General features: G+C 39.4%; 1 pseudogene; it reads right to left on the reverse strand.

Moving 5' to 3' along the window:
• Nucleotides 1-37,740: 37,740 nt before the first annotated feature.
• Nucleotides 37,741-40,097, reverse strand: LOC107812479 (premnaspirodiene oxygenase-like; annotated as a pseudogene).
• Between the last annotated feature and the right edge of the window lie 31,992 nt (nt 40,098-72,089).

The raw sequence follows: 72,089 nt of genomic DNA on the forward strand, positions 1-72,089 counted from the left end.
TGAGAATCAAACCGGCATAGTTCGGCCACGACAATAAACTAATCCTAACAACAAGACTTATTTAAACAAATTATACTAAAAAAACATTTTTTTTCATTTTCACAAAATTTTGGCAGAGTTTGCCGGTAACTCAGAATTATCTCTCTACACCGCTATTTTCCCTTTTTTCAATATTTCAGTATTTTCAAAAACTGGTCAGCATGCAAGTCTGTGGCAAATAAATGCATAAAACAAACAGGATGCAGCAGGATAGTCTTTTCATTTCAGGTTGCTTGTCCTAGACGGACCCAACCCCTGTGTTGAGTCCCCTAAGTTAAGTGCACATGATGCAAATAAGCGTTCCTACTAGGGATCCGGTATGAGGTTTTGTTATACTAGGTTTATCCTGGGTGTTTGTTCTAGATCTGGCTTACCCGAGCGGACCACTCGAGCCGAGGATGGGAACTGCGTACCGGTAACCAAAAGATCATCCGGTTTTGCAACTCCTCTGAATCCTCGTTCTATTTTGGGATATGACACTAACAGAAAGAAGTCACGACCAGTGTGCACTCCTCAAGAGAGAGAAGAGAGGGATTTCGTAGCAGTTTATATATACAGTTCAGATAATATTAAAGCGGTAAAAGCAACATTTTAGCACATTAGGACAAAACATGTAATAAAATCAGATAATAAATAAAGCCAAATATAACAATTCTTCTAAGCTCAAATTCTGAACCGTAAACCAGAGATTCTGGGTTCGTTCCCCAGCGGAGTCGCCAGAGTTGTCACACCTTCTTTTTCCGCTACACCCCCGCTAAGGGATGTAAAGGGAGTTTTTCCAATTAAAGGACAATCGAAACGGGATTTATTTATTTATTCAGAGTCGCCACTTGGGGGATTTATGGTGTCCCAAGTCACCGGTTTTAATCCCGAATCGCGGAAAAGAATGACTCTGTTTAACAGTCTGCACACCAGAAATCCGGATAAGGAATTATGTTAACCCGGGAGAAGGTGCTAGGCATTTCCGAGTTTCGTGGTTCTAGCACGGTCGCTCAACTGTCATATTCGGCTTATATATCTGATTTTTGATACATATTGAATCTATGTGCAAATTTTAACTGTGTACCACTTTTATTATTATTATTTTTACCGAAAATTTGCAACATCGTGAAAATACATCTCAAACCACGTCACATTAATGCAATCGTGGTTATTGACGCATTTCAACTCTGTTGAGATTTGCATTTGGGTCACATAAATGTGCACCCGAGTTTAAGAAGATAACATTATTAACTACGCGCCTAAAGCGACTAGCGTGTCATTATTTTGGGTAGGGCCGTAAAATTTTGATAAACGGACCATCCTGAAGTCTAAGTATTTTAAGACAATATTCATTGAGGGCCCCGCAATTTATGTGTTTTGTTTTGCGAGGCTCGTCTTATTTTATTAATTACAGGACAAACCTAAAGCAACTACGATTTTCTATATTTTTGTTCTTAAGAATAAAGAAAAAGAGGCCCTAAATAATTGGAGTTACTTAAACAAAACATATTAATAAGGACCCTTTAGCAATTCTGGGCTCAAATAATTGGCCCAATCCCTACTGAATTGAAACCAACCAGCGAGTTGGGCCTTGAGAACATGCTGCTCAGTCTGAGTTCCCATTGTAGAGCGTGAGCCACACCTTGTGCTCAGCTTGGCCAATTAGCAAAAATCAGGCGAGATCAGCAGCAGCATTAACGCATTCGTGTTATAATTCAGGGTCTAATTTTGTGTTAATACACACGTGATGCACTTAACCTGCTGAGTTTGAAATTCTACACTAATTCTATGCTAATAACGTTCAGCCCAATTTTACTTCAGCTCCTAGTTAATAATACTTCCTAACTCTTGTTGCAATTAACCTTAACTAATTATCCACAATTATTCAAATATCCAATTATCAACTAAAAATGCAAGTCCATAATCAATTTTCAAACTTATGTCTTTTAACAGAGTTAATCAACAAACTATTCTAGGCTAATTAGTGATAAGAAAATCCAACAGTCACATTACACGTCCAGCTCTAAACTAACTCACAATTACCATTACTAAATATAAAACAATGTGACTCCAGGATTACACTGCCATTTATTAGGACGAGTGAGGACTGTGAATCACAAGATCGCTTTATGTGTTGTATAACTTCTGATTTTCAAAACTTAACTACACTAAATGAAATTAAACTACCACATGTCTAACAAACGATCAAACGTCCCGAGCAGTCCATGAGTTTAACAGTCCAAACCAATCTAAATCATTGTAAAACAATTTTAATTACATTCCAAACTACTACAATCAACTATGACAAAACACGGCAAGAACTAAAGCTTCCAATGATGTTATACTTCCATTTTCATTTTATTCCAACTGGACAGCTACATGATTTGAGATTCAGGACATGTACCTGGTATAGACAATACAAGAAGAGGAAGAAGAGGGTCAGCAGCAGCAGTAGCAACCAACAGAAGTTTCAACAGCAGTGCAGCAACGAAATCAACAGCTATCAACCTCCCCAATTATAGAGCTGAAGTATAAAGAAGAAATGTTCTAGATTTTTCAGATCTTAAGTGAGGCGATGAAAAACAGTAGCTATTCTTTTCAACTCCCAAACTCTCAAAAAGTAATTCCCCTTTTTACAGACCTCCTTCTGCCCTCTTATACAGACTTGCCCTCCTTTCAAACTTACTGCCCGACCCCCTTCTCCCACTAAAAATCTGAATTTTTCACTTAAAATTCCACTAAGGAAAACTTTTTCCTTATTTTCAGCCCCCATTCCCTTTTGTTCCCCATTACCATATTAATCTAAAGACATTAATATCCCACTAACAAAACACTAACATTAAAATATTATCCTAACTGTTTCATTCCCAATTCACCCCTGAAACCCCTTAATATTACTGCCCCTAATACAATTATTCAACTGTATTAAAACTTTTAATTCTGAAATCTGTTCAAGCTAACAAAGATTTAAAAACTAATTCTGATTAACAGCTATAGCCAATTCTCTTAACAACTGAATGACTAAGGTTGAGTTCCCCTTGAATCCCATGGACTGAATTTAAATCACAACACAGAACTCAGCAGAATCATTTAAAATTAAATTGAAAATTGAATCAGAATGCACATGAATGCAGGTTCATTGTCAGCCTACTGACAATTCCCTGAAGCTAAGTGTTCACAGATCAAGCATACACAACAAACATTTGACGAGCTTATTAGTTTACAAACAAGAACGAATTAATCGACGAGAACTAATTAACCGACTATCTACAACAATTGATAACAATCAATCTGAAAATAGATAATCAGGCAATTTCAATCAGCATTGCCAAGAACAGAGGTATATAATAAAACAACTAATCGACGAAACTTATTTGAATTGATTATGCAGCCTATAATTATACACAACAAAGAACAGAAACAAATTCGACCAAATAAAAATGTCTGATAGAGAAGGAAAGAATAATAGACAAAACTGAAAAATTAATATAACAATACTAAACACATAAACGGACACTTAAAACACCAGAAAATAGAATAAAAGAAAAAAGGAAAAATACCTTAGATAGAACAAAGAACAGACGGACTTGGATCGACTCGAATTTGAACTTCTTTTGAGGTAAAACGAACCTTAATCAAGTGTTCTCAACTGAGAACACTTTGACTAAGGTCAGTTAAACACCCAAAACCTCTTAAAATTCGGACAGAAACCAGTTTTGGTTTTTCTAAAGTTCTGTTTGTTTCGATTTGGGGTTCGAGTGTTTCTAGCCAGATTCGAACCAAACCAATGGTGGTTTGGTCATGAGGGAGGTCAAGGAGTGCCAGGGTGTGAGCTCAAGGTAGATTGGGGTAGATCCAGGTTTTGCTCGAATCTTCGATTGAAGATTCGAGAAGCTGGAGTCTGATTCGATCAAAACAGTTAACAGATCCATAAGAGGGTGGTCAGGGGGTGCCTTGGTGTGAGTTTGGGACTGGTTGGGGTGGGTTTCAAGTTTGCTCGAATCTTCAATTGAAGATTCGAGAAGTTGGAGTCTGATTCGAGAAAAACGGTTAAGTGATTTGTGGAGAGGGTGGTTAGGAGGTTCAGGGGTGTTAGTTTGGTGGTCACCGGCGTTGTTGCCGCCAGCTTTCAAGCGAAGGAGTTTCAGGGCGGCTAGGGTTTGGGAGGGTTGCTTGGGTCCGTCTCTGAAAGAGACCATGAACAGGGTATGGCTTAGGGGGGTGTGAGGAGAGAGGTTAGGTTTATTTACGGAAGGGATGGTCTAATCCTGGTCGTTGGATCAGGCACGATCAATGGCCTGGAGTAGTTCATTTAAGGGAGACGGTGTCATTTTGGGGTAGTGCTGGGGCGGGTGTGGTTCAGGGTAAGCGGGTCGGGGTCGGGTTTGGTCAAAGCTCTGGGACCGTTTGATCGGCTGAGATCAACGGTCCAGATTGAAACGTGTCCAAACGACGTCGTTTGGTTCTGGTGGGGATGGACCAGGTATGGTAGACGGGTCTGGGCTGGTTTGGTGTGGGTTTGGACGGATTTTGTTTGGGCTTGAGTATCTTCTGGACCAAATTTTGATTTCCTCTTTTTTTATTAACTCTTTTTCTTTTCTTTTCTTCTTTTTTATTGAAAATTAAAGTTAAAGATCCTAAATTAAATTATAGAAGACCTAAGTTAACTTAAAAATATTAATTAACTTTAAATAACACCCATCACAAACAATTAAACACTTAAATTAAAAGAAAATCACACAATTTGACCAAAATACAAATAATATGTTATTTTTGTGAATTTTCATTTTTGTAAAACAAGTTTGCTTAATTAAATCCTAAATTGTAAAATTAAATCCTAATTTGCAAAATTAAATACTAAATGCACGTGCAACACATTTTTTTTTGCATTTTTTCTCATTTAAAATAGAAAATAGACAAAATACACCTAAATTACAAACAATGCAAAGACCATTTTATTTTGATTTTTTTGGGAGTAGTTCTCATAGAGCAAAAATCACGTGCTCAAAGTACTTTTAATTTTGCTTTTCTTATTTTATTTCGAGTTGTAATAACTATTGGGGATGGCTAGTGAAAAGGGAGGGAATCATGCATGCAAAGGGGTAGGTATCATGTTAATATGGAATCATTGTATTTCTGCACTTCTGCATTTCATGTCGATATCATATTCCTAGGGAATCATTATACTTCTACACTTCTGTATTTCATATAGATATCATGCTCATAGGGAATTATTATAATTCTGCACTTCTGCATTTCATATAGATATCATACTCATAGGGAATTATTATATTTTTGTACTTCTGCATTTCATATAGATACTATGTCTATAGGTTTCTACACTTCTGCATTATATAGAGACCATGTCTATAGGTTTCTGCACTTCTGTATTATATAGCGACCATGTCCATAAGTCATTTCTGAAATTCTGCATATCATATAAATAATATGCCTATAGGACTTCCTGCAATTTGCATGTGCATCTGTCATTAGGCAAACCTGTTTATAGGAATTAAATAACTAACTGTATATAGATGACTTGCCTATAGTATTTTTGCATGTCAATAACAATATTTTTAAAGTCAACAACGCCTAGAAAGCATGCCTATAGGAATTAACAACCTAGTATGAAACATTTTCGTTCACCTATAAGTCTAAAATCGGCAATATCATTGTCCAACATCTGCAGAATCTTTTGTCAAAACTCGTCTTCCCTGAATAAATGATGGCCTCTTCTAAAATCAATACACTTTATCTTTTCTGAAACCAGTAGATATCATGCTTATAGGTTTCGTCTAACGCTTAGGCAATATTTAGGATAAAAGTTATGACTGCACTAGTTTGTTTTTATTGATTACAACCAACAGGTAGGTCTAATTCGGACTTCTTATCTGAAAATATGTGATAAATCAGCCTGCTTTCCCCTTTTATGTTTTAATCAGACCCTAATCAGTACATGCAAGACATGCTAAACTAGATGCTTTTCTTTGATTTAAGGAGGTCTGTTTGAGCTGCATCTGCTTATGTGTTTTCCCCATACTTGTTATACGTGCTTTTGTTTGTCGCCTTAGTATTTTTACCTTTTGAAACCACAAATAAGCCGACGTTTTCACCATTATAGGATTAGTAGTCCCAAGCACCTACAGGGTTGATAGCATTGGGGCGGGTAATAGTATGCAATAAGTAAACGAGACTATTCCGCGCTTTAACACCTTAACGGGGTGGGAAAGAGTAGATATAGATGTGAAGACAATGCGATAATGTCACGTGTAACCCCTCGTCGAGGAGCAATTACCGAACATTTTGTGGAGTGATCCATATTATTTATAAACCTAGGACTCCCCCTTCCCTTTACTTGTTTGTTTCATTGTTTACCTTTCAAAATTTTAAACCGTTTTTCTCAAATTTCAGCTTGCCTTTCACTTATTTTAATTTTATCTATTTGCAACCATTATGTGAAAACCCCCCTCATATTTGAAACTCTTATTTTCTTACTTAAAGCCACAATTATAGTATGGTCGGGAACCACACTAGTGGATCCTGAGGGGTGCCTAACACCTTCCCTTTGGGATAATTTCAAGCCCTTACTCGATCTCTGGTTTTCCTAAATCAAACTCCTCTTAGTGTCCTAATGCACTTTAATGATTAGGTGGTGACTCTTCTCTTTTAATACCTATTAAAAGAGTTGTCAATGTCATAAACCCTATTTCGTGAGAAAAAAAGGAGCGCGACATTAACACCCGTTTAAAAGAGTTGTCACACGTTGAAACCTACTTTCGCGAGAAAATGGGGCGCGACAAATCTTTGTACATCTTTTTTGCTTGTATGTACATCAGGTATTTCCTCAATTTCTTATATATGAGTGAGATTCACTTCAGTGCCCCTTTTTGAAACAAGAAATATCAAAAATTTACCTGAAGCGACAACAAAGCACATTTTTTCGGGTGTAGCTTCATGTTATACTTGCAAATTGACCAACATATCGTCAATGTAAACCTCCATGGTTTTTCCATGTGTTCTTGAAATATTTTAGTCATCAATCTTTGGTACGTTGCTCCAGCATTTTTCAAATCGAACGACATAACTTTGTAACAGTAAGTCCCCATGTTTGTAACAAACGAAGTCTTTTCCTCATCTAGAGGATCGATCTTTATTTGATTATAACCAGAATATGTATCTTAAAAAATTAAAATTCATGACTTGCGGTAGAATCAATTAACTGATCTATATGCTGTAAAGGAAACGATCTTTAGGGCAAGCTTTGTTTGAATCAGTATAATCCACACAAACGCGACACTTTCCATTCTTTTTTGGGACTACGGCAGCATTAACTAACTAGCCAAGGTAATTTACCTCTCAAATTGAACTAATTTTTAGAAGTTTTTGTACCTCTTCTTGGATTACTTGATTTTTAAATATTCCTTGTTTCCTTTTCTTTTGTTTGACACGTGGGTGCAATGGGCCCTCATTCAACTTATGAGTCATTACCTCCGGTGGTATACATGTCATGTTTAAATGCGACCACGCAAAGCAATTAGCATTAGCACGTAAAAATTCAATTAACTTACCTTTTATTTCCATGCTCAAGTTTGTTCCGATGTAAACTTTTCTGTCATTCTAATTGATGAATAATATAACAGCTTCGAGCACCTCCATGGTTGTTTTGATATTCTCATTTTCCTCTAGCTCTTGAATCATATTAGGCCTTGAATTTATATCAGCTTGATTTCTTGGACTTCTAGTTGAGGTGGGCATTGAATTATCCTCAATTGAGTTCCGTAATTGTGATTTTGTACCTTTATCGTTAAATGTTGCTCTCACGATTGCAACTGAGTTGATATCTCATGATGCTTGTTGATCTCCACTGATTTGACGGATTCCCCACTGTGATAAGAACTTAATCACTTGAGGAAACGTTAGTGGGGCCACATCCATATCATGAATCCACGACCTTTCTAAATTATGTCATAGTCCATGTCTGCATCTACCACCTGGAATTTAGTCTCTTTGATGACACCTTCTGCAAATGTTGCCAATATGATTTCTTCTTTCGTGAAGACATTTGTATTATCGAACCTAGATAACGACCGTGCCCATGGAATATTTCGATCACTCACTTTCATCTTATTCACTACTCTCGGTAGAATGATATTTACTGAGCCACCTAGGTCAATAAAAACTTGTTTGACATTAGTATTATGGATAAGTAAAGATATTATCAGTGCATTGTTACGTGGAATGATCAAGTCGTCCGCATATTCGTCGTCAAACACTATATTACCCCGTTAAAATATTTGGTGTCGTCGTTACTCTCTTGCGTTATTGTAATTTATCGTAGATATTGTTCCTGGGCGGGATATTATTTTTCCCAATAGCATGGTGTTAGAGCCGTGGAGAATGTCCGATGTCTTTTTAGTAACCCCCGTCTCACAAAAGATAATTATGAGAAATGGTGTCTACGCATGAAAGACATTCATGGCTCCCACGATATGTGGGATATCGTAGATAGAGGGTATGCAAAACCCGATAATGAGGAAGCTCTCCTCAAAATAAAAAAGATGTCTTGGCAAAGACAAGAAAGAAGGATCAACAAGCCCTCACGCTCATCCACCAATGTTTAAATGATGTCATGTTTGAGAAGGTGGTTGGGGACGAGGTCGTGGCGGTCATGGACGAGGAAGAAATAACGCTAACATCTTCGACAATGAAGTTAAAATCCACAAAACATTCAAAGGTCGTGGTCGTGGACAAAGAAGAGGAAGATGACGTGGCTACTACCAAGAAAATAATGGACAAAAATATGACAAATCAAAAATTGAGGGTTATAATTATCACAAATTTGGAAAGATACAAATCTGATTTTGTAAAAGCCAAATCTGATTGGCTGCTTGGATGGTGAGGCTTGCTATAAATAGAAGCCATTTTTCTTCATTTCAAGTACACCAAATCAAAAGAAGCAATAGATATTGTGTAGTCTATGAGATAAATAGTAAGTGGGAGTAATATCGTAGTGACGTATTTAAAATAAAGAGTGTTATTTCTTTTGAAGTTTTAGTAGTCTCTTGACACTACCAAGTTGTAATATATTAGTGGTATTATATTGCTTTTCTTGGGTATTATATTTTACCCCGTTAAAAGATTTGGTGTCATTGTTACTCTCTAGTATTATTGTAATTTATCGTGAATATTATTCCTTGGCGAGATATTATTTTTTCCAACAAGATGGATTGATAATAATAAGGAGATAGCTCAAGCGGCTATCGGACACTTCAGCAGCCTATTTACCCAACCAAATAGCTCATATGACATGAAAATATTTAAACATCTGGAAGAAAAGGTCACGCGCCAGGATAATGATATGCTTCAGGAAATTGAAACAACAGATGAAATTAAAGATGCAATTTTCTCCATGGATCCTAATGATTCAGTAGGCCCAGATGTGTTAAATAGATTTTTTTATAGAGCTCTTGGGAGATCATCAAAATAGACATCATTGAGTATGTCGATTTCACGCATTCATGCCTTTTCCTCATACCCAAAGTGAAGGCTCTAGACAACTTCAGCCAACTCAGACCAATAAGTTTATGTACCTTAACAAACAAGATCCTGTCTATGATTATTGCCAAAATACTACACCTTTACTTCCTAATATGGTCTCAGAGAATCTTGTCTCTATTTTCATAGAAAATAGAGAGATTAATTGCTATATTTATTTAATCCGCCGGGACTGACAAGACTCGAACCCGCAACTTCCGCCTTGACATGATTGTGCTCTGACCGATTGAACTATAATCCCCGAAAAATTAGGTGTACAGCCTAAAATCATGGCTTTGTTCAGGGGAGATTGATCACATAGAATATCTTGTTGGCTCAAGAAATAGTGCATGGTATAAAGGGAGACAAAAATGGAGGAAATGAAGTTATGAAGCTGGACTTGTCCAAGGCCAATGACAAAATGTCATGGGAATTACGCACTTTTGTACTGTGGAAGTTGGGATTCATATAGTCCTTCATCAAAATCATTTACGGAGTGATTTTCTTCATTTGTTTTTTTTTAAGATTAAGACGTCTGAATCTGAATACAAATCTGAATATAAAAATGTGTATTAAGATTAAGACATTTGAATCTAAATACACATCTAACTATATTAAGACGTATATTAAGATCTGAATAGAAATATTTAAGATTGTTTGATTTTTAACATCTCAATGTATAAAATTTATCTTTATTTGAAAATTAATAAACATAAAATTTAAATGAAATAACTAATCTAATATTCTATTAATAAAATATATAGTTTTTTAAAATATAATAGTTGGTGGTGGTGGTGGCTAACAGGTGAAGGCCGACTAGAGGTGGTGGTAGGTGGTAGTTTTGGTTGATGATGATGGTTTATGCTAGTAGCTAATAGTGATTGATAGTGGTGACGATTATGATTGAGAATGGTGGTGGTTGGTGGTGATAGTAGTTGTGACTGAGGAAGGTGTTGGATTGGTGGTGGTAGGTTATAATGAAAGGCAATGTCGGTTGTGGTTGTTGATGGTGATGGGATGGTCAATTGTGGTAGTTGAGGTGGATGAGTGTTGATTGTGGGGGGAGAATGATGGTGGTTGGAGTGGTGGGACAGTGGGTGGTGATGGTCGATAATGGTGGTGGTTATGATTAAGGATGATGGTGGCATGGTGGTGGTGGTGGTGGTGTAGTATGGTGGTGGCGGCGGCATGGTGGTAGTTGATAATGATAGGCGGTGATTGCAGTTAATAATGAATATATAATAGCATCTTAATGAAATTAAGTCTCTGTTATAGATCTTAATCATATAGACCTATTCATACCCATTAAGTGATTGTAAAGTAAAAAAAACAAACACATTTAATGATTAAAATCTGAATAATTAAGATTTAGACTTTAAAAATAAACGAACTTAATGTTTGAGATCTAAATGATTAATATTCAGAATGCAAACAAATGAGGCCTGAATAATTGATACTCGGTCATAGTAAATGGTACTAGACATAGTTTTTCAATTCCTCCAGAGGTCTCAAATAGGCGGATCCTCTCTCTCTCTCTTGCTCTATTCATAATAGCGGCAGAATCTCAACCATTTAAATGATAGAAATGATTTATAGGGAATTGCTAATGGCCTTTAAATCAACCATTTATGCTATGCAGATGACATAGTCATGTTCTTTTCGATAAATCAACACTTTATCAAGATCATCATGCGGCAGCTGAAGAATTACGAAGAAGCATTTGGGAAAGAAATTAATAAGGAGAAGAGTTGTTTCATCACTGTCATGCCCCGAACCTGGAGAGGCGTGGCTGGCACCAATGCCGTAGTAACCCAAGTGAACCACTCTATAACTCATTCATTCCTTCTATAACTACCATAGGCCAACATGGCCACAACTCATAAAATAAAATTGTAGGTGAAAAGTACGGTATCACTGAACCATTTTTCTTAAAATATAAATATATATGGGCCGCTAAGGCCTCTGACATATTGTACAAACTGAACCTCTGTCTTCAAAGCCTCTAGGATTATTCGATATGAAATGGGACAGGGTACCGACCTATCCATAAGTCTGTAGAAAGAAAACTCTGACACGATGACTCATATACTCGACTGCACTCTGAATGAGGTAGAGTCTTACCGATCTTTCGCTGAATGCAAACCCCGTCTACTGTGAGGGCTCGTCAAACTGATTGTCTATACCTGTAAGTCTGGATGACTCTGTAAATCATGAAATACTTATAGAGTCATGTATATGCGTATGAATGTCATGTAATGCATAGGTCTGTATGTACATAGCATCATAAAACCTCTGAGGGCATCCCATCATATCATATATATATATATATATATATATATATATATATATATATATATATATATATATATATATATATATATATATATATATATATATATATATATATATATATATATATATATATATATATATATATATATATATATATATATATATATATATATATATATATATATATATATATATATATATATATATATATATATATATATATATATATATATATATATATATATATATATATATATATATATATATATATATACATACATACTTATATATACACCACAATATTATCATGCCTCTGAGGTCGTCCCATCATATCATCTCGGTCACTGTGGGCAAATCATCAACGTATACCAGCTGATCAGGTGGTGGTGCGTATATAACGCCATAACGTTTTTCCATATATATTACATATATATATATATACACATATAATGACGTCTGAGTCATGGGTAAATGCACATGTGAATGAATACAATGCATGACATTGTATGAGAAGTACGTTTATAGAAAATACTTAATGGGAAAAATAGAAACAGTAGAAATTCAATAATCCATCTAGAGCCATTGTAATCTCAATGTGGCACAACTTTTAAAATGTTAAAGATTGTAAGCTATGAAACATTGTGTCTTTGGCCCGAATTAGTTGATCTAGCTCTCCATGATAGTATTAATGGAATGATTCCATTCCCATGAAACAATGTTGTCATATTACTTTTTGCAACAAGAATCTACTAAATATATCCATGACATTGAAGTAACATCACGTTCAGACTCCCAAGAGTAAATCATATATATAAGAGCCTCGGAGCCACTCATCAGTCATCAATCATGGGAAGGATGGATGTTTTGTTGGTTTTGGAGCACTACTAAACTACTTTATGCCAGTTATTGTTGATCTTAAATGGCAGACAATATCTCACATGCACATTCTACACATAGTCCCGATAAGGAGAATATTATTACTTATAACACTAAGAAAATATACGTAAATTTCGGAATATGAATTTTTCTCTGTGTCTCATTATCAAACTAGTATAATTACGGGATTATGCAAAATGAAGGAAGAGCTTAGCCTTAACATACCTTAATTGCTCATAAGAACTCGAGAAGGTCGTACATAAATGTTCGAACTTGGATCATATTCAAGAGAATTATCCTTAAGGCATGAATTCCCAATCAAAGTAAAGTAGCTTATATATTAAATGCTGAATTTCAATGACTGCTCCTCAATACATACACAACTAGATATCAATCATCCGTTTATTGTAGAACTCATAAGAAAAAAAAATTAAAAAAATAATATTCCAAAAATAATACATCATAGTCTGATTCCATTTTCACAAATCTAATCTGATTCAACGAATATCAGAGGACACATCTCAAGATTCTATAAAAATAACTATTTTGTGATGACAACTTCATATCCAGGAAAAATAAAAGCTCCTTGTTTGATTTTTGAGTGAGAGAAGCAAGGGATCAGGAAATGGAAAAACTAAAACGACTTGCAAATTGGAAAAAAGAAAGAAGAAGAGAAAAAAAAAAAGGGAGTAACGAAAAAGTAGTAGCACTAAAACACTCCATTAAAAGCATTTTTCTTTCAATGACAGAACAAGGAACAAATTACTAATTGAGTTTTACCAATTCAAAATACTGGTAAAACACCATGTCAAATAAAATGAATCCTTAAAGTTGTGAAAATAATCCAAGGATAAGAAAGAGGGAGACTTTACATACTTTACTGCCACCTAATACTAAATTACCTTAGTCATTTGTTTGGATAGCCCCTTCCTGCCACGTGGGGTGGGGTGGGAAATGTAAATCATTCTCTGTTTATTAGGTAATTAGGTAATGTCCCGTTACTCGGTAATTAACCAATTACTCATGCAATTAAGAATTGTCTTAAATTATTTAAAATTCTACTTATTTTTAATATACTTTATATATCATACTATGACGGTCGTATGGTACCTTGTATGGTACTACTCTATAAATACCAGACATTATGACTCGGATCGTATTTAATTCTAAATTGACAACCTTCAACGAAATTTATTTTCTTGAACTCGTTTTCCCTCTCATCTTCACGACTTTACTTATCACTTGTCATAATTATCATAACTATTTATAACCTCAAAAAAATAGTCTTATCCTCTTCTTAAAGTACTATTATTACAATATTAAAATAATAAATCGTGGTACAATATAAAATCAATACATATGCTATTATTTGTTAAAACATCCATGTAAAAAAATACATATATTTTCTCAACTTTGATATATTTATTCGCGAAAGATGAAACAACGTCGACAGCAGTAAGGTCGACGCGAGGGGAGCTGGTGGTTGACGGTGGTCGTGAGGGTGTAAGACTGGTTGTTTTCATGGTGGTTTTGGGTTAGGGTCGACGGGAGTTCAGACAGGAGGCTGGTCGACTGGTGGAGGGTTGTTGACGCTACTGTTGGTTCGTGGTGGATGGTGGGTTGTTGATGGTGGTTCGGGCAGGAGGGTTGAGGGTGGTTTTGGTAGGCGTTGGGGTGTTGGCGATGGAGGTGGTGTTTGGACAGTAGGGAAGGTGACGCAGCAGCAGCAGCAACAGCTGCTGCTCGACGGGGCCGGTGGTTTAGGCGTTGATGGAGGTGGTGTTTATGGCATCGGGGAGTGGGGCTGGTATGCTGGTAGCGGTGGTTTTGGGGTCACGATGGGGAAGGAAATGGATTGGTTTTTGGGGTGTTGATGGTGGTTTTGGGGTAGGTGAGGGAGCTGGTAGCGGCATCAATGGACGTCGGAAAAGGTGGTCGACGAAGGAGAAGAAATGGTTCCGACGAAAGGGTTGCGGACGTGAGGATGGTGAAGGTTTTTTGAGTAGGGTTTTTTCTTCTTCTTCTTTAGGAAGAAGATGATCTACAGTACTCCTTGTTTCCAAAATCTGTCCTCCTCGTTCAAAAATTTTCAAAAGTCTTTTCTTTATGTATTCATGCTCAATTACCAATTACATTTGACAGTGTATTGGTTGTGTACCTGGTATAGAGAACAAAAGAAGAAAGGAATGATCAGCTGGGCAGTATGCAACAAACACAGCAACAACAGATACACAGCAACAACACAGCAACAAACCAACAACCACAAGTGTTTTCCACAGTCCACAGACAACCAGCAACAGTTTCCAGAACAAAGAAAAACCAACAGATGGTCGAGCACCAAACAAGTAATCCCAGAAAAGAGTAGTGAAACAACAGAAATAACAGAGTATTCGATGCAGCAACACCAGCAGTTCAACAATCACAAGCAGCTCAATCAGGGCAAACAACAGAACTTGGCCAAGACAGCTTGACCAATATGAATTCTTCTGTAGTTTTCAGACAGTGTTTGGTTACAGTGTTTCTGGAAATTTCCTTATATTTTTTTTCAGTTTCCTTTAACTCACAAGACCTCTCTCAAGACTAAAATTTCCAGCCCCTTTTATGTTCTGAAATGGCCTATTTATAAGCCAAACAAACAGTGCAGTCAAGCTGCCTGGATCCTGCCAATTTGCAGACTGTCCATACCTATTAAATCTCACGCCTAAGCATCTTTTTGATGCCAGCCCTTTGTTCCCCACGCTTGGCTTATTCCTTTTGTTCAAGAGTTATGGGTTCATTTAAGTATTCATTTTAAACCCCATACTCTTGTGTCTTGTTCCCCATTGGCATTAGTTTAATCCCAATTTAGTACCCTACTTGTCAGCTCATTTAAACTAAGCTTTTCTGTTCTTTTCAAACCCCAGACTACCCCTGTTAAACCCTGATTATTACTGCCCTAAACCCATTGCAGCATCTGTGCATTTTGAACTTCTGAAAGTTCAAATTCAGAACTGCCCATGGGCTGAATCTTTTCAGTCGTTTTGCAATACAAACAAACCCATTTCAAACAGTGTCGGGCATTTAGTTAGTGACATGGTTCGATCAGTCATGTGACATTATTAGTTCATTTGATCAATTAGTTATAGAAAACCAATCGACGATGTTTATCGAGTCGACTATACTAAATACAACAGGTAATAATCAATCGTTCACATAAACAATATGTACAGGGACCCAAAGGGCATCAAACAACTTTTGTTCAATTACTGGGAACCTATATGAATTATTTATGCGATGACTATCCTAATCGAAACAAAGAGAAGGGAAAACTTACTGAAAGAGTTTAAACCAAACTGACCCAAATCCGACTTAGCTTCGACCATTTGAGGCCGAACAAACTTTAATCAGGGTGTTCTCACACGAGAACACCTTGATTAAGGTCTATTAGACCTCAAACCCCTGTTAAGACCGGCCGGATTCCAAGGCTATTCGTGTTCTAGGTTTTGGGTCTTCAGATCTGGTTTTTTAGGAGTTGTGGGTAGATTCGGACCAAACCAAGCCTGGTTTGGTCACGAGGGAGGTTAGGGGAGTGTCTGGTACGAAGATGGTGAGGTTTGGTATAGGTCCGGGTTCGACTCGAATCTTCAAATGAAGATTCGAGATGAAGGAAGGTGATTCGAGGCTAGGGGGTAATAGATCCATGTTCAGGAGAGTGAGGGGGTCCTAGGGTGTTCAGGAGGTGGTCATCGGCGTTCATGCCGCCGGGTTCTGGTGAAAGGGAAATCAGGGCGGTTGCTAGGGTTTGGGGGGGGGGGGGTTTCAGTGTTTGGTGAAGACGATGAGTGGAGGGGGGGTTCGGATAGGGGGCGCAGGGTGTTAGGTTAGGTTTATATATGGGGAGGGTGATTCAATCCTGGCCGTTGGATTGATTACAATTGATGGTCAGGATTGGGGAAGCTTAACAATACGGTGCCGTTTGGTTAAGTAGGGGGTCGGTTAAAATGGGAATGGGTCGGGTCACGAGGGCCAATAAGGGCCATCGGATCAATGGAGATGAATGGCTCAGATTAACCGTCCCTAAAACGACGTCGTTTGGGTCCGTACTTGGGCAGGTCGGTCTTGGACTGGACTGGTGTGCCGGTTTTGGGCCTATTTTTGTTACATTTCTTGGGCCCAAACTGATTTTCATTCACTCTTTTCTTTTGTTTTTTTTCTAATTTTAAAACCATAATGAAATAATAAAAACAATGAAATTAAAACAAACAACAATGTAACAATTTAACACAATTATCACAAAAATATTTAAGTAAGTTAAATCACAACCTAGAACGAACGATGCATATATATATATTTTGAATTTTCTTTCAACGACCGAATTACGGTTTGATTACCATGACAGACGTACTTTGTATTTTGATCGATAAGATTAAATGCAAAATGGACCGAACCACAAATGACTAGCAGTACATGTCATGAAAAATTGAAAATTTGCACATCGAGGTCACTGGTCACTATTTTTGTTTTCTTTTGGAGTGATTGTCCGTGAAGCAAAAATCACGTGCTTACAGCTGCCCCTCTTTGCACGAAGACACGCAGGGTTTTCGCGCAAAGATAAAGCGGGAGATTTTTGCTCGTCCGAGTACTCCGTGTGAAGCATTTTTTGAAAAAGATTTGACCGAACCTTTGCTTCAGAGGTTTCCTACATATCCTGGGCTAAACAGGAATCAGGTCAATGTAGTTCGGGAAATTTTGGTAGCTGGGACTACCGTGTGACTGTAGTGCTCACTGCTGTTGTGCGCTGTTGCATGCTGCTGTAGGATGCTACCGCTCACTGATCTCCTTGTTACATTGTTCTGAAAGGAAAAACAAGAAGCTAAGCTAGACTATGGATCATGAGATCTCATCTATCCTCGACTTGTTCTTGTTGCCTTGCTTTCTTGTCGGCCAACGCTTTCCTCTGATGCCTTTATTTTGTGGACTTGGGGGATGATACTGGTCCTTCGCCTTTTCTGAATGCCAGTTTTCATCACCGCACTTGATCTGCTGGGGACATGGCCCCCTTCTTTAAGCCTTTCAATGGTTTCTTCAGTGGTATGGCTTTCTTCATCAAAATTGTTATATTGGGCCTGCTATAATGCTCCCGAACTGCTTCTTTTGAGGCGCGTTCTTTCTTCTTTTTGAGTCGCGCGCTTGCCTTTGCAGCCTTCTGCTTCTTGGTGCTGGGGATTTTTGTTTCCTGCTTGGGGGTCTCTGTTGTAACCTTCCACCTTCAGGTGGGGTTACTGATTCCAAAATTTAGAGCTGAAATGTATTCCCGCATTATACTGGTGGGCGACCTAGAACTTAAATGTATTCCCGTATTATACTGGTGGGCGACCTAGAACTTAAATGTATTCCCGCATTATACTGGTGGGCGACCTAGAACTTAAAAGTATTCCCGCATTTTACTGGTGGACGACCTAGAACTTAAATGTGTTCCCGCATTTTACTGGTGGGCGACCTAGAACTTAAATGTATTCCCGCATTATACTGGTGGGCGACCTAGAACTTAAATGTATTCCCGCATTATACTGGTGGGCGACCTAGAAATTAAATGTATTCCCGCATTATACTGGTGGGCGACCTAGAACTTAAATGTATTCCCGCATTATACTGGTGGGCGACCTAGAACTTAAATGTATTCCCGCATTATACTGGTGGGCGACCTAGAACTTAAATGTATTCCCGTATTATACTGGTGGGCGACCTAGAACTTAAAAGTATTCCCGCATTATACTGGTGGGCGACCTAGAACTTAAATATATTCCCGCATTATACGGGTGGACGACCTAGAACTTAAATGTATTCCCGCATTATACTGGTGGGCGACCTAGAACTTAAATGTATTCCCGCATTATACTGGTGGGCGACCTAGAACTTAAATGTATTCCCGCATTATACTGTTGGGCGACCTAGAACTTAAATGTATTCCCGCATTATACTGGTGGGCGACCTAGAACTTAAATGTATTCCCGCATTATACTGGTGGGCGACCTAGAACTTAAATGTATTCCCGCATTATACTGGTGGGCGACCTAGAACTTAAATGTATTCCCGCATTATACTGGTGGGCGACCTAGAACTTAAATGTATTCCCGCATTATACTGGTGGGCGACCTAGAACATAAATGTATTCCCGCATTATACTGGTGGGCGACCTAGAACTTAAATGTATTCCCGCATTATACTGGTGGGCGACCTAGAACTTAAATGTATTCCCGCATTATACTGGTGGGCGACCTAGAACTTAAATGTATTCCCGCATTATACTGGTGGGCGACCTAGAACTTAAATGTATTCCCGCATTATACTGGTGGGCGACCTAGAACTTAAATGTATTCCCGTATTATACTGGTGGGCGACCTAGAACTTAAATGTATTCCCGCATTTTACTGGTGGGCGACCTAGAACTTAAAAGTATTCCCGCATTTTACTGGTGGGCGACCTAGAACTTAAAAGTATTCCCGCATTTTACTGGTGGGCGACCTAGAACTTAAATGTATTCCCGCATTTTACTGGTGGGCGACCTAGAACTTAAAAGTATTCCCGCATTTTACTGGTGGGCGACCTAGAACTTAAAAGTATTCCCGCATTATACTGGTGGGCGACCTAGAACTTAAATGTATTTGAAATTGTTTCCCCGTTCTTCCGAGAAAATTTTCGACAATCGGCAGAAAATATTCTGCCCCGGTTTTTGGTGGTTTCCCTGGCGTTGCGTCTTGCCGCCATCATCAATCCTTTGTTTTCCTGCAGCAGACAAAAGGATTTAGTTAGTTTTAATCGTGGTGGTAGGAGGTGCCTTTCCAGCGGATGATTTTTCCTCTCTTCCCCTTTTCTTGCTCTATGTCCCCATAATTGGTTGGTGGACAAAATTGCTTGCTGGGGGTTTCTAGCCTGCTGGGGCTGGTTTTCAATTTATCCCCTTTCCTGCTTTCTCTTTAAGCACATGCTGTGGGAGTCTGTTTTTACTCCCGAAACCACTCCCTTTAGGAGCTTACTTCCTCCAAAACTGGCAGGCACGATCATTGCATTGCCTGGGGCCGGCCTTTAAGACTGTTTGTGTTATCCTGCATTGGATGAATTCCCCTTCGGTCTCTGGTAGTAAGCTTTGAAAAATTCTTTTCAAGACAATATTTTTTTTTAGGAAGAGAAATAAAAGATAGAAAAGGGAGAAAATCTTTCTGAACCAATATTTGGTGGGAGAAGAAACTCAAAAGAACTTATCTGGAGGACATGACTGGTCCCCGTGATCATGACGTGCACCATAGATTCCCGACCCAATCTATTTGTATCAATCGATTTGCCCGATGGTCTGACTTGCTGGGGATGATAAATGAGTGTCCATTGCGAATGTGGTCGCTTTTTTGTTGATCTGTCTTGTCGCCTCATAGTGCCCTTCGAGGGGTTTTCACTAATGAGACTCTCTCTTTTCTCTCATCTCCCGGTGCCTTATGGTGCCTGTGAAGGTTTCCACCAATAAGACTCTCTCATTTCATATCTCTCATCTTACGTCGCCTTTCGGTGCCTGTGAAGGTTTTCACCGATAAAACTCTTTCATTTTATTCTTCATCTTATGTCGCCTTTCGGTGCCTGTGAGGGTTTTCACCGATAAGACTCTCTCATTTTATTTTTCATCGAGGAATCGGGGTGTTGTCGATATGACCCTCTCTTCTGGGGATTCCTTTGATCATCAATTCCTTCCCAATCTTATGATCCTCTCCTTCGCTGGGGGTCGGCGTATTATTCCTGGCCCTATTTGCCTGACTTGGTATCTCTTGGATATTGATCGGGAGGTCTTTTGGGCATCGATGTTGGTTTTTGTGTGGGGTTAAAGAAAGGCTATCAAAAAATGAAATAATTTGATGGGTGATCTGCTATAACCTTTGGAATCAAACCTTTGTTGGAACTTAAACATAACCTCTGCCCCAGTTTTCTTGCTTGGGGAATTTTATTTTTTTACACTTATGTTGATCTATGTGCGTTACGCACACTGTGCCTCTTATGCACCCTATGTACATTATGCATCCTATATACACTATGATGCACACTATGACCGAGTCGTGAGGCGCCTACGTATTCTCTTTGAGGAATCAGGTCAAACGTAGTTCCCAATTCCTCTTTTTCATTTGACTTTCTTTATTTTTCTTTTTTTTTTGTTACCATTTTCTTTTCTTTTTTCTTTTCGTTTTGTTGTTTTCTTTTCTTTCTCTTTTTTTTTCTTTTGTTTACCTGTCGCGCTTGCGTATTCTATTCGTTGCTACTAATTCCGAACGAGGGGTATGAAAGAAAAATAAATAAGGCTCAAAAGGGGTTAACGAAGGATAAAGTGTTTGGGTAGCAGAACAAAATGCCTTCGTCATTCCAGTCTTCAAAACATGCCAAGTGCAAACAATACAGTTTAAATTCGTAGTCTCTTCTGGTGGTGCTGGATTTGACAATTATATTCAACATTTGTTTGTTCATTTGTCACTTCTAAAGCACCGTTGGGCGACCCTCATGCCAATTTGGCGAATCTTGCTTTTAACGGTTTTTCTTTGTGTTCACTTGCCCCAGTTCCATATGACTCGAGCTCTGAATAATCTCAACCGTCCTTATTTCCTTTAAATGGTCTGATCGCCTTTTCAGGGTTTTGTGATTAACTTTTAAGATTAGGCCCAAACTGGGTGCCCATGTCATGTCCCTAGAATCGGCATTGAACGAAATGATAAAAGGACTAAACAAAAAGACGACTGGAACTAACAAAAGACCGGCTTTGTATTAGACTATCGGCGAAATGGTTTGAATAATAAAACAAACAAAACAACCAGAATAAAATCCTAACACAAACTGGACAAAATTTAAACAAACTGCTATGACAAAATGGAAAGATAAGAAGGTTTGACACAGGACAAAATCCTAATTACAACCTTAATAATCCGGATAACAGAAATGACAACAAAATAAGCCACCACAAGCTTCTCTCTTGCTAACCAAGGAACGGAGCGTCCTCCCCTTTATCAAAACTGGCATCTTAGCCACTGAACTTCGCATCAATACTGCCAAGACCATTACCAGCTTCAATATCATCAACCTCCGTCAGCAAGTCCCCAATAGGATTCGAGTGCTTCTGTTATCAGGCCTGATCCCAGCAGAGTGTGTATCATGAGATGCAAGTAAAGGATTCTGGGTGTCATTGTCTGGCTTACCATAAACCAACCACCTTAACTTTCTTTGCAAAACAAACAGGTTAGAATGGACTCAATCGGTCCCCATTATTAACAACATCCTTTCTTTTTTTTTTCTTTTTTTTTTCTTTCTTTTTTTTCGATTTTTTCCTTTTCTCTTTTTTTCATTTTTCTTCGGGTTTTTTTCTCATTTTTTTTGCTTTTCTTTTTGTTGTGGTCGAATCTTATGGAGATTGCCTACGTATCATGACCCCGCATGAATCAGACCTTGCGTAGTTCGGACCAATAAAAGGTAAACAATAATAAACATTTTTTTCTTATCAATTTTCATAATGAAACAAACTGGGTTTCAAAGGTTTAAAGATGACCTACAAACTCGAAAATCAAACAACCCATATATTCTAATCAAGAGATTTATAAACTCAAAAACAAAAGGCTAGCTCCCTTTCTCTGTTCGACAAATGCAACCAAACGGTTATTTTTGCAAATGTGGCCCCTTCCAAATTTCACATGAATTTTGAGGCCGGGGAGGATTATTTTATGACACTTTACAAACTTGTCCGTTCTTTTACGAAAATAACCTTTCGACAACTGAAAGATACTCTAAGGCTATTTCGGCAAGAACGGTTTAAGACGCGGCAGAAGCTGGCTCGGCTTATTTTTACCAAAAATCCAAACGGTATTCACCTGACCGCTGACTCTTTGTTTTTTTGTTCTTTTCAAATTGCAATAAAAACCTGGTGTTGCAAACACGGCCCTTCAGCGCCTCGGGGACGAAGATTTTTAAGGCTGTGTGGGTCCATATCTCAAAATTACCCAAAGGTGGCTGTTTATGCCAAATCAGCCTTCCGGCGTCCCTATCGGGAACATTCGGCTATTTATGACAAAACAACATCACCAAAATTTGACATATATTTTTGTTATTTATTTATTTTTGGCTTTTTTAGCAAAATGGTGGGGTTAGACCCGATGAGGGTTGCCTACGTATCTCACATCCGGTGAGAATCAAACCCGCGTAGTTCGGGCAATCAAGAATAAGTAGATGAACTAACTCCCTTTTTTTTTGTGAATTTGTGAAAGAACTACTTTAAAAGAAGAACTGAAGTATTTTTTTTGGATTTTTGATTGATCTTCTTTTTGAAAGAAATACTTCTAAGATATATTTTTTGAATTGCATTTGCTTTTTTTTTATTCTAAAGAAGAAGAAGAAAGTATTTTTTGGAATTTTATTTTTAATAAAAGAAATGCTTCTCAAAATGTTTTTGAATTTTGAATTTTCTTTTCAATTTTGAAAGAAGAATCAAAATATTTTCGGATTTTTTTTATTATATATATATATATTTATATTATATTATTTTTTTTTAAAAAAAAACAATTAGAAAGACTTTCTAAAGAAGTCAATAATGGAAAATATTTTTGGATTATTTTAATTTCGGCATTTTCATAAACAAATAAATAAACCTATTTTAAAAACAAGACTTTTTTTTTATTTAGAAAAACAAGACAAAACAATGATGATTTTTTTCTACTCTTCCTTTGTTTTTAATAAAACAAACTAATAAGACATATTTTTTTTTATTTTCTCAAAATTTCGGCAGAGTTTCGACACTACTTGGACATTTGCTTTTTTTTTTCCTAACAATAAGTAGTCACATCTCTACACTGTTATTTTCTCCTCTTTTCCACTATTTTCTAATTTGTGGATGATGATGAAAACATGCACAATCTTTCTTTTGAATTTTCAATGTTTTTTTTTATATATATATACATATATATTTTATTTTTTATATTTATTATATTTTCAAAAATGTGGCATGGGGGACATAAGGAATTTCAAGACTTCTTGGATTCCGCAAATGTTCCCCATGTGCTTTTCCCAAAAATGAAGCGTGGGGGACATAGGGAATTCCAAGAATTCTTGGATTCCACAAATGTTCCCTAGGTGCTTTTCCCAAAAATGAAGCGTGGGGGACATAGGGAATTCCAAGGCTTCTTGGATTCCACAAATGTTCCCCATGCTTTGATTAAAATAACACCATGCTGGAAATGACCAAATGACCCATTCGCCCTTGACTAAATACAACATGTAGCACATAGGATGCCGAAAGATGGTCTATTATTTTCAGGTTGCTTGTCCTAGACGGACCCAACCCCTGTGTTGAGTCCCCTAAGTCAAATGCACATGATGCAAATAAACACTCTTACTAGGGATCCGGCATGAAGTTGAGTTATTCTAGGTAAAAACCTGAGGCATATTGTTCTAAACCTAGCTTACCCAAACGGACAGTTTGAGCCGAAATGGGGGCAACGTACCGGGAGCACGAAAGTCTACCCGGCCTAGTTACTTGTCCCAACTTCGTCTTATTTGGTATGACTTTAACAGAAAGGTGGGCCACGCGCACGTGTACACCATAAATTCAGAAGACTCAGAAAGAAGGGTTTCGTAGCAGTTTTATATACACAATTCAGATAATATTAAAGCGGTAAAAGCATCATTTAGCACATTAAGCACATATCATGTAAAAATCAGATAATAAATAAAGCCAACTATAACAGTTATTTTAAGCTCGAATTCTTGAACCCTGAACCAGAGATTCTGGGTTCGTTCCCCAGCAGAGTCGCCATAGCTGTCACACCTCCTTTTTCCGCACCCGAGAGGGCGCGAGAGAGTTTTTTCCAATTAAAGGACAATCGAAACGGGATTTGTTTATTTATTTCAGAGTCGCCACTTGGGAGATTTAGGGTGTCCCAAGTCACCAATTTTAATCTCGAATTGAGGAAAATAATGACTCCATATTACAGTCTGCGTACCAGAAATCCGGATAAGGAATTCTGTTAACCCGGGAGAAGGTGTTAGGCATTCCCGAGTTCCGTGGTTCTAGCACGGTCGCTCAACTATTATATTTGGCTTATTTATCTGATTTTAAATACAATTATGAACCATGTGCAAAATTTATCTTTTTACCGCTTTATTATCATTATTTTAAGGAATGTGAACATCGCTTAAAACATGTTTTTGGAATGCGTTACATGAAATGCACCCACAATCCGGAACATATTTTATTTGACGTTTTGGGATTTGGATTTGGGTCGCATGAAATGCACACCCAAGTTTAAGAAAGTAGATTATTAAACACGCACCTAAAGAGACTATCGTGTTATTATTTTGGGAAGGCCGTGAAATTCGCTGAACGGCCCTCCTGAATTCTAAGTAATTGAAAACAAGTATTTACTGAGGGCCCTACAATTTTGTATTTTTATTTGGCGAGGCTCATATCATTCTTATTTTTTAAAAGGAATTTGCAACGTCATGGACACGCATCTCGAACCACGTCACAATCAATGTACCCATGATTAGAAACACATTTTGACTATGCTGAGATTTGGATTTGGGCCACCTAAATGTGCGCCCGAGTTAGGGAGAATAAATTATTAAAGGCGCGCCTAAAGCGACTAGCGTATCATTTATTTTGGGGAAGGCCGTAAAATTCACTAAACGGCCCGTCCCGGAATCAAGTATTTAACACATATTTTTTGTGAGGGCTCCGCGATCTGTACATTTTTTATGTGGCGAAGCTCGTCTCGTTTTTATTATTTGAGGGCAAACTTAAGACAACTACGATTTTCTACCAATGAAGTCATCCGAGGTTAAACAAAAAAAACAACGATTCTAACAGGTAATAATATCCATGGTAAAAATGAAAAAAAAAACAAAGCAATTTAACAAAGACGATACACACACCGTTCATATGCTCACATTTACTTTAAGCATGCAGTAACTAAACATAGAATAAACATTTTTAACACAACAACAAAAAATTGGATTGTTGACATTCATCAATATCGAATATTCTCATTTTTTGCCTTGAACCATAATATGCAAAACGAATGAAATGAAACCAAGGAAAAAGAACACTAACCTTCGAACCTTGACAATCCTAGAACGACAAACAGTGCCTCCTACGGAACTCGAACCTGACCTTACTCGACGAGGAACAATGACGAAACCTCGGACAAACACCTCGACGTACCGGACCTCGACGAACCAAAGACGACCTCGATGGAAAACAGAAAACTTGGCCAAGCAGGATCGCAGCAACCCACAACTGCTCGCGAAAGATGAAACAACGTCGACAGCAGTAAGGTCGATGCGAGGTGAGCTGGTGGTTGACGGTGGCCGTGAGGGTGTAGGACTGGTTGTTTTCGTGGTGGTTTTGGGTTAGGGTCGACGGGAGTTCAGGCAGGAGGCTGGTCGACTGGTGGTGGGTTGTTGACGCTACTGCTGGTTCGTGGTGGATGGTGGGTTGTTGATGGTGGTTCGGGCAGGAGGGTTGAAGGTGGTTATGGTAGGCGTTGGGGTGTTGGAGATGGAGGTGGTGTTTGGACAGTAGGAAAGGTGACGCAGCAGCAGCAGCAACAACAAATGATGCTCGACGGGGCCGGTGGTTCAGGCGTTGATGGAGGTGGTGTTTATGGCGTCGGGGAGTGGGGCTGGTATGCTGGTAGCGGTGGTTTTAGGGTCACGATGGGGAAGGAGATGGATTCGTTTTTGGGGTGTTGATGGTGGGTTTGGGGTAGGTGAGGGAGCTGGTAGCGGCATCAATGGACGTCGGAAAAGGTGGTCGACGAAGGAGAAGAAATGGTTCCGACGAAAGGGTTGCGGACGTGAGGATGGTGAAGGTTTTTTGAGTAGGGTTTTTTCTTCTTCTTCTTTAGGAAGAAGATGATCTACAGTACTCCTTGTTTCCAAAATCTGTCCTCCTCGTTCAAAATTTTTCAAAAGTCTTTTCTTTTTGTATTCATGCTCAATTTTCCAATTACATTTGACAGTGTATTGGTTGTGTACCTGGTATAGAGAACAAAAGAAGAAAGGAATGATCAGCTGGGCAGTATGCAACAAACACAGCAACAGCAGATACACAGCAACAACACAGCAACAAACCAACAACCACAAGTGTTTTCCACAGTCCACAGACAACCAGCAACAGTTTCCAGAACAAAGAAAAACCAACAGATGGTCGAGCACCAAACAAGTAATCCCAGAAAAGAGTAGTGAAACATCAGAAATAACAGAGTATTCAATGCAGCAACACCAGCAGTTCAACAATCACAAGCAGCTCAATCAGGGCAAACAATAGAACTTGGCCAAGACAGCTTGACCAATATGAATTCTTCTGTAGTTTTCAGACAGTGTTTGGTTACATTGTTTCTGGAAATTTCCTTATATTTTTTTCAGTTTCCTTTAACTCACAAGACCTCTCTCAAGACTAAAATTTCCAGCCCCTTTTAAGTTCTGAAATGGCCCATTTATAAGCCAAACAAACAGTGCAGTCAAGCTGCCTGGATCCTGCCAATTTGCAGACTGCCCATACCTATTAAATCCCACGCCTAAGCATCTTTTTGATGCCAACCCTTTGTTCCCCACGCTTGGCTTATTCCTTTTGTTCAAGAGTTATGGGTTCATTTAAGTATTCATTTTAAACCCCATACTCTTGTGTCTTGTTCCCCATTGGCATTAGTTTAATCCCAATTTAGTACCCTACTTGTCAGCTCATTTAAACTAAGCTTTTCTGTTCTTTTCAAACCCCAGACTACCCCTGTTAAACCCTGATTATTACTGCCCTAAACCCATTGCAGCATCTGTGCATTTTGAACTTCTGAAAGTTCAAATTCAGAACTGCCCATGGGCTGAATCTTTTCAGTCGTTTTGCAATACAAACAAACCCATTTCAAACAGTGTCGGGCATTCAGTTAGTGACATGGTTCGATCAGTCATGTGACATTATTAGTTCATTTGATCAATTAGTTATAGAAAACCAATCGACGATGTTTATCGAGTCGACTATACTAAATACAACAGGTAATAATCAATCGTTCACATAAACAATACGTACAGGGACCCAAAGGGCATCGGACAACTTTTGTTCAATTACTGGGAACCTATATGAATTATTTATGCGACAACTATCCTAATCGAACATGTATATCACAGAATATATTCAGAACATACACAGAAAATAATCGACCAAATAAAAAGGTCTTTGACAGAGATGGAAGAAATTAAGAAAATTATCAGACAATAACACACAGTCACAACAAAGCATGCTAACAGCTCAATCAAAATTAAAACAAAGAGAAGGGAAAACTTACTGAAAGAGTTTGAACCAAACTGACCCAAATCCGACTTAGCTTCGACCATTTGAGGCCGAACAAACTTTAATCAGGGTGTTCTCACACGAGAACACCTTGATTAAGGTCTATTAGACCTCAAACCCCTGTTAAGACCGGCCGGATTCCAAGGCTATTCGTGTTCTAGGTTTTGGGTCTTCAGATCTGGTTTTTTAAGAGTTGTGGGTAGATTCGGACCAAACCAAGCCTGGTTTGGTCACGAGGGAGGTTAGGGGAGTGTCTGGTACGAAGATGGTGAGGTTTGGTATAAGTCCGGGTTCGACTCGAATCTTCAAATGAAGATTCGAGATGAAGGAAGGTGATTCGAGGCTAGGGGGTAATAGATCCATGTTCAGGAGAGTGAGGGGGTCCTAGGGTGTTCAGGAGGTGGTCATCGGCGTTCATGCCGCCGGGTTCTGGTGAAAGGGAAATCAGGGCGGCTGCTAGGGTTTGGGGGGGGGGTTTCAGTGTTTGGTGAAGACGATGAGTGGAGGGGGGTTCGGATAGGGGGCGCGGGGTGTTAGGTTAGGTTTATATATGGGGAGGGTGATTCAATCCTGGCCGTTGGATTGATTACAATTGATGGTCAGGATTGGGGAAGCTTAACAATACGGTGCCGTTTGGTTAAGTAGGGGGTCGGTTAAAATGGGAATGGGTCGGGTCACGAGGGCCAATAAGGGCCATCGGATCAATGGAGATGAATGGCTCAGATTAACCGTCCCTAAAACGACGTCGTTTGGGTCCGTACTTGGGCAGGTCGGTCTTGGACTGGACTGGTGTGCCGGTTTTGGGCCTATTTTTGTTACATTTCTTGGGCCCAAACTCATTTTCATTCACTCTTTTCTTTTATTTTTTTTCTAATTTTAAAACCAAAATGAAATAATAAAAACAATGAAATTAAAACAAACAACAATGTAACATTTTAACACAATTATCACAAAAATATTTAAGTAAGTTAAATCACAACCTAGAACGAACGATGCATATATATATATTTTGAATTTTCTTTCAACGACCGAATTACGGTTTGATTACCATGACAGACGTACTTTGTATTTTGATCGATAAGATTAAATGCAAAATGGACCGAACCACAAATGACTAGCAGTACATGTCATGAAAAATTGAAAATTTGCACAGCGAGGTCACTGGTCACTATTTTTGTTTTCTTTTGGAGTGATTGTCCGTGAAGCAAAAATCACGTGCTTACAGGTAATTGAAGGGAAATAGATTATATTTTCTTACCAAGCCATCGTAAAAGCGAAGTCTGGGATGTCTGCAATTGAGGATTTTTTTTCGTAAATGCGAGGACTGCCCTGCCCAATCCCCCTTCGCAATTGCAAGCTCAAGCTCAACTTCGCAAAAGTGAAGTTCAAATTTGCGAACAGGTCATCGCAAAGCAATACCTGCAGCTCAGCACGAGAACTGAAGCACACCAGTAGTGTTCAACTATCCCAAACTCATCCGAAACGCGTTTGAAACTCACCCGAGCCCCTCGGGCTCCAAACCGAATATGTACACAAGTGTAATGTCATCATATAAACTAGCTTGCGTGATCAAAATATGAAAATAACATCTAAAACCACGAATAGAAAATCAAAACACATGAAATTCAAAAGAAAACTCAAGAACCTCTATAATCACAACTACGTGTCCGAATCCTATCTAGCTAACTCCAAATTGCACCAAATTTTGCCGACAAGTTTCCAATAGAAAAAAGAACTTATTCTAAGTACCAAAATCAAAATCCAAACCCGATAACCGTAAAATCGACCTACTCTCAAACCTAGGAAATTTCCAACTTTCAATTTGTTAACTTTCGGCTAAACAAGTCAAATAAACATCTGATACAAAAATATAATAGTATCTAGCTTTAAACTCTGAGTCTAAAAGTCTATGAAGCCTCTAAAAAATTAGGGCAGTTTGTTTGGGACATAACTCACGTGCAAATTTTTAACTAGAAATAATAACACAAAATAAAAGGGATGGAATCAAAGCAATAAACTCCATGATCTGAAATGGAGCTCACCAAAGTCTGCTACAGTGGGAGGTGGTCCTAACTCGTAGCCTGCTCATCTGTAAAACCTATGCCTATATTGACATAAGTCAATGTAGGTTTCAAAGAAAACATTAAAATATCGGTAAACTACAACAATACTCATGTAAAATAATCCTCCCACTAAAGCTAGAATGTGACTCTAAAAGAAATATGCATGCATGATCGTATACAGTTCTAACAAAAATTTCTTATGAATTAGTTGAAGCAAACAATTCGTATACCTTGTTTGAATTAAACCCTAAGGATACCTTATTTTCTGGAAGTGCTCAAGCCGTTGTGTCTATTGTTGAAGGTATGAGAGTTTCACATTTTACGAGGAGTTTTCTTCATTTCACAATCTTTTGGTTGAAAGAAGAGATAGGGTGCTTGAATATATTCAGGCATCTTTGACAGGCTGACAGCCTAACTGATATTGATTTTTTTTAGACCTAGAAATAAAGATGGTGTTGTAATAGAGAAGAAAGACATGGAAAGGAACATGACAACAGATAAAGATGAAGAAGCAGAAAAAACTATACTAGATGAGAAAAGAGGAAGAAAAAGGAGGAAGACGTTATTACTCTTTAAAGTTTAGACATGCTTTATTTTACTTGTAAATAATGTACTTCATCTTTAAGAACTAAGGGTAATATTTGAAATTGTTGTGCAAGATACATTTATATAATTTGGTGGGATTTGAATTGATTCAATTGTTGAATGTTGGTTTCAATATATATCAATTCTATTTCAAATTGTGATGGTAGTCTTTGTGTAAGCTAGGAAGTATACCTAGCTAAATTTAGCAAGGAAAACTTATGAATCCAAATGAAAAAAAAAGGCAGAATACTTCCTATTGAAATATTCCTAGCTAATTACTTTTAGCAGGAATATTACAAGCTAATGTTCAATGAAGTCAACATTGTTAAAGTAGATTTTGATAGGATTTCAGCCAGTAATAATTGACCTAGCTAATATTCGATAGGGATACGTCGCCTAGCAGAATATCCTTCTATTTGGCTATGGATGACACAGTTTTCTCCTCAAATTTTGCTAATAGCGCATTAACTACTGAAATTAGCTAGGGTCATTTTATTAATAAAGCGATGTTAGCATTCTTGCAAGTAACCTAAGATTATTCACGTTTGTCCTGTAGATGTTTAAAAAAAAAAAAAAATAATGCTACCAGATGCAAGGTCTAAATAATGATGTATTCAGAAAAAAGTGCATGAGGGGGCTATACCGTACCTCAAAATCAATACAACAGGATGATACCATCACCAATATAAATGGAAGGTAGGACTTAATAGACAAAAATGCTAAGGTCCTTCCAAAAAACACAAATATACATCTAACTGATGAAGAAATTAGATTTGTCATACTTTGTCCTTATGGCGAACAACTTCCATTTATCTGGTAAGAAAACACTTTTAATAGTTCTAGGGAGATGTTGGAAACTCTGAATTTCAACGCCCGATTAGAAGTAGAGGCAAGTTTAGTCACGCAACCAGCCACCTGATTACCTTCTCTGAAACAGTGATGCACCCCCAGTGCTTGCCTCATTTATGATGTTGATGATGTTGTGTGCAATCTGTTTGATCTTCATATTGTTGGTCGTTCTGTTGGTCAGCATATTTGCACAAATCAGGGAGTTGAATTCAAGAACAAAATTAGTGTACTCATGCTGGCGGTACTATATATTTCACTCCAAACTCAGCAGCCAGAGCTTATGTCATGTTGTTGCTATTACTCTGTATGGGCACTGAGGAGGCCATGAATATGTCGCCGTTGTTGTCCCTCACAATGCCCCCTATACCAGCACTATCAGTTCCTTTGATAAAGCTACTGTCAGTGTTGACTTTGATTTTGCCCGTAGGAGGTGTTTGCCACATGACTTGATTCTAGCTTTATTGGGGAGTAGGAGATAGTGTTGTCATTGTATTTTTTCTTGTTGCCATGCCCACAAGAGGACCATTATTTCCAGATTTCCCAGCAAATGATAGTGGATCCTTTGTCTTGTAGATTAATGTTGTTCAAACTAACTTGAAGCTTTTCGTTCTTTTCTAGTTCTCTGACTAACTCGACTTTCACTAAATTTTTACTTCAGCTTCAAGGTTAATTTGATCACTAGTGACAATGTTCCTCAAAAAATGACTTCTCTCATATTAAAGATAGCCGGTGGATATATAGTGTTACAGAACGAACCCAGACACTTTACACAATGAACATAAATTATTTTTTAGTAGTATACATAACCTATATATAGATAGCAGATTTGTATGAATCTCTTTTATTTCTTTCCTTAGTTAGCACCTGATGTACATGTGTATATATATGTATCACTACATGAAATAATATACCAATTTGATTCTTCCATACCTTGTTGATTACATGGTATCGAAGCCACATCTATGGCTTCACCGGAGTTGAGTTTGTCTCGCCGCAGTTGACCAAAACTTTCCGGTAGACACGTGAGGTGCGTGTGTGGTCCATTCTCTGTCCAGCTTTGTTCTCCGAGATCACCTTGATTATTTTCGATCGATTTTTGGTTATCCTCTGATAACAGAACCTTATTTTTGTAAAGAACAGACTCGGACAAGGTTATATTACATCAATTTTGGTCTGGTTTGAGTTCTTCTACTATTTGGTTTGTTTTTGGGATACTGAAGTAGTCGTGGAACAATATTTTTGCATCTGATTGCTTGTTTTGTGAATTGGTATTTGTTGGGTCTTCCTTGTAAGATGCTTTGTTACAATTTGAGACTTGATATTATCTGTTGGGACTTCCCTTATCAGAAATTTTGTTGGTCTATGATTTTATTTGTTTGGTTCACTGATTTGGTTGAATGGATTATTGGAGTGAAGTTCTGTTAAATAGATTATTGACTTCGTGTTTACCAGAGAGTTGTTTTGGTATCTTTTTTAGCTTTGGGGACCTTTGTTAATTTAATCGGTTTGTTATTCAAAGGAAAACATGATGGTAAAGAATGATAATGCAATAACTCCTAGTCCAGCAATCTTGGTTTCAGATGAGTTTCTTAAGTTCCTTCAAAATCATAAATCAGTTAAGGAATCTTCTTTAACTACAGCCTTTGCTAAGTCAGATAAAACATGTCTTATCACCTCTTGCAATAAATGGGTGATCGATTCAGGTGCCACAAATCACATGACAGGTAATCCAAATATTTTTTCTAGCTTTCGCTCACATAAAGCACCCTCTCCAATTACTGTAGTTGATGGATCAACATGTAGCAGTGTTGGATTTGGGATTGTTAAACCAACTTTCTCTATTACCCTGTCATTTATATTAAGTCTACCAAACTTGGTCTTTAACTTGATTTAATTTATGTTAGTAAAATTACTAAAGACCTTAATTGTTGTGTTGCATTCTTTCCCGATCATTGTTTATTTCTAGATATTACAACAAAACAGGTTATTGGTAAAAGATATTTATCTGGTGATCTCTACATCCTTGATGAATGGGAGCCATGATCTATTGCATGCTCTAGTGTTGTGTCTCCATTTGAAGCACATTGTCGATTAGGACATCCCTCTCTGCCTTTGTTGAAGAAGTTTTATCCTCAGTTTCAGAATATTTCTTCATTGGATTGTGAGTCATGTCGATTTGCAAAACATCATCGCATCTCGTTAAGTCCAAGGGTTAATAAACGATTTGAGTCAGCTTTTGAGTTAGTTCATTCTGATGTTTGATGACCATGTCTCGTTGTTTCCAAAACTGGGCGTAAGTATTTTGTCAACTTTGTAGATAAGTTTTCACGAATGACTTGGATTTACTTTATGAAGATCCACTCTGAAGTGTTTACTCATTTTTCTGCCTTCTGTGCTGAAGACAAAACTCAACTGAATGCTTCAGTGCGTATTCTAAGGAGTGATAATGCTATAGAATACATGTCATAGTTATTTCGGTCATACATAAGACAACATGGTATACTACATCAGTCTTCATTTGTTGATACACCCTCTCAAAATGGAGTTGCTGAAAGGAAGAATAGGCATCTACTTGATACAACTCGGGCTCTTTTGTTCCAAATGAAGGTTCCTAAATAGGTTCTGGGCTGATGTGGTTTCTACGACTTGTTTTCTGATTAATCGCATGCCGCTTACTGTGCTTGGTGGTAATGTGCCTTACAATGTCCTTTTTCCAAGCAAGTCATTATTTCCAGTGGAACCTAAGGTATTTGGAAGCACATGTTATGTTCGAGATGTTCGACCAACTGTTACCAAGTTGGATCCCAAGGCATTGAAGTGTGTTTTCCTTGTCTATTCTCGCCTTCAGAAGGGGTATCAGTGTTATTCTAGTGAACTTGGCAAGTATTTGGTGTCAACTGATGTGGTATTTTCAGATACTACACCAGTCTTCTATTCACCTCCCATTTCTATAAGTCAGGGGGAGGAAGATGAGTGGCTAGTATATCAGGTTACTCGTACTTTGATAGAACAACGAGATGATGTTCCTCCATCTCCTAGTTCTATTGAGCACCAATCCATTATTCTGCCTTCACCACATGCTCCAACTGTGTTATCAAGACTACAAATTGCTCAAGTTTACTCATGGAGGCAACAGACGAATGATACATGTTCTGCACTAGTTCCTTCATCATCAGATTTGCCTCCATCTGATCCTCCAGAAGACATTGACCTTCCAATTGCTCTTTGCAAAGGTATACGTACTTGCAAATCCACTTATTCTATTACTAATTTTATTTCCTACAACCACTTGTCTCCTGCATCTATATCTTTGATTGTGTCTCTAGACTCTTTTTCTATACCCAAAACGGTGAAAGAGGCTTTGAATCATCCTGGATGGTCTGAAGCAATGCTTGAGGAAATACATGCCTTAAAGAAAAACCACTCTTGGGATTTAGTGGATTTACCCAGTGGAAAGAAAGCAGTGGATTCAAGTGGGTGTTCACGGTTAAAGTTAATCCTGATGGATCTGTGGCGAGACTTAAGGTCAGACTTGTGGCTAAGGGATATGCTCAAACTTATGGGGTGGATTATTCATATCCGGTTGCCAAACTTACTTCTGTCCGCTTGTTCATTTCTCTAGCTACTTCTGAGAATTGGCCTTTGCATCAATTGGATATTAAGAATTCTTTTCTTCATGGTGATCTCCATGAAGAGGTATATATGGAGCAACCACCTGGTTTTGTTGCTCAAGGGGAGTATGAAAAAGTATTCCATTTGAAGAAATCCTTATATGGCTTGAAGCATAGTCCCTGAGCTTGGTTTGGTAAATTTAGTGAAGTAGTTCAATAATTTGGGCTGAAAAAGAGCAAATGTGATCATTCTGCCTTCAACAAGCAATCAACAGCTGGATCTATTCTCCTTGTTGTATATGTGGATGACATTGTTATCACAGGGAATGATTATGTAAGAACCTCTTTTCTCAAGTTTTTCTTACATACAAAGTTTCATACAAAAGACCTGGGACAACTGAAATACTTCTTGGGAGTAGAAATAACTAGAAGCAAGAAGGGAATTTTTCTATCTCGGAGAAAGTATATGCTTGACTTACTAGCAGAAACTGGTAGCTGGCTGCCAAGCCTTGTTGTACTCCAATGGTTCCTAATTTGCATCTTATGAATGATGATGACGATCTATTTAATGATCCAGATAGATACAGGAGGTTAGTTGAGAGATTAAACTATATCACTGTGACTCGTCCAGATATTGCTTTTGCAGTGAGTATGGTTAGCCAGTTCATGTCCGCGCCAACAGTTAAACATTGGGAGGCTTTGGAGCAGATCCTATGTTACTTAAAAGGAGCTCCTAGACTTGGCATATTATATAGCAATCACGGTTATTCTCGCATTGATTGTTTTGCAAATGCAGATTGGGCTAGATCCAAGATTGGTAGAAGATCTACTACTGGCTGTTGTGTATTTGTTGGTGGAAACTTGGTATCATGAAGAAGTAAGAAACAAAATGTTGTATCTAGGTCCAGTGCAGAATCCGAGTATAGAGGTATGTCACAATCAACATGTGAGATAATGTGGATACATCACCTTTTAAATGAAATTGGGTTGAAGCATCCTACTCCATCAAAACTCTGGTGTGATAATCAAGTTGCACTCCATATTGCCTCAAATCTAGTGTATCATGAAAAAACCAAACATATTGAAGTTGACTGTCATTTTATTCATGAGAAGATTCAAGAGAACTTGATTTATACTAGCTACGTGAAGACAGGAGAGCAGCTAGCTGATTTGTTTATTAAAGCATTGAATGCCACTCGAGTTGATTACCTCTGTAACAAGCTGGGCATCATCAATATATATGCTCCAGCTTGAGGGGGAGTATTACAGAATGAACCTAGACACTTTACACAATGAACATAGACTGTTTCTTAGTAGTATACATAACCCATATATAGATAGCAGATTTGTTGTAATCTCTTTTATTTCTTTCCTTAGTTAGCACCTGATGTACATGTATATCTATGTATCCCTATATGGAATAATATACCAATTTGATTCTTCCATACCTTGTTAATTATATATAGTATAAAAACAATTTATATATAATATATCCATGACCGTGTATAATCTATGTATAGCGGTTATGAAAAGTAAATAATGAATCGAGTTAGCTATTTGTGTAAAAATCTCATTAATTAATTCATATTTTAAACTCAGTTGGGTTTATGTCGATAAGTAACTGACAAGAACATTTCGTTTGTTATTCATCAAAACTCACATAGCTCAAGATCAACAATTCACAAAACAGAATATGATGATGCCATCATATTACTCTTCTTTATACTAGAGGGATGTAAGTATGTATATTGTGTCCTCATGGACCGCACCTCACTCATTGGTGGATCCCGGATTTTGAGTTCGTGTGTGCTTTACTTTTTTTGACGTAATATTACTACTAATATATCATATAAGTATACAACTATTTAAATATGGAGATAAAAATATTAATGAGAAAACTATAGTACCAATATGAACGACGTCGTAAAAATGTGATACAACAACAACAACGCAGCCTTTCGGAAACAACCTCTCTATTCCTTCGGGGTAGGGGTAAGGTCTGCGTCTGATTCTAATAGACCATCGGCATCCTTCCCTCCAAGAACTTCCCACCTTGCTTTTGGGGTGACTCGAACTCACAACCTCTTGGTTGGAAGTGGAGGTTGCTTACCATCAGAGTAACACAATTTACGGTTCTGGAGGAATCCTTGGTTTTTAAAAGCACATATTCTTTTCTTTCTTTGCTATGGTGAATTAGATAAAGTAACAAAAGAAAAGTAAAAAAAAAAAAAACAAAGGTAAAACAAAGTTAGAACCAAAAGAATAAAAGTAGTAGTATTTGCTAAACAAAAGTCGCCAGTGAAAACCGAAAGAGTAAAATAGATGACCTAATAATTAATGGAGCAAAAGAAAGTTAGTGCTTGATATTAGAGCCCGTAGACTTTTAGAGCCCTTCATCACCCATCATAAACCAAAGCACCCACCAAGCCTTTTGTTATCTGGGTGTTTGCTATTGTGTTATATTTTTTAAAATTCTCTATATAATTATACGTGTTCGGGGTCGAGGTTAATGGGTGCTCGAGCACCCAATTTTTATATGTAGATCCGCCCCTGACCTCACTACATTCCAAAATATAAAAACAACAGAAAATCTTATTAGACAGCTTGTGTCGAAAACTATAATGACATATTTCTATATGCAAGACGACGTAAATACTAGAACCAAAGCAGCAAAGGAAGAAAGTACAGTGGTTGACAACGAAATTCAATTGCAAGATTCTTCTTTTAAGAAAAGGTTTGACGCCATGAGATCACTCTTGACAATGTTGATAAGGAGTAGCGATTAAGTATAGGTCATTCTTTCTAGCACAAGCTGCTCCAGCTGCCTCAGTCAAGTCTAGTTCACTTGGATTGATTTCAGTTGGGAGTTTTCAGTCAAAATGATACAACAATTGAGCTAGTGGAAAATAAACATTTGCTAAACCAAATGATATTCCGGGGCAAATTCTCCTTCCGCTACCGAACGGAAGATATTCAAAATTATTACCAGTATAATCCATAGAGTTATTTTCAAATCTCTCAGGTTTAAAGCTTTCTACATCATCCCAATATTTTGGAACTCTTCCCATTGCCCAAACATTAACCACGACTTTTGTTTTCAATGGAATAGTGTAGCCATTTAAGTCTGTTTCTTCTCTACATTCTCTTGGAAGCAAAAGTGGTAGTGGAGGATGGAGTCTGAAAGTTTCTTTAATGACAATCTTTAGGTATTTGAACTCCTCGACATCAATTTCACCAAAAGTTTCTTTCCCTCTCAAGATTTTTCTTACCTTTGCTTGAGCTTTGGCAAATACACTTGGATTCTTCATCATTTCGACCATGGCCCAATTAATTGTTGTTGATGAAGTTTCTGTTCCCGCAGCAAACATGTCCTTCATTTTCGAGCAAGTTACCATATTCATTTCTCTTACAAACTTCTTGACAAATTTCTACTGAAATATTCAAATAACATATATGTACTACGTTTGTACTACTACCTTTATTCTACACCGAAAGGAACTTTTAAATTTTCTATGCCAAAACCCAAAATATTTTTTATCATGTTATTTTGCTACTTGTTTCGTTATCCTAGTGCCAAGTTGTGGTGATTGAAATAACATTTGTTGTAATTTTCAAATGTGTAAATTTTATGATGAAAGTAAGATAGTTGTCCTATTTGAAAGCTAACTAAAGTGACTCTTTAAGTACAAAAATTAATTATGCAATTTGAGAACGTTAGTGTTGAAGATAAATCGTAATACTTCATCAATTTCAGTTGTGGTAATAAATATGTCATGAAATACCTGTGGCTATGATATCATGTTATTAAAGGTAAAATAAGAAGTTTAAAGTTAAATTATTTCTTATATAGGAATACGTCATTCTTTATAGAATAGAATAAAAATAAGTATCATATAAAGTAGAACAGAAGGAATACTAACAATGAAGGTAGAAATATGTAGTATATAGTACTTACAAAGATAATAGCTTTGATGTTGTCGTTAGTGATTGGAAATTGAAGACCTCCTTCCTTCATAAGTCTTAGCAGTACATCAACTATACCTTCACCTCCTGATTCACAATTGGTCTTTGCAACCTTCTTGTGCTCAGTGATGATATTATCAAGAATCTCATCTAGTTCATTGTGTGCATCCATCACTTTAGCCTTCATTCCAGTAAGCACATGAAGAAACTTCAATGAAGGGAAAATATAAGCCACATCAAACCCTTCCATTAAGTTTGACACTTTTTTGACTAATCGTGCAAATTCATCTTGCTCCTTGTATTCTTGTCCAAAGGCTGATCTACATGTCATAGAGCTTGTGAATAGAGCAAACCTTTTTGTTACATTAACCGGCTTACCAGGAGATGATCGAAAAAATTCAATCATACGATGAACTTCATCTTGTCTAATTGAGTTGAATGACTTGACGTTTGGCACTGAGCAATTCCAAGAGACAAATTTTACGCATTTGTCTCCAGTAATTGCCATAAGGAGAAAAGACAATGTCCGTCCCATTATAACATACAATCTTGGCAGCTACAAGTAAAGGCCTAGATGCAAAAGCGAGGTCATGAGTTTTTAGTACTTCTTTTGCCATCTCAGGAGAAGTAATAACAACTAGAGAAACTTCGCCTAGTTGAAGGTGCATAATTGGTCCATATTTTTTGGCTAAATCTCTAAGGACATGATGTGGCAGTCCACCTTGCAAATGAAGCATGCTTCCAATAATAGGTAATTTCCATGGACCTGGAGGCAATCTTTTTGTTTGGCTATTGGAATTCTTCAATTTCTTAAATAAAAAGAGGAATGACACAAAAAGGAAAAGGGAAAAGAAGTTGAAGAACTGCATTTTGGGAGGGAAAGGGGGGATTATTTGGCTTGATAGGTTCTGCAAACTGTTGTTGCAAATATATGCTCTTTTATAGGCATTTCGTTTAGGCAAGAAATAGGATTTCTCTAAAAAAAAAAAAAAAAAAAAATGAGATATGCATTTTTCAGCAACTTTTTTTTGTCAATGAAAAGTACGTCACTTGTCTCATTGAACACATTACAAACATGTGGAGCCAAATATGAAATTTATTTTTGGGAAAAAGGTAAACTCTGTTCTTAGTAATTTTTGTGAGTGAAGCTCTTAGTAAGCAATGAAGCATTACAAACAACACTGTCAATAGTTACAAAGGGTTTTTTTTAGCAACTATTGACTTTTCTGCATATACAAAAATATCGCGCGGATAATTTTCTTTTCAAACGAATAAAAGGCAAAAATACGTAAATAAGCATATATAATTCCAAAGGTGAAGTGGTCCATCAGTATTTATTCAAGGTTCAAGCTCCATCGTGCCTTTTTGAAATTTGCGTTAATAGAAGAAAGAAATATACATTCAAATGCGGCTGCTGGAAAAATAAGGCTAATGATATGAAATTAGTACACTCAGAAAGTGAAAACATGGATATTGTGCCTTTAACTCTCTATCTATACAAGATGTGAGTTAGGCATACCTAACTTGTTTCTCCTTATCAGCCTCCAAATTAAGTTTACAAGTCTTTCTATTGTTTTGCTTCAAGTGCCAAAGACTTTTCTCTATGCACTTATCTCTAGCTACATTTATTCGTAGTTTGTAAACGACTAGGTATACACAGTAAATGTTACAAAAAAAAAAAAAGGATTAGAAGAATACACAGTAAATGTGCTTATTCTCCCTTTTTACCGGTCTTTGGTTATATTTATGTTAACCAAAAGGTTATATCGCATTTGTGTAATGACCCAAAAGGTCATCTTATAGTTTAGAACTTGATTCTAGGTTCCGAGATCTTTAAAATCTCATTTTATTCCTCCTTGATTTGTGTGCGCAGTCCGGGCGAGTTTCCGGAAAGCTTTTATGTTGAAAGTTGATGAAAATAATAATTTTTGCCTTTAATTTTTATATAGTAACGGTTTATTTTCTATATTTTTGTATAGTGGTAGTCTATTTAGTATATTTTTTGTATAGTGACAGTCTATTGTATATAAATCATATAATGACCGTCCTATTTGTATAATTTTGTATAGTGATAGACTATTTTGTATAGTGACAGTCTCTTATATATAAATTGTATAGTGACAGTCTATTTAATATGCTTTTTGTATAGTGACGGTCTATTTTGTATAGTGACAGTCTATTTAGTATATTTTTTGTATAATGACAGTCTATTTTGTATATATTTTATATAGTGACAGTCTATTGTATATAAATTATACGGTGGCAGTCTATTTTGTATATTTTTATACGGTGATAGTATATTTTATATACTAACAGTCCATTATATATAAATTGTATAGTGACAGTCTATTAATTATATTTTTTGTATAGTGACATTTTATTTTGTATATATTTTTTATAGTGAAGACTATGCATGATATAAATAATTAAAATTTTAAAAAGAAAAACACTCCAAAAATAATACTAAAATTTTAATTATTTATCTCACTTACAGTATGGGCACATAATGAACTCATATAGGAAAGGACAAAAAGTAACATTTATCACAAAAGTTTTAATTTTATATTCTTCACAAGTATGTATAAAATATTAATATCTAAATAGCATAGAAGCCTAAAAAGAATAAAATAATGAATGATTCCCTTTGAATAAATTAAAAGCTATCTTAGAAGCCATCTCCCATTGTGTTTATGTGATAGTTGGGTTTGTCAATTTCAGTGGCTAACCGTTAAAATTAGTTTTGAGCTATAAAATGTATATTGTAATTTATAGCCACCGATTATCATTAGTTTTTTCTGAATGGCTAGAAATGATAATAGTGAATTTTGAGGATTCATTAAGTGAGATCGCTGAGAGAGAAGGTCTACCTTCTCACTACTCTCTTCTTCAACATTCCATAGCAACAATAGACAATTTCCCACCCTCCACTCATCAATCTTCCCAAATCCCTCCTAAACCTCCGGATATCCTTCACAGAAATAAAGGTATTAATCCACCTACATCAACACCATGTAAGGAATCTCAACATGCTGATGAAGGAAATAATTCTTCCACGACTACACTAGCCAAAATACCTCACCACCCCAACTCATCATATAAAGAGATTCTCCTTTTGGACTCTATCAATATTCACGTTTCTCAACCGCCTCTAGAACCAATTACTACTCAAGACACCCTTATGCAACTACACAGCCTAATTCAAGATTTGCCTAGCCAAAATCTTTGCTCCCAAGCAATCCAAAATCTTAATGATAACCTACAAGTCCCACTCACAGTAGACGACCTCCGTAGGATTTATCAACCATGGAGATATTCTCTTATTATTAAACTAATGGAAAAACATATCCTACACCAATACCTAAAGAGAAAACTATATCAGTTGTGGAAGCCAACAAAAAACTTCACCCTTATGGATCTAGGGGATGATTACTTCATAGTAAAGTTCAACAAGGAGGAAAATATGTCCAGAACACTCAGTAATGGACCTTAGTTTATTAATGGTTACCACCTATTAGTACAAAAATGGGAGCCACAATTTGTAGTCAGCGAGGCAAAACAACTGAAATCAGCAGTTTGGGTTCGTCTTCCCCAACTGCCTAGTGAATTTTATGACTCTACCATTTTACAAAAAATTGAAAATACAATTGGCATATTACTTAGGATTGATGTTTGCACTTCCTCTACTCTAAGAGGTAGATATGCTAGACTATGTGTTGAAGTATCAATGGAAAAGCCGGTCAATCCTTTTATTTATATTGGAAGCTATAAATAACATATACATTATGAGGGTGGAAACTTTTTGTGCACCAATTGTGGTAAATTAGGCCACAGCCAATCAAAATGTTCAATATTTTTATTACCTCCCAATCCCAGTGAGCAACAAGGAAGTCCAGCAGATATCCCAAAACAAGACACTCAAAGTGATTGGGTGACTGTCACCTTTAACAAGAAAAAAAGGCTACTGGAGTTAAGCCAATCCCAATGCTAAGGTAATCAATCCAGGTACACGCCCAAAACTCAATGACACTGTCACAGGTATGCCTTCTAATTCTCAAAAGTTTAATTTTCCTAAATTCAAACATATGGGAAACAATCTCTCCAATGCACCTGCTACTGACTCAAAATTTAGACAATCCACGGAAAAAAACTCTAATACTAATATCCTCTCCTCAAATGTTGGCCAAAAATCCAATAATGTTTTTGAGATTCTACAAAGTAAGGATGAAAAGCCCATGGTTTTCGAAAATGGTTTAACAAGAAATCTGGCTATAACCCCTAACACTCAATGCATGCAAAGTAGAAAAGACAAACTCCTACATGTTTCCAAGACAAATGATATCTTGGAACCAACACTCCAATCATTAGATGAATCTTCCACTAAAAACAAAATAGGTAATTACTTAGATACCTCTAAACTAAAGGAAATAACTAATCCTAAAATGGATATTACCACTACCCAATCCATTAACCCTACCTCGTCAACATTACACATGGACATGCATGCAAAGGAGGGTGGCAAAATGGCGGATTATTCAGAGGACCTAGCAACAACAAAATCCACCAAAATTTTATATATTCCCACACGCCAAGCCAATTATCTCCTATGCAGATAAAGAATTCCATAGAAATCAAGAAACCTAGGATAACTACCAATCCTATTACCAACACTAACCAAATAAATAACACACAAGAAGAGAATGCCGAGACTTCCACTCACAACCAGGAGAAGGTTTCGGCTAGTTCACATCCCAAACCAACACATAATTCCTTCGATGGCCAACCTTCCACCTATGCCACCACAATTACAAAATCAACCACTATTCTTCACACCCCTTTCAACCTCAAAATTACCAACCAACCTCTTGGCTGGAAGCATGCATTCTAGGCCATGTAATAACCTTAAACATCCAAATCAATAATCAAGAGATGGTAATAATAATCTAGAATACCCGCTACCTAGCCCGACTAATATTGGAATGAATGCATATAGTAATGAACAACTACACCAATCAAGCATGGATCAACAATATCCTACACCCTCTGGCTCCACACATAAATCACACACTAATCTTGGACTAGGAACAATGGAATCTACTAAAACAACCCAACCAATTCATCAATCTTCCAATGAATCTACCATTCTTTCCATCGGAGGAAAGCATGACAATAAACCCGATCTTCATACCTTGGAGTCACCATGTAGTCCAGGAATCGAGAAATCTACCAAACATGGCCGCAGTAAATCTGGAATACAACATCCAAGTCAATGTGCTAGGACAAGATCCACCACAACATCCAGTAGAGGAAGAAGAAGAACCCCTTCCATAAGGTACTCAACCGAGTGTGGAATTTTCAAGCCTAAACGAGGTAAAAATACTACTCTTCCCAAAATTATGGAGCAAAAAATACATATTCAGCTGCCCCAACACCATGTACAAGTGCTCAATGCATGTTCGACCACCACAAGATCCCACAGTAGGAAAACAGGCAATAATCCTAGTCCCATCAAGAAGGAGGAGCCACAACTCAGTGGAGAGGGAGTCCACTGTCAACCAACAACAAGTATCTCAAATGAATAGAGCCACTACTATAATATTTTGGAATGTTAGAGGTGCCAATAATGATGATTCCGTCATAATTTTACGAAATTAATTGACACTCATAAACCTTGCATGGTAGCCCTTCTTGAGACTAGGATGTTGTTGCATGCCCCCTTCTAAATGAATTCAACTTCTCTAAGCTCATAGAGGTTCCTGCGGATGGCCAATCAGGAGACATGTCCATCCTCTATAATCACAATATGGTGACAGTGGAACACTTCACAAAAAAAATGGTCAAGAAATCCATGCTCTTTTAGAGGTACGCCTTTTTAATTTTAAATGGCCTTTTTCAGCTATATATGATAGTACAAAAGTCCATCTTAGAGATATTGTGTGGGATAAACTTAAAATTCTTTCACAAAATTATAAGGGACCTTGGATGTTGTGAGGACTTAAATGACATTATCCCTAGTAATGAAAAAAATAGGTGGAAGACCATTGAAAATTTCTAGAGCTTCAAAACTGTGCGAAAATATGGACTGTTGTAATCTCATCGACCATGGTTTCAAGGGTAGCAAATTCACGTGGTCTAAACATAGGAAAATGAAAGGGTTAACTATAGAAAGATTATATCGTGTTTTAGCAAACGATGATTAGTTAAAATTATTTCTAAATGTTACTATCACTCATCTCCCAAAAACCCAGTCGGACCATAAACCAATTCTAGTAAGATTAAATAACATCAATCATCACTGTGAAATTTTTTTTCGTCTTGAAAATATTTGGTGCACTCATCCAAATTTTGGTAACATTATTGCGAATCAATGGAGTAATAAAGACTTAGTAGACGCTACCAAAACCTGTAATGACTATATTAAAATTTGGGGTAAAGAACACTTTGGCAATATAATTAGGGATAAAAAAAATACTCCTAGCCAGATTAAATGGTATCCAAAAATCCCCTCATTATAACCATAGTTTCTTTCATCAAGAGTTGGAAGAGAACCTTCTCAGAGACTACAATAACATACTTAAACTTGAAGAACACTATTGGAAATTAAGGTCGAGAATTAATTGGCTAAACGAGAGAGATGCTAACACTAGTTTTTTCCAAATTAGTACCTCTAATAGGAAGAGTCCAAAACCACATTAGCTTCTTTAGGAACAATGAAAGTGCATGGCTAGATAATCACCAAGATATCCTTAATCGTACCCTTGAACACTTTACCTCTCTATTTACTACTAGTCATACATATGCAAATTGGACCCACATGTTACATAGTTCAACTAGTTTCCATAATGTTGACCTTACACCATTAGATAATGCCTTACTTGATAGTGAAATTAATACAACTATTTTTCCCCTCAAGCCTTTTTAATCTTCGGGGCATGATAGATTACACCCTTTTTTTAATCAAAAATACTAGAAAATTTTAGGAAACTTTGTTAGGGTTTTCTATTACAAAATTTTTAGTGAACATGCCATCCCTCCAGAGATCAATACTACCTATCTCTGCCTAATTCCAAAATTCCCCAATGCTTACAACCTCAATAATTTTTGGCTAATTAGTCTATGCAATACTATTTACAAGATTATCACAAAAATCATTGCAAACAGGCCAAAGCCAATGCTTACTACTCTCATAAGCCCTATTCAATATAGCTTCATTAAAAATAGAAGGGCCAGTGACAATACCATTATTATTCAACAACTTATTCATCAATTCAAAAAAACAAAACGAAATAATGGCAAAATACTGGTCAAAATTGACCTTGAAAAGACATTCGATAAGTTAGAATGGTTCTTCATATACATGACCTTTTATATATCAAAATCCCCCCAAAAATGTCAAAACTAATTATGTCCTGTTTATCAACAACATCCACATTTGTTCTAGTCAATGGAGCAAAAACCAAGTTTTTCTACCCATGTAGGGGCAGGTAGGGTGACCCAATGTCCCCCATATATATTTATACTACGCATGAAAATGTTATCAAATTACGTAAACCATCTAGTGAACATTAGGACATGGAATTGTCATGACCCTAACCGCGAACCCGGTCGTGATGACGCCTCTCGTGAAGACAAGGCCAGCCAGTCCAAGACAATACACTTTTTTAAGCAGTTAATTACCATAAAACAGTTTAAATCATGATTTAATAGTAATAATTTGCAAAAATATAGATAACAATAGAAGAAACCAACACGATATAGCCCAAACTGGGGTGTCACAAGTCATGAGCAACTAAGGATCCTGATACGAGTCTACTAAATACACTATCTGGTATAACTATTTGAAGAATATAAAAGTAATAAGATAAGGGAGACACGGGGGTTGCGGATGCCAACAGCTACCTCGTAGTCTCTGAAACACCACCTAGACCGGAGGGATCAGCACTCAAGAGCGGGACTTGCTGCGCCTGAATCTGCACACAGGGGTGCATTGAGTAAAGTGAATACTCCAACTCAGTGAGTAATAAATATAAATAATGGCTGAAAGCAAGAAAACACGTGCAAATACAAAACAATCTATACCAAAGCAGTAAAATCACTTAAAATAGTAAATTAGTGATATATCAAGTAAACTTCATTTTTCAACCAGTAAAACAAGTAATTTGGCAGGTAATTAACAAAAAGAAATCCGCCCCTCGGGCAGCAACTCAGAACACTACCAGCCCCTCGGGCTCCCTCTTAGAACAATATCAGCCCCTCGAGCTCACTCTCAGAACAGTATCATCCCCTCGGGCTCACTCTCAGAACAGTATCATCCCCTCGGGCTCACTCTCAGATCATAATACGTACACGCACTCACTGGGGTGTGCAGACTCTGGAGGGACCCCTTACGGCCCAAGCGCAATATCAAGCCATCTCGTGGCATCAACTCTCGACTCTCGGCCTCACATCACTCAAGCCACCTCGTGGCGTATAAATGTATCTCAGGCCCTCGGCCTCATATCACTCAGTGTATCCTCACATCTGGCCCTCGGCCGCACTCAGTCCAAAAAGTATCATCACAAGCCCCTCGGGCATGAGTAAAACAGTAGTTCTCAACCTAAAACATCATTTAGAAATATCATTTAAGTCTCAAAACTGAGTAAAAGTGGCTGAATTGTAAAACAGTAGGAAACCACAGGACTAAGTTCAAGAAATAAATCAAAACAGTGAGGAAATAGTGATAAAAATCCCCGGAGGGTTCAAATTGTTAGCACGAAGCCCAACTATGGTAATCAGCCCAAACCATTATGATAACAAACAAGTTTCAGTCGAATACGTGGTAAAAACATCACTCGGGAAAGGCCAAATCACAATCCCCAATAGTAAACGACCCCACGCTCATCGTCAAGTGTGTGTCTCACCTCAATATAGCACTAATGTGCAATTCGGGGTTTCAAACCCTCAGCACATCGCTTACAATCATTACTCACCTCGAACTGGCTAATTCTCTAGCTCGCGATGCCTTTCCCCTTATCCAAAATCAGAGCGAATACGTCACATTATGCTAAGGGAACAAACCTCAAGCAAAAACAATTGAATTACCACAAAATTCCAGAAATTGGTTAAACCCGACCCACAGGACCACATCTCGAAATTTGAAAAATATCACAAAACTAGAATCCTTATACTCTCACGAGTCCACCCATACGAAAATTAGCCAATTCCGATACCATTTGGTCCGTCAAATCATCATTTTACATTTTTTAAAGATTTCACAATTTTTTTCCCAAATTCCATTCTACATCATGAATTAAATAATAACTTTAAATCTGAGTTAGAATCATTACCCTGATGAATTCCTTGAAAAACCTTCGAAAAATCGCCAAAATTCGAGCTCTCTATGTCAGTATATCAAATAAAACCTAAAACCTCGTATTTATAGAGTACCCCATAGATTTCCACCTTCGCGGGCCACACAAAATTGACCGTGGTCCGCACAAAGCCAGTGCGGTCTGCACAATAATGACCGCGGCCGCACATGCTTTCTTCTGCAGTTATAGACTTTAGTATTTTGGCTATAACGTTCGTTACAGATGTCCAAATTACAATGTCTTTACCTTTCTATAAACCAAACACGAAGGGATACAACTTTTGTTTTTGAATCATCTCAAAATTCCTTGTAGATTAAAAGATATGAGCTTCCGAAGTAAGACTAGTGGAATGTTCTTCACCGCGGCCGCACACCATTTTGTGCGGTCCGCACAGCACCTACCGCGGTTGCACAACATTTTGTGCGGTCCGCACAACACTCACCGCAGATACACTTCATTTTATGCGGACCGCGCTGGTGAGTTCCAAGGTCTACAACCCTTCTGGACCTGCTACAGCTATGATTTTTGGCCTAAAACATCCCGGAACCTACCCGGAACTCGCCCAAACCCCCGGGACTTCAAACCAATTGTACCAACACATCCCATGACATCATTCAAATTTGTTCAAAACCTCGGGACTCTCACAACAACATCAAATCACCAATTTAACATGGGATTCAAGCCTAAGAACTCCAAGAACCCTTAAAGTATGCTTTCGATCAAAAGTCTATCAAATCTCACCCGAATGATCTGAAATTTTGTATACACATCCCAAATGACACAACGAAACTACTGTAACTCCCGGAATTCCTTTCCGCCCCTATATAAAAATCTCGCCTATCAACCGAAAATCATCAAACTATAAAAATCGCCAATTCAAGCGTAAATTTTCTCTACAACTCCGAAACCCATTCCGATCGCTCGCCTAAGTCACAAATCACCTCCCGAAGCTAACTGAACCATCAGAACTCACATCTGAGCCCTCTAACACATAAGTCAACATCCAGTTGACTTTTCGAACTTAAGCCTTCTTAAAAGAGACTGTCTCATTTCTTACCAAAATCCTCTCCGAACTCAAACTAATCAACCCGATCACATAAAACACGGATAACGAAGCGTAAAGAAGCTGAAATGGGAGAAAACAGAGCGGTAACTCATGAGACGACTAGCTGGGTCATCACATCCTCCCCAACTTAAACAAACGTTCGTCCTTGAACGTTTCAAGAAATATACCTGAAGCCTCAAACAGGTGAGGATATCTGCTCTGCATCTCCCGCTCGGTCTCCCAGCTAGCCTCCTCCACGGGCCAACCTCTCCGCTACACCTTCACTGAAGCTATATCTTTTGATCTCAACTTCCAAATCTGATTCTCCAAAATAGCTGTTGGCTCCACATCATAAGTCAAATCACCCTCCAACTGAACCGTACTGAAATCCAGAACATGAGACAGATTTCCAATATACTTCCGGAGCATAGAAACATGAAATACTGGATGCACACTCGACAAGATGGGTGGCAAAGCAAGCACATAAGCCACCTCCCCAATCCTCCGAAGCACCTCAAAGGCCCAAAAAACCGAGGACTCAATTTCCCTCTCTTCCCAAATCTCATAACACCCTGCATAGGTGAAACCTTCAGCAGAACCTTCTCGCTAACCATGTGGGACACATCTCAAACCTTCCTCTCAGCATAGCGCTTTTGCCTCAACTGCGATGTACGAAGGCTCTCCTAAATCACCTTCTCCAAAGCATCTTATACCAAATCAGTTCCCAATAGCCTAGCGTCTCTGAGCTCGAACCAACCAACTGGGGATCTACACCGCCTCCCATACAAGGCCTCATATGGGGCCATCTGAATATTTGACTGGTAGTTGTTGTTGTAGGCAAACTTTGCGAGCGGTAGAAACTCATCCCATGATCCTCTAAAATCAATGACACAAGCACGCAACATGTCCTCCAATATCTGAATAGTACGCTCAGACTGCCCGTCTATCTGAGAATGAAAAGCTGTGCTCAACTCTACCTGAGTACCCAACTCTCTCTGCACGGCTCTCCAAAATAGTGAAGTAAACTGAGTACTTCTATCTTAAATGATGGAAACCGGTACACCATGCAAACGAACAATCTCCTAGATATAAATCCCCGCCAACCGCTCTGAAGAATAGGTAGTACACACCGGAATAAAGTGCGCGGACTTGGTCAGCTAATCCACAATCACCCAAATAGCATTGAACTTCTTCAAAGTACGTGGAAGTCCAATAACAAAGTCTATAGTGATCCTCTCCCACTTCCATTCAGGAATAACCATCTGCTGAAGCAAGCCTCCCAGTCTCTGATGCTTATATTTCACCTGCTGACAATTGAGACATCGAGCTACAAATCCCACAATATCTTTCTTCGTCCTTCTCCACCAATAGTGCTGCCTCAAATCATGATGCATCTTCGCGGCACCCAGATGAATGGAATACCGCGAGCTATGGGCCTCCTCCAGAATCAACTCCCGAAGCCCATCCACATTGGGCACACAAATCCGTCCCTGCATCCTCAACACCCCATTATCACCAATGGTCACATCTCTAGCATCATCATGCTGAACTTTGTCCTTAAGGACAAGCAAATACGAATCATCATACTGGCGCTCTCTGATGCGATCATATAAGGAAGACTGAGAAATCAAACACGCCAACATCTGACTCGGCTCCGAAATATCCAACCTTACAAACCGATTGACCAAGGCCTGAACATCAACTACAAGGGGTCTCTCCCCAACTGGAATATCTGCTAAACTTTCCATACTCACTGCCTTCCAGCTCAAAGCATCGACCACCACATTGGCCTTTCCTGGATGGTATAATATAGTGATATCATAATCCTTAAGCAACTCTAACCATCTCCGCTGCCTCAAATTAAGATCCTTTTTCTTGAACAAATGCTGAAGACTGCGATGATCGACGAATTCATCACAAGATACGCCATACAAATAATGCCTCCAAATCTTCAATGCATGAACTATGGCAGCCAACTCCAAATCATGAACATGGTACTTCTTCTCATGGGGCTTCAACTGACGAGAAGCATGAGCAATAACCCTACCCTCCTGCATCAATACACAACCAATCCAAACTCTCGAGGCATCATAATACACGGTATATGAACTTGAAGTTGATGACAAAACGAATACTGGAGTTGTGGTCAAGGCTGTTTTCAGCTTCTGAAAGCTCTCCTCACACTCGTCCGACCATACAAATGAAACACCCTTCTGAGTCAACTTGGTCAAGGGCGATGCGATAGATGAGAATCCTTGAAAAAATGGCGATAATAGCCTGCCAACCCAAGAAAGCTACGAATCTCTATGGCTGAGGACAGTCTAGGCCAACTCTGAACCGCCTCTATATTCTTTGGATCAACGTGAATACCCTCGCTGGATACCACGTGCCCCAAGAAAGTCACTAAACCGAGCCAAAACTCACACTTGGAGAATTTTACATAAAGCTTCTCCTCCCTCAATCTCTACAATACAACTCTCAAATGCTCTGCGTGCTCTTCCTGACTACGCGAGTACACCAGAATATCATCAATGAATACTATAACGAACAAATCAAGATAAGGTCGAAACACGATGTTCATCAAATAAATGAACAATGATGGAGCATTGGTTAGCCCAAAAGACATTACAAGTAACTCATAATGACCATATCTGGTCCTGAAAGAAGTCTTAAGAATATCTGAATTCCTGATCTTCAACTGGTGATAACCCGAACGGAGATCAATCTTGGAGAACACCCTCGCTCCCTAAAGTTGGTCAAATAAATCATCAATGCGAGACAAAGGATACTTGTTCTTAATTGTTACCTTGTTCGATTGCCTATAATCGATGCACATTCTCATTGTGCCATCCTTCTTCTTCACAAACAGAACAGGTTGACCCCAAGGTGACACACTAAGGCGAATGAACCCCTTATCTAGGAGCTCTTGAAGTTGCTCCTTTAATTATTTCAATTCTGTTGGTGCCATATGATATGGCAGAATAGAAATGGGCTGAGTGCCCGGCACCAAGTCAATACCAAAATCAATATCCCTGTCTGGTGGCATGCTCGATAGGTCTGCAGGAAAATCATCGACAAAATCCCTCACAACTGGGACAGAATCAATACTAGGAGTCTCAGCTCCAACATCCCTCACGAACGCTAGATATGAAAGGCAACCCTTCCCAACCATACGCTGGGCCTTCAAGAAAGAGGTCACTCTACTAGGAACATAATCAGTCACACCACGCCACTCGATCTGCGGTACACCTAGCATTGCCAAAGTGACTGTCTTAGCATGATAGTTTAGAATAGCACGACACGGAGATAACCAATCCATGCCCAAAATGACATCGAAATCCACCATGCTCAATAGTAATAGATCCAATCGGGTCTCTAGACCTACAATAGTCACCATACATGACCGGCACACACGGTCTATAACAACAGTATCACCCACCGGGGTAGATACATGAATAGGTAAAGCAAGAAACTCAGGGGGCGTACCCAAATAATGAGAAAAATATGATGACACATAAGAAAAGATGGAACCAGGATCAAATAATACAGAGGTATCTCTGTGGCAGACTAAAACAATACTTGTGATAACAGCATCTGAAGCAATAGCATCGGGTCTGCCTGGGAGTGCATAGAAATGAGCCTGGCCACCGCCTGATTGACCTCCCCCTCTGGGGGGACCCCTGGCTGCCTCACCTCCACTCCTAGATGACTGGGCGGGTGGTGAAGTAACTAGAGCAGTAGTCGAGGGCTGACCCCTCTACTGGGATGAACTAGCAACATGATGAGGACACAGCCTCCACACATGCCCAAACTCTCTACACTCAAAATAACTCGCAGGTGCTGGAGAAGGGGATTGAAGGGAACCCCTCGCACCGGAGTGACTAGTTGATGCACTCGGCATAGAAGAACCTTGAGCTGATGAGGCACGAGATAAACTCTGATCTGGAAGGGCACTGAGTGAAGGCTGGCTCTGCTGACACCCACGATAACCACAACCTACAGATGCCCCACGATACTCTGGACGGGCTAACTAAGCAGACCTGAAAGAATGACCTCTACCATGTTGGAACTGGCCCCTCGAAGGGGCACCACTATAACTGCCCGATCCTCTTGGCCTATTGGCCTCCCTCTTCTATCGCTCCTGATGGCGAACAGTCTCAATCTCCCGGGTGATATCAACAACCTCCGCGAAGGTAGCACCCATCACTCTCTCTGTTTATAAGAATACGGAGATGATAGTTAAGGCCATCAACAAATCTCCTGATCCTCTCGCGATCTGTCAGAACCATCCAGACGACATGACGAGCCAACGCAGAAAACCTTGACTCATACTATGACACAGTCATATCCCCCTGTCGCAACAACTCAAACTATCTATGCAGCTCCTCTCTACGGGACTGCGACATATACTTCTCCAGAAAGAGAACGGAGAACTCCTGCCAAGTGAGGGGCGCTACTCCCACAGGCCTACGCCTCTCATACGCCTCCCACCAAGTGAAGGCAACCCTAGAAATTTGAAAGGTAGTAAATGCCATACCACTAGACTCAAGAATCCCTATTGTACGGAGCATCCGCTGGCACTTATCCAAGAAAGCCTAGGCATCCTCGCCCTCTGCTCCGCTGAATGTCGGAGGCTAGAGTCTACCAAACCTCTCAAGACGACGCTGCTCATCATCCGACATAACTGGCACAACAAACTCCTGAGTTGGTGCAACCGGTTGGGCTAGAGGTACCCCCGGCGTCTGAAGTCCCTACACTACCTACTTAGGTGTGTGAGCAGCGGGGGTCTGATTGCCTCCCCCGGCCTGTGAAGTAGCTGCTGTGGTGGCTGAAACTGCCTGAGCCAGGCCATTGCAAACTGAGAAGATCTGTGCCAAGGCCTCCTAAAGACACGGAATCACGATAGGCACAGCTGGTGCCTAAACTGGTCGTGCTGGAGCATCCATAGCTGGAGTCTGATCTAGAGCTAGGGCAGCTGGTGGATCTACAGGTACTGCCCTCGCTACTTTGTCTCTACCATGACCACGACCGCGTCTATGGCCTTTGGTGATCTCAGCTAGTGGCACAGGTGGTCGTCCACCTCGTCCGGTAGCACGTGTCCTCACCATCTGTGAGAGAATGGAATTCCAGAAGTTTAGTACACGGACCAACAAGTTCGCACGATAAGAATTTCAAGAATATGAAATTTGTCCTAAAGGTTCTGCAGCCTCTCGAGGATAAATACAGACGTCTCTGTACCGATCCGTAAGACTCTACTAAACCTGCTCATGAATCGTGAGACCTATGTAACCTAGGCTCAGATACCAACTTGTCACGACCCAAACCCCGAACCCGGTCATGATGGCACCTCTCGTGAAGACAAGGCCAACCAGTTCAACACAATACACTTCTTTAAGCAGCTAATTACTATAAAATAGTTTAAAGAATGATTTAATAGCAATAATTCGCGAAAATATAGATAACAATAGAAGAAACCATCCCGACACAACCCAAACCGGGGTGTCACAAGTCATGAGCAACTAAGGATCCTGATACGAGTCTACTAAATACACTATCTGGTATAACTATTTGAAGAATATAAAAGTAATAAGATAAGGGAGATACGGGGGCTGCGGACACCAGCAACTACCTCGTAGTCTCCGAAACACCACCTAGACTGGAGGGATCAGCACTTAGAAGCGGGACCTGCTGCGCCTGAATCTTCACACAGGGGTGCAGGAGGTAAAGTGAGTACTCCAACTCAGTGAATAATAAATGTAAATAATGGTTGAAAGCAAGAAAACACGTGCAAACACAAAGCAATCTATACCGAAATAGTAAAATCACTTAAAACGGTAAATCAGTGAAATATCAAGTAAACTTCCTTTTTCAACCAGTAAAACAATTAATTTGGTCAGTAATTAACAAACAGAAATCTGCCCCTCGGGCAACAACTCAGAATAGTGTCAGCCCCTCGAGCTCTCTCTCAAAACAATATCAGCCTCTCAGGCTCACTCTCAGAACAGTATCAGCCCCTCGGGCTCACTCTCAGAATAGTATTAGCCCCTCCGGCTCACTCTTAGATCACAATGGGTACCCGCGCTCACTAGGGGTATGCAGACTCCGGAGGGGCCCCTTACTGCCCAAGCACAATATCAAGCCACCTCGTGGCATCAACTCTTGGCTCTCGGCCTCACATCACTCAAGCCACCTCATAGCGTATAAATGTATCTCAGGCCCTCGACCTCATATCACTTAGTGTATCCTCACATTTGGCCCTCGACCGCACTTAGTCCAAAAATAATCATCACAAGCCCCTCGGGCATTAATAAAACAGTAGATCTCAGCCCAAAACATCATTTAGAAATATCATTTAAGTCTCAAAACTGAGTAAAAGTGGCACAGTTGTAAAACAATAGGAAACCACAGGACTGAGTTCAAGTAATAAATCAAAACAGTGAGGAAATAGTGATAAAAATCCCCAGAGGGTTCAAATAGTTGGCACAAAGCCCAAATATGGCAATCAGCCCAAACCATTATGATAACAAACAAGTTTCAGTCAAATACGCGGTAAAAACATCACTCGTGGCGGGCCAAATCACAATCCCCAATAGTAAACGACCCCACACTCATCATCAAACGTGTGTCTCACCTCAATATAGCACTACAATGTAGAATACGGGGTTTCAAACCCTCAGGACATCATTTACAATCATTACTCACCTCGAATTGGCTAATTCTCTAGCTCGTGACACCTTTTCCCCTCGAATTGGCCTCCATGCGCGTCGAATCTATCCAAAACCAGAGCGAATACATCACATTATGCTAAGGGCACAAAGCCCAAGCGAAAACAATCGAATTATCACAAAATTCCAGAAATTAGTCAATCCCGACCCCTGGGCCCACATCTCGGAATTTTACAAAATTCCCAAAACTAGAATCCATATACTCTCACGAGTCTATCCATACAAAAATTATCCAATTCCGATACTATCTTGCCCGTCAAATCATCATTTTACATTTTTGAAAGATTTCACAATTTTCTTACCAAATTCCATTCCAGATCATGAATTAAATGATGAATTCAATGATAGATTCGTGTACTCTAGCCAAATCTTAGTTAGAATCACTTACCCCAATGAATTTCATGAAAAACCTTTGAAAAATCGCCAAAATCCGAGCTCTCTAGGTCAAAATATCAAATAAAACCTAAATCCTCGTATTTATAGAGTACACCACAGATTTCCACCTCCGCGGGCCGCACAAAATCGACCGCGGTCCGCACAAAACCAGTGCGGTCCGTACAAAAATGACCGCGGCCACACAAGCTTTCTTCTGCAGTGACAGACTTTAGTATTTTGGTCATAACTTTCGCTACAGATGTCCAAATTGTGATATCTTTACCTTTCTGGAAACTAGACATGAAGGGATACAACTTTCCTTTTGAATCATCTCAAAATTAGTTGTAGATCAAAAGATATGAGCTTCCGAAGTAGGACCAGCGGAATGTTCTTCACCGCAGCCGCACACCATTTTGTGCGGTCTGCACAGCACCTACCGCGGCCGCACACCATTTTGTGCGGTCCGCACAGCACTCACCACGGACACACTTCTTTTTGTGGGACCGTGCTAGTGAGTTCCAAGGCCTGCAACCCTTCTGGACCTGCTACAACTATGATTTTTGGCCTAAAACATCCCGGAACCTACCCGGAACTCGCCCGAACCCCCGGGACTTCAAACCAATTGTACAAACACATCCCATGACATTGTTCAAACTTGTTCAAAACCTCGGGACGCTCACAACAACATCAAATCACCTCTTTAACGTGGGATTCAAGCCTAAGATCTCCAAGAACTCTTAAATTATGCTTTCGATCAAAAGTCTTTCAAATCTCACCTGAATGATCTGAAATTTTTTACACACATCCCAAATGACACAAAGAAGCTACTGCAACTCTCGGAATTCCTTTCCAAACCCTATATCAACATCTCGCCTATCAACCGGAAATCGTCAAACTATTAAATTTTGCCAATTCAAGCCTAAATCTTCTCTACAACTCCAAAATCCATTCCGATCACGCTCCTAAGTCACAAATCATTACCCAAAGCTAACTGAACCATCGAAACTCACATCCAAACCCTCGAACATATAAGTCAACATTCGGTTGACTTTTCCAACTTAACCCTTCTTAAAAAAGACTAAGTGTCTCATTTCTTACCAAAATTCTCTCCGAACTCAAATTAATCAACTCGATCTCATAAAAAACAGATAACGAAGCGTAAAGAAGCTGAAATGAGAGAAAACGGAGCGGTAACTCTTGAGACGACTGGCCGGGTCATCTCAGGGATCCTGTTATGATGGGCAAAGATAGCCCTCCTCTATCTCATCTTTTCTTTGCAGATGACTTGGTTTTAATTGGAAAAGCCAACAATATTACTACATCATCCATTCAGTCTACCTTTAAGAACTTTTGTGACCTTTCCGGGCAAACTATAAACTACGCTAAACCCATAATAATTTTCTCAAAATATTATAGCAAAATAACTAGCTCAAATATCTCCCATTGCCTTGGGATAAAAGTATACAATTCTTTTAGTAAATACCTAGGTTTCCCTATTATAAATAATAACCCCAATCATAAAGATTACCAATTCATTATCGACACTAGAAGAAGTAAACTTTCTTGGTGAAAATGTGATAAACTAAACCTAGCTGGTAGAAGTACTTTAATAACATCAACTCTCTCCAGTATACCAACATATTACATGCACTACACATTGCTCCCTCCTAAAACTCTTAAGAACATTGACCAAATTCAAAGAAATTTTCTTTGGGGTACAAGTGATCATAAAAGGAAGCTCTAAGAGTCACCAAGATATCAAGACAACAAGAAACGCAAGGGCATGATCTAGATAAGATTTTATAATTCATGTACCATAGTCTAGTTTAGCTTTTTGTATTAACTTTAAAGCAAAGTGTAATAAGGAGGTCAGCAAGCAGTAAAAACAGCACGAAGCAGCAGTAACATCACAGTCCCATGGTAGTCCCAGCTACCCAAAACTTCCCGAACTACATTGACCTGATTCCTTTATAGCCAAGGATATGTAGGAAACCTTTGAAGCAGAGGTTCGGTCAAATCTTTCAAAAAATGCTTCCCACGGAGTATTTGAAGGGTGGTTAATGGAGTTAGTTAATCAGGGACAAAACGTCAGTTCGTGTGGGGCTCTTGTTTTAAAAAGTTTGATAGTGATTGTGAGAATTTGTGTGAGCTGGGAATTCTGTTACAATGGAAGCGTATATGTATTGTTCCATCGTATATCATATCAGATTATTAATTTTTAATTACATTTGGAATCAGGATCGAAAGGGAGAAGGGAACACTGATAATTGAACTAGAGACGTAAATTTGTGCTATACTCCAAATGGTACAAGTAAATTGTAAGCATCATTTATAACTAGAGACGTAGCTAGACGTAGCTAGATGATATTGACGTAGCATCAATAATCAGGACAACTATATTTTTAGTGGTGCACATGACATTATATGTGGGCGTTTGGACATAAGAACAATAAAATTTCAGGAAAAAGTGAATTTTTTTCAAGTGAAAATGGTATTTGAAAATTGTGATACCCCAAAATGTCATCTTATGCTTTAGAACTTGATTTTGTGTTACGAGGCCTCTAAAATCTCAATTTTACCCTTCTTGATTCGGGTGCGTAATCCGGGCGTGTTTCCGGAAAGCTTTTATGTTGAAAGTTGATGAAAATAATATTTTTTGCCTTTAAAAACTGATTCAGCTGACTTCGGTCAATGTTTTGAGTAAATGGACCCGGACTCGTATTTTAACAATCGTGGTGGGTCCGTATCGAAATATGGGACCTGGGCATGTGCCTGGAATCGAATTCCGAAGTCTCTAGCTCGAGAAATGAATTTTTGATGGAAATTGAAAGTCTGAAAATCTAATGGTTTTAAGAATTTAGTTAATGTTTGATCTTGTTGGTATCGGGTCCATATTTTGGTTCTGGAGCCCGGTACATGTTCATTATGAAATTTAAGACTTGTCTTTAAATTTGGAGATAAACGGAATTGGTTTGACGTGATTCAGACGTCCGGTTGTGAAAATAGAGGTTTTAAAACTTTCTTAAAAGTTTTATTTAATTTTGTGCTAAATTTATTGTTTTAGGTGTTATTTTGGCAATTTGATCACGCGAGCAAGTCCGTATGATATTTTTAGACTTGTGCGCATGTTTGGTTTGGAGCCTGAGGGTTCGGGTGAGTTTCGGATTGACTAAGGATGTTTTAGACTTATAAATTTGGTGTGTTTTGCTGCCGGTGGTATTATGATATTTTGTGCTTCGCGATCGCGAAGGAGAATCTGGGCTGGGGAGGAATTCACTCTATGGGAATGCGAGACCAGGGTCGCAAACACGGAGCATTAGGGGGAGTTGCTCTACGCGAGCGCGATCGGTCGACCGCGAATGCGTAGCTTTTGATAGGCTGGTATGGGGATCTGGGAAACCCTATGCGAACGCGAGCCCTGTATTGCGAAAGCAAAGGTAGGGCGGGAAAAACCTTCGCGAACGTATAGTGTTTCCGCGATCGCGTAAGTCCTTATGATGATGCTCTTCGCGAACGCAACAGTGTTCACGAGATCGCGATGAACACTATCGCCCAACACTTCAAACAGAAGCAAAAACGAGATTTGGCCATTATTTCTTAAATTTCCAAACTGGAAGACCTAGAGGCAATTTTCAATAATTAATGTCTTCCCCGAAGTGTTGGTAAGTGATTCCAAACCATTTCTTTAAGTTACCCATTGCATAATTTACAACATAAAATCTAGGATTTCCTTGGTAAAAATTGGGGGTTTGGGTAGAATTACGGATTTTTGGGAAATTGAGATTTAGACCTTAATTTTGAGTCAGATTTCAAAACTAATTGCATATTCGGGCTCGGGGGTGAATGTATGAATGAATTTTGATCTGAACCTCAGATTTTGACCAAGCGGACCCGGGGTCGATTTTTCATTTTTTGGGGGAAAGTTAGGGGACTCTAAGTTCATGCATTGTAGATGATTCCTTTAGCAATAATTGATGTTATTGAGTTAATTGTGGCTAGATACGAGTGGTTCGAAGGTGGATACTAGAGGAAAAGAGGTAATTTAGCATTGAGTGGCCCGCAGAGTGAGGTAAGTGTCGTGGTTAACCTTGGCTTGAGGGATTAGGTCTTATTTGCCTATTTGCTACGTGTTTGAATGTTGACAACAATGTATAAGTGAGGTGACGAGTACCTATGTGTTGTTGTTGAGTCACAACATGGTAGTGGGTCTTATTCATAAAGTTGTAGCTTTCCGTGATCATATTACCCATGCTTAGACTAGTTTATCATTATGCTGATTGTTCTTATCATATGTGCGTATTTTGGTATTGATTGAGTATTGACTCAAAGTCGAGGTTGATAGTGTGGAAGTAATTGTTGAAGTAAGACTTGTTGTTGTCATTTCTATCTCCCTATTATTATTGTTTCTTGTTTTGGTGAGGGAGAGTGTTAAAGCACGAAGAGTGATGTCGTTCCATTCTTATTTGATTTATATGGTGAGGATGAGAGTAAAAGCACAAAGGGTGATACCGCGACATACTTATTTGATTCATATCGTGAGGTTAAGAGTAATAGCACGAAGGGTGATCATGTGCCATTCTTATTTGATTCATATGGTGAAGTTGAGAGTAAAAGCACGAAGGGTGATGCCGTACATTTTCCGTTATTGTATTTACTTGTTTTATTGGTTCAAGGTGTACTAGCTATTTAAATTCTCTACTGTTGTGATTCTTTATCTTGCAATCCCCTCAGCATGTTTCCCCTTGCCTTATTATCTGTTTAGCTTCTATTAGTTGTTATTATGCTCGTATATTGTTTAACTGCACATGTTTATATATGTGTCTTGTCCCTAGACTCGTCACTACTTCTCCGAGGTTAGGCTCGGCACTTACCAGTACACGGGGTCGGTTGTACTGATACTGCACACTACACTTTCTGTGCAGATTTCGGTACCGGTCAGAGCTGATCCTAAGTTTAGCTGCTGGCTTCATCTTATTCGAGACCCAAGGTAGACCTGTTGGTGTCCACAGGCCCTGGTGTCCCCTTCCATACATTCAATTTACTATTTCTTTTGTATCGTAAATAGTTCTATTTCCTTCAGACACTTGTTGTAGTTAAATCTTAGAAGTTCGTGGATTGTGACTCCGGATTTTGGGTAGCTTTATATATTTAGATTGTTATGGATTTTCGCATTCTTTTCAACTTGTTATGGTTTAATTGTTGTTAATCATTGAAAGGTTTAAGAATTTATTAAATAATCTTTACACTAGCTTACCTAGCAAGTGAAATTTAGGCGCCATCACAGTCCCGGCGGTAATATTCCGGGTCGTGACAAGTTGGTATTAGAGCACTAGTTTGCCTATGTCTCACAATTCACGAGAAAAGTTAGTAGAGTCTGGAGGATCGATACGAAGACGTCTGTACTTATCTTCCAAAGGCTATGGAGTTAGGAACAATTTCACTTCTATTCTTCTTCGTCGTGCGATTTTCTTCTATCATTGCTAATTGAACTCTTCTATTCTGTTCTCTCACAGATGGCGAGAACCCTCACCGCATCTTCAGTTGAGCAACAGCCAGAGCCCCCAACGACAGCTCCTACCAGGGGCCGAGGTAGAGGACGGGGTCGTGCTAGAGGCCGAGGTAGAGCCAGGGCTCAGCCCAGAGCTCGAGCAGCAGCACCAGTAGCGGAGCCTCAGGTGGAGATTGATTATGAAATTCTAGCCCAGACTGTTCCTACCGGACCAGCTCAGGTCCTAGAGGGTTTCATTGCTACCCCGTACTTCAGGACGCTTTTGTCCATTTGGTGGGCATTATGGAGAGTGTTGCTCCGACCGGAACATTTCCTGTGGAACCAACCATCTCTCGGGCTGGGGCAGGAGTTCACACTCCCGCTACTCACACTTTGGAGCAGATGGCTCCCCAGTTTCAGACTACTGCAGCTCAGCCAGTTAGGGCAGTTTCGTCGGGTGTTGCAGCACAGACCGGTGACAGATCAACTATGTCCCCTGAGGCCTTGTCGAGATTGGACAAGTTCACCAAGCTCTTTCCAGTTCATTACAGTGGGGCACATTCTAAGGACCCACAGGATTATCTTTACCGCTTGTATACGGTCAAAATCTAGGAAGGCCGATTTTAAGGCTTCTGTGGCATTTTAGGCGTGGTCTCGATGGGCTCAGAGCATGTCCTCGAAGCACTCGCCTCGAGGAGGTATATCGAACAGTCACTACAGCGTAACTCGAGGCAACATGATTAAAAGGCGGGAAACTCCCGAGGGCATGTGATTAAAGCTAACAAAGTCTGCAAGAAATAGTACCAATCCATATTAGGCCATTACACAGCTATACCAATAGTATTTCTCTGTCATGATTAGACTTGTACTGTATTAGGATTCACCCCTCATATAAAAAGGGTACCCAAACATTCTTGTAGGGGGACTTTGTTTTTTACTTTACAACACATATGAATATTGAATACAATAGAACATTCTCTATTTCTCTTGCCTATACGTGCTCAACAATTACTCTACAACTTTATTGCTCCTCATTTATTGTTCATTATCAACCGTTAAAGGTTGCCCTCGAGGTCCCATATCACTGAGCTCGAGGCCCTCAACCTTGTGACCACACGGGTTAGCTTATCATTTCTTGCTTATTTACACTTAGCGTTATTCAGCTAACAACTAGTATTAAGATAAGTCACATATTTTTAGAACCACAAATCAAATATAATTGTAAATAACATTTTCAAGGTAAACACTGTTGCCATGAGGTGTTGGGGGTCATGGGGATAGTGGAGACCAATGGGATCAATTTTGTTGTGTTCCAGATGATAGGGTCCGCCAAGAGATGATGGAATGACTTTGTCTTGACTAGACCAACTGGGTCTCTTGCTTTGACTTGGGACCAGTGCTCTCAGATATTTCTTGAGAAGTTCCTTCCTGGTACACCGAGAGAGGACTATCGCAAGTAGTTCAAGTGCCTCCAGTTGGGCAGCATGACCGTCACTCAGTATGAGACCCATTTTGTTGATTTGGCACGTCATGCTCTTCTTATACTTTCTACCGAGAGAGAGAGAGAGTGTGTGTGAGGAGGTTTTATGAAGGACTCGCTCAGCGTATCAGATTGCTGATGGCTAAGGAGACTAGGAGTGAGATTTCATTTCAGACTGCTGCCAATGTTGCCAGGTGAGTCGAGATGGTTTTAACTCAAGGGAGTGGTCAGGGATCTGGCAAGAGGCGTCGTCACTTCGGTGGATTCAGTGGGTCCTCATCTGGAGGTCGGGGTATTTTTGTAGAGGCCATATTCCCAAGCTATTACATTCAGCATTCCAGGCTTCTTACTGTGCTTCAGGTGGTCGTGGCCCTCATATGCAGTATTCCGATCAGTTAACCTACAGTACACCACCAGCTCCTATTAGTGCACCTCTGCTCCAGAGTTTTTAGGGTGGTTACTCGGGCCGCCAGGGTCAGTTTCAGGGTCATCAACCACAACATCCGAAATTTTGTTTTACTTGTGGTGATCTAAGGCATATTGCTAGGTTTTGCCCTCGAACATCGAGCACTTCTTAGCATCAGGGTTCTCGTGCCATGGTCCCGGCACCGGGTGTTCCACTGTCCGCTTAGCCAGCTAGAGGTAGGGGTCAGAAAGCTAGTGGTGGAGGTCGAGACATTAGAGGTAGAGGTCAGGCCGCTAAAGGTAGAGGCCAGCCAGACAAGGCCCGTCCTCGAGATATAATTTAGAGTGGTCGGGCCCAGCCTCGATGTTATGCTTTTCTAGCTAGGCCTAAGGCTGAGTCATCTGATGCGGTTATCACAGGTATGATTTCAGTTTGCAATAGGGATGCCTCAGTATTATTTGATCCGGGTTCTACTTATTCTATTGTGTCATCCTATTTTTCTTCATATTTGGTTGTGCCCCGTGATTCTTTGAGTGATCCCATGTATGTGTCAGCATCGGTGGGGGATTCTATTATTGTAGATCATGTCTATCGTTCGTGTGTTGTTATTATTGGGGGTCTTTACACTCCTATAGATGCCCTACATCTCGATAAGGTTGATTTTGATGTCATTCCGGGGATGGATTGGTTGTCAGCCTATCATGCTATATTGGACTGTCACGCCAAGACAGTGAGCTTAGCCTTGCCGGGGTTGCCTCAATTAAAGTGGAGAGGGACTCCAGGTCATTCTACCAGTAGGGTTATTTCTTATATGAAGGTTCGGCGTATGGTCAAGAAGGGTTGTCTATCTTATTTGGCTTATGTCCACGATTCTAGTGCGGAGGTTCCTTCTATGGATTCTATACCAATTGTTTGAGAGTTTCTAGAGGTTTTTCCTATAGACCTGCCGGGGATGCCACCCGACAAGGATATTGACTTGGTTCTGGGAACTCAACTCATTTCTATTTTGCCATACTGCATGGCCCCGCCATAGTTGAAAGAATTGAAAGAGAAGTTGCAAGATTTGCTTGATAATGGCTTTATTAAACCCATTGTCTCGCCTTGGGGTGCGCCCGTGTTGTTTGTAAAGAAAAAGGATGTGTCGATAAGGATGTGCATATATTATCGGCAGTTGAACAAAGTCACTATTAGGAACAAGTATCCATTTCCGAGGATTAATGACTTATTTGATCAGCTTTAGGGTGCCAAATTTTAAAGATCGATCTAAGGTCTGGCTACCATCAATTGAGTATTAGGGCGTCCGATGTCCCTAAGACAGCTTTTCGGACTCTTTTTGGGAATTATGAATTCTTGGTGATGTCATTTAGCTTGGCAAATGCCCAAGTAGCATTTATGGATTTGATGAACCGGGTGTTCGAGCCCTACTTGGATTCCTTAATGATTTTGTTTATTGATGATATCTTGATCTACTCCCGCAACCGAGAAAAGCATGAGCAGCATCTTCGGGTCGTATTTCAGACGCTGAGAGACATCCAGTTGTATGTTCAGTTCTCAAAATGTGAGTTTTGGTTGGACTCAGTCGCCTTTTTGGGGCACGTTGTATCAGCATAGGGTTTTCAGGTGGATCTTAAGAAGATTGAGGCCATTCAGAATTGGCCTAGGCCTACTTCAACCACAGATATTCGTAGTTACTTGGGATTGACAGGTTATTATCGTCGGTTTGTGGAGGGTTTTTTATCTATAGCAGCCCCATTGACTAGGTTGACCTAGAAGGGTGTCCCCATTTAGATGGTCATACGAGTGCAAGGCAAGCTTTTAGAAGCTCAAGATAGCTTTGACTACGATGCCGGTGTTGGTGTTACCCACAAGTTCAGGGCCTTATACAGTATATTGTGACATATCTCGTATTTGACTTGGTTTTGTATTGATGCAGGATGGCAAGGTTATTGCATATGCTTCGCGACAACTGAAGGTTCACGAGAAGAATTACTCTATTCATGATCTAGAGCTGGCAGCCATTGTTCACGCACTGAAGATTTTGAGACACTATCTTTACAGTGTGTCGTGTGAGGTATTCATGGATCATCGGAGTTTGCAATATTTGTTCAAGCAAAAGGAGCTCAATTTGAGGTAGGGGAGGTGGCTGGAACTATTTAAAGACTATGATATCACCATCTTGTATCATCCCGGGAAGGCCAATGTGGTGGCCAATGCTTAAAGTATGAAGTCAGCTAGTATGGGCAGCCTTGCATACATTCTAGTCGATGAAAGACCGTTTGCAGTAGATGTTCATGCCTTAGCCAATCAGCTTGTGAGGTTGGATTTTTTGAGCCCAGTTGTGTTTTAGCTTGCATGGCCGCTCGGTCTTCTTTATTTGAGCTCTTCAGGGAGCAACAGTATGATGACCCTCATTTGCTTGTCCTTAGGGACACGGTGTGGCATGGTGATGCCAAGCAGGTTACGGTTAGAGATGATGGAGTTCTGAGGATACAGGGTAGTGTTTGTGTTCCTAATGTGGATGGGTTTTATAAGTTGATTATAGAGGAGGCCCACAGTTCCCGGTATTCTATTCATCCGGGTGCCGCCAAGATGTATTAGGATTTGCGGCAGCATTATTGGCGGAGGAGGATGAAGAAGGATATAGTTGCATATGTAGCTCGGTATCTAAATTGTCAGTAAGTAAGGTACGAGTATAGGAGACCTGGTTTGCTTAAGAAGATAGAGATTCCTGAGTGGAAGTGGGAGCGTATCACTATGGATTTTGTTGTTAGACTTCCACAGAGTCAGAGGAAGTTCAATGTAGTTTGGGTTATTATGGATAGACTGACCAAGTCAGCGCATTTCATTCCTGTAACAGTTCCATATTCTTTAGAGCGATTGGAAGAGATTTAAATCTGTGAGATCGTCCTCCTTCATGGTGTGCCTGTGTCTATCATTTCGGATCGAGGCACACAGATCACCTAGCATTTTTGGAGGGTAGTGCAGCGTGAGTTGGGCACGCGGGTCGAGCTGAGCATAACATTTCATCCTCCGATAGACAGACAGTCCGAGCGTACTATTTAGATATTAGAGGATATGCTCCACGCCTATGTTATTCATTTTGGAGGATCGTGGAATCAGTTCTTCCTGCTAGTGGAGTTTTCCTACAACAATAGCTATCAGTTGAGCATCCAGATGGCTCCCTATGAGGCATTATATGGTAGACGGTGTTGATCACCGGTTGGATGGTTTGATCCGGTGAAAGGCTCGATTATTGGGCATAGATTTGGTACAGAATGCCTTGGATAAGGTTAAGATCATTAAGTATAGACTTCACACAGCTCAGTCCAGGCAGAAGAGTTATGCCGACCGTAAGGTTCGTGATGCTGCATTCATGGTCGAAGAGTGAGTGTTGCTCCATGTGTCACCCATGTAGGGTGTAATGAGGTTTGGAAAGAAAGGCAAGTTGAGGCCTGGGTACATTAGGCCTTTTGAGATCCTTGAGCGAGTGGGAGAGATGGCCAACAGACTTGCGTTGCCACCAGGCTTATCAGCGGTACATCCAGTGTTTCATGTGTCCATACTTTGGAAGTATCACGACAATCCATCCCATGTGTTACATTTCAGAATTGTCCAGTAGGACAAGGATTTGACATACGAGAAGGAGCTGGTAGCTATTCTAGACCAACAAGTTTGTCAGTTGAGGTCGACGAGTTATCCTTTGGTTTGAGAGCAGTGGAGAGGTCATCCTGTTGAGGAAACTACCCGAGAGTCCGAGTCCGATATGCGGAGCAGATATCTCGACCTTTCCACAAGTTCAGGTGCTTTTCTATATTCGTTCGAGGACAAACAGTTGTTTTAGAGGTGGAGAATGTGATAACCCAAAAGGTCATCTTATGCTTTAGAACTCGATTCTAAGTTTCGAGGCCTTTAAAATCTCATTTTTACCCTTCTTGATTTGCGTGCGCAGTCCGAGCATGTTTCCAGAAAGCTTTTATGTTAAAAGTTGATGAAAATAATAATTTTTCCCTTTAAAAGTTGATTTAGTTGACTTCGGTCAACATTTTGAGTAAACGTACTCGGACTTGTGTTTTGACAGTCCCGGTGGTTCCGTATCAAAATATGAGACTTGGGCGTATGCTCGGAATCGAATTCCGAGGTCCTGAAGGTTTCGCCCATAAAGGGTGTTATTAGATTTGGAAAGAAAGGGAAGTTGAGTCCGCGGTTCATTGGTCCTTTTGAGGTGCTTCGGAGGATTGGAGAGGTGGCTTATGAGCTTGCTTTGCCACCCAGCTTGTCTACCGTCCATCCGGTATTTCATGTTTCTATGCTCCGGAAGTATATTGGAGATCCATGTCATGTTTTGGACTTCAGCACGATTCAGTTGGATAATGATTTGACCTTTGATGTGGAGCCAGTAGCTATTTTGGGTCGCCAGGTTCGGAAGTTGAGGTCAAAAGATATAGCTTCAGTGAAAGTGTAGTGGAGAGGCCGGCCTGTGGAGGAGGCTACCTGGGAGATCGAGCGGGATATGCGGAGCAAATATCCTCACATGTTTGAGGCTTCAAATATGTTTCTTAACTCTTTTGAGGACGGGCGTTTGTTTAAGTTGGGGAGGATGTGACGACCCGTCCAGTCGTCTCATGAGTTACCGCTTCATTTTCCCCATTTCTTCTCCTTTACGCTTCGTTATCCGCGTTTTATATGGTCGAGTTGATTGGTTTGCGTTTGGTGAGGTTTTGGTAAGAAATGAGACACTTAGTCTCTTTTAAGAAAGTTTAAGTTGGAAAAGTCAACCAGATATTGACTTATGAGTTAGAGGTCTCGGATGTGAGTTTTGATGGTTTGGTTAGCTTCGGGAGGTGATATGTGACTTAGGAGTGTGATCGGAAGTGGTTTTGGAGGTCCGGTGTAGAATTAGGCTTGAATTGGCGAAGTTAGTATTTTGGCGAATTCCGGTTGATAGGTGAGATTTTGATCTGAGGGTCGGAATAGAATTCCAAGAGTTGCAGTAGCTTCGTTATGCCATTTGTGATGTGTGTGCAAAATTTCATATCATTCGGACGTGGTTTGGTTGGGTTTTTGATCGAAATAGTTTTTCGGAAGTTTTTAGAAAAACTAGGCTTGAATTCGGTGTGAATTGATGGATTTGGTGTTGTTTGAGGTGTTTTGATGGTTGGAACAAGTTTGAATGAGGTTTTAGGATGTGTTGGTACTTTTGGTTGAGGTCTCGGGGGCCTCGGGGTGGTTTCGGATGGCTAACGGGAAGTTTTGAGTCTTGGAAGGTTGCAGAAAATTGCAACAGCAGTTGCAGACAAATTTGGTCATCGCGATCGCGGGAGGTCCCTTGCGATCGCGTAGAAGGTTTTTGGAAGGCGAGTGTTTTGCCCTTCGCGTTCGCGGTTAAGGGTCCACGTTCGCGGAAGGTAGTGATCTGGTGCTTCGCATTCACGTCTGATGGCTCGCGTTCACGGAGGGGCCTTTGAGGTTATGCTTCGCGTTCGCGTGATGGATGTCGCGTTCGCATAGTGGAGATTGGCGCGTGAAGGTCCAGGAGCTATTGCGCTTCGTGTTCGCGTAAGTAGTACCGCGTTCGCGTAGGTTCAAAGGTCCAAAGCATCGCGTTTGCGGGTGTGGTGACGCATTCACGAAGGGTTATTTTTGGGTCAAGGAAAATTGTGCATCGCGAACGCGTGGGTTTGACCGCGTTCGCGAAGAAAGGAGGTCAGGCCTGGGCAGTGAAGTATTTAAACATTTCCTACGCGAGTTTTAGTCATTTTTCCACCATAGTTGAGTATTTAGAGAGCTCTTTAAGGGGTAATTGAAGAAGGATTCAAGGAGAATTGATTGGAGGTAAGTTCTATGAACCAAAAACGTGATTATGTTGTGAAATTAACCTAGAAATTCATGGAAATTTAGCTAAAAATAGAAGAACTAGGGCTTGGGATTTTAAGATTTTAAATTGGGTTTTGAAGGGCCATTTGAGGTCGGATTTGAGAACTTTTGATATGTATGAACTCGTCGGAAGATAAGGAATCTAATGATGTAAAAATTTCTGAGTTTGGAGAAGTGGGTCCGGGGCTCGGGTTTTGCTAATTTCGGGATTTTTTATATTTTTCGACTGTTTTCGCTTGGGCTTTGTTCCCTTAGCATATTGTGACGTATTCGCTCTGGTTTTGGTCAGATTCAATGTGTGAGGAGGCCGATTTGACAGGCAAGGGCATAGCGAGCTAGAGCTTTAGCCGGTTCGAGGTGAGTAATGAATGTAAATGATGTCCTGAGAGTTTGAAACCCCGGATTTGCACATCGTAGTGCTATATTGAGGTGAGACACGCGCTTGATGATGAGCGTGGGCCCGTATACTATTGGGGATTGGGACTTGGTCCGTCCCGTGTGGTGCTTTTACCGCGTATTTGATTGAAGCTTATTTGTTATCATCATTCTTTGGACTGATTTCCATATTTGGGCTTCGTGCCAACTATTTGAACCCTTTGGGGAGTTTTCATCACTATTTCCTCACTGTTTTGATTTACTAATTGAACTCAATCGTACCATTTTCTACTGTTTTACAACTCAGCCACTTTTACTCGATTTTTGAAACTAAAAGATATACTCAATGATATTTTGGGCTGAGAACTACTGTTTTACTAATGCCCGAGGGGCTTATATGATTTATGGACTAAGTATGGCCAAGGGCCAGATGTGAGGATACTATGGGATTGGGTTGCGCGCCACAGCAGTGTTATACTGATATTGATATGAGGCCGAGGGCCTAGATTTGATGCAACGAGATGGCTTGATATTGTGCTTGGGCCGTAAGGGGCCCCTCCTGGAGTTTGCACACCCCCAGTGAGCGCCGTCGACGATAAATATATAGATTGGGCTGCACGCCGCAGCGGGTACCATAGGGTACCGTTCTATGTGTTTATTTTCTTTATATGTCTGTCACTCAACTGCTTATTTGTTGTAGAATTATCATGTTTTGTTTGCATTGGTTTATTGCTTTCAAATTACTTGTTTTAAACTGCCGCATTATAGATTACTCTATGTTTCTCCGTGATTTCTTATTCTCAGCCATTATTTATGCTTATTACTCACTGGGTTGGAGTACTCACATTACTCCCTGCACCTTGCGTGCAGATCCAGGTGTTCCAAAGGCTGAGTGAGGATTTTCAGTCGATCAATTCATATCTGGGATTATCGAGGTAGCTACACGGCGTCCGCAGCCCGGATCTCTCCCTTTTATCTTTTCGTTTTATCCGTATTTCCTAGACTGATTATGTATTAGGCTGTTAAACTTGTACTAGAGGCTCGAGACTAGTGACACCAGATTTGTATGGGCTATGTAGTGGTATTATCATCTGAACTTCCGCATATTTAACTCATTGTCTTAAACTATTATTAGGGTGATTTAGCAATTTAACTATGTTAGCTGATAATGATCTTTATAAGAAAATGGGTTGAGGTTGTTAGTTGGTCAGGCTTGCCTAGCAGTGTGTTGGGAGCCATCACGACCGGGGTTGGGGTCCTGACATAGCGTTATTTTATATTAACGTGCGAACAAGAGAGTTCAACTTGGTGATTGGAAAGATTGTGATGAGGTTTCTTAAGGCTAAACCTTTCTTTCATTTTGGCATGATCCAGTAACTACATGTGTTTGATAACGAGACCTAAAGAGAAGTTCATATTCCTAAATTTATATACATTTTCCTAGTCTCATAAGTTACAACATTCTCCCTTATCAGGACTTCATATTAAGTTTAGTTTTGTCTTCTGTCAGCCAAGAGAGCAGATAGTCACTATATATACAGTATTACAATATTTTTACCACCATCGAGCTATAATCGATGGGCAGACCTCTATTGGGAAACCTTTGATCAGATGGTAAGTTATATACCGAGCCTACTATGGTCGATTACCTATGATCGTGCCCAGAATGGACGAGATACAGAGCCTAATATGGCCGAGCGCCTATGAGCGAGCATACTACGGCAGAGGAGTTACACATACTGAGCCTTATAAGGCCGGACAACTATTTTACTTACTGTATTGAGAGAGTTGAGTCAGTATCAACAGGTAAGCATATTTTCAGATTATATTTGACTCCCAGTTA

This window comes from Nicotiana tabacum, chromosome 22, assembly GCF_000715075.1.
Source record: "Nicotiana tabacum cultivar K326 chromosome 22, ASM71507v2, whole genome shotgun sequence".
NCBI classification, from domain to species: Eukaryota; Viridiplantae; Streptophyta; class Magnoliopsida; order Solanales; family Solanaceae; genus Nicotiana; species Nicotiana tabacum.